Here is a 71,860-nt window from a genome sequence, read left to right on the forward strand (position 1 = left end):
AAAGAGCATCAGCGACAGTTTCCGGAGAAGGTATAAAGTGCGGAGAGTATAGAGGCGCAGATCACGAGGTCTATACTCTGCTGGAGGTGTTTGTTTACAGTGAGGGAGATGTAAAAGGTGTATGTGTCTCTCACTGCTGGGCACACCATGGACAAGCTCACCATCATCTCCGGGGCACTGTTCCTGGCCGCCGACATCTTCGCCGTGGTCAGCCTCGCCATGCCCGACTGGATCGTCTCTGATATCGGAGGTGACACCAAATTTTGGTTTTTGTCATTCTTATTTTTGTTTACGCATTTATTTTTATCATATAATATTCCCAAATCATTAATGAATTTGCTGTCGCAAAACATAAGTATATACAGAAATTAGTTCTAAAAATTAATTGGTGTGTTAATACAGAGAACGTGAAAAACTGTATTCCTCGGGAACCTTTTATTTATTTATTTTTATTTATTTATATATAAGGAGGTACATTGGGTTAGAGAGAATACATAGCATAGTATTTACAATCTAGTAAAGCCACTAGTACGCGCAGCATTTCGGGCAGAGTTTTCGACACAGCCCTATCACCCTTGTGCTGCTCAGTGCAGCAAGTATTTGTTTATATGAATTATATTATATATATGAATTTGTGTAGCCTAGCATGGTGACCTGTGGAGTCTGATTCCCGTGTGCATTAGTGTAGTCGACTTACAAATAATAGGTCCTAGGTTCAGTTCATGAGCAGGATGAGGCATTTGGGCACTCATCCTTGTAAGCATTCTATGGCCTATGCTCGTGTAGCAGCAAATAAGCCCCCAGGAATTAGGTAACTGTTGTGGGTTGCACCCTGGGAAAGGTCAGTCATTGGGGGACCTCAGTGAGCCTAACAGGCTTCCTGCCCCAACAGTGGAAAAACTGTGAAATCAAATTAATTTTGAAATAAAATCAGCATTTATGGTAAGTAGGTTTATTTACCAGTAATCTAATAATATTTATACTTATTGGTTTGCATTTAGCCAGAAATAGGGTCTCATAAAATAGTTGGCTTCATTCTAAACTTAAAATTGGGGGTCCTGGGTTCGATTCCCGGGTGGAACAAAAATACGTTTGGACACGTTGCCTTTCACCTAATGCATTTGTTCACTTAGCAGTCAGTAGGTACCTGGGAGTTAGGCAATTGTTTTGGGGTTGCATCCTGCAGAGGGTCAGTAATTTAATCTTGGGAGGGGGGGGAATGCTATACCAGCCTAAAGAATATATATATACGGGCTTACTGCCCTTGACAATGGAAATTATAATTATAAAATTATATATAGGAATAATTAGAATGAATCTGTGTGCTCCATTCTCTTGTTTGCTCATAAATCTAAAAATCTAATTTAGCAACTACTCTACTTATAAAATATCCAAGGGTCATAAAGTAATATTATGTGATATAGTTGCTAATCTGTGGATATTTAAGTTTAGTCTACTATTACGTCATTCTGGGAGTAAGTATTATACTGTACTTGTGGAACAGTCTACCCATTAAAGCCATAAAAAAGGAACAATTTTAAAATTTGAAATTTATATTTATAGTACAATACCTGGAAACATTTGTGTGGCAAAATAGGAGTATCATGAACCATAGGCTTGTTGACCCAACTGGACCACTATAGAAATTGCCCATTGGGAAATTGAGGTGTATATTGAGATAATACCTTGCATATGAAGCTCACATGATTACTTTGAAATTTTAATAATAATTACAATTGCAGGAGATACGCGACTTGGGCTCCTGTGGACATGTGAAACTCTCCACAACAGGTCTCAGGTAATGTAGTGGACCAAGACAATCTACAATCTGAAATCAACATTCTTGTCACAATGGTTTTTATTTTTCACATTTAATTTAAATATTTAAAATGAATACAGTGGAGTATGGATGAATGAAGATAAGCTATGCTTAAAGTGTTATTTACAACCATTATCTGACCTAAGCTTCAGTCTACAACGGTGATAAGAAGTACAGGTATGTCAATAAATTTTAAAAGGTATACGTTTATTGACAAGGATGCTTTTCTCAAAATTGGCAAAAAAAAGAATTGGAGGGCGTCAACTGATTTGTGCAGCATTACGGAGTGATAGCTCTTTATTTCCTTACTAGCCATTCCTGTTGCTCATGTTTTGTGACTAGGTTGCTGTCTCAGATTTTGCCAAGACAGTTTGTTTGGGTTACCCATAGGCTGTTGCCTCCTTTTGCACCTGTGTTGGCTTTCAGTCTTCTCTTGGGTTGAATATGCTATTTCATGCTACCTTCCAGGCTGTCACCTGGTGCTGCTGTTGACGACTTTTGCTACTGCCAGGTGCCACACTTGGGGTTTATCTTCTTTCACTTCTTGTTACATGTCATGCACCATGTGGTGTCCAAGAAGTGCTGTCTGGTGTTTTATCTATTGACATCCTTCTTTGTTTCTCTGGAGCTTGCACCTGAATTTTCCAGTCTTGTGTTTAGGCAGTTGTAGGCATTGATCCACTTCTTTCAGATTTGAATAGTGTCTTGAGCAGTTTTTTTGAGTGCTGTCCTATTATTATTACTCCCTGCATAATGAATCTTCAATTTAGGGTTCCTTCATCAGATTTGTTCTGATGGGTCTTTTTTCCTTTTAAAATAAGATTTCAAGTCTAGGCATAGGAAGTATGCTAGATGTAACTAAATCTGCACAATAACGTGGCTAAAGTATGTTGACCAGACCACACACTAGAAGGTGAAGGGACGACGACGTTTCGGTCCGTCCTGGACCATTCTCAAGTCGATTCAACTTGAGAATGGTCCAGGACGGACCGAAACTTCATCGTCCCTTCACCTTCTAGTGTGTAGCTAAATCTCTTTACAATCAAATTCTCTTGGTACTTGTCCTTTATATAATAGGTTGAAATTAAAATTTCACTGTGAAATCAGCCCATAGAGCATGAGAAATATTAGTGTATGAATTGCTGTAACGTGGCTGAAGATATGATGACCAAACCACACATCATAAGAGAAACGACGACATTTTGGTCCATCCTGGACCATTGTCACGTCATGTGTGTCATGATTTGATAATGGTCCAGGACGGACCAAAATGTTATTTCTCCATCTTTTGATGTGTGGTTTGGTCATCAAGATCATATTAGTTACATAAGTTTCATGAGAAAATTATACAGTAATGCAAAATACAGTCAGAGCCTCATCACTTGTAAAAAGCTAACTTTCTACTTGTTTTCTAGGTGTGTTATGCCCCCTCTCTAGGAGGAGCATGGCTGGTGACACTGGGCTGTGTGCTGCTGGGGTGTGTGTGTGTCACTGCCACCATTGTACTCTTGGCACTCTCACACTGTCGACTCGGTGTATATGTCTTGACATATGCCCGATGGGTTGGTTTCACTGCTAGTAAGTGCACTCCTAGTTATTCATTTGTTCACACTTAAGGAATACCAAGAATCTTTAGTTTTTGTCAGCTTTTACCACTTACAAACTCTCCTTCACATGCATTGAATTTTGTTTTTGTTGAGTTCTTGTGAGTGGAGTGCATGTGTGTGAGTGTGTGTGAATGTGTGTGAGAATTTGTGTGTGTATTCACCTAGTTGTTCTTGCAGGGATTGAGTTCTGCTCTTTTGGCCCGTCTCTCAACTGTCAATCAATCAACTGTAACTACTAACTAATCCCCCCCCCCTTCCCTAGGAAGCAGCTCCATAACAGCTGTCTAACTACCAGGTAACTATTTACTGTTAGGTAACAGGGGCATCAGGGTGAAAGAAACTTTGCCCATTTATTTCTGCTTGGTCCAGGAAACGAACACAGGCCACAGAATTATGAGTCCTGCGTGCTGTCCGCTCAGCTACCAGACGCTGTGTGTGTGTGTGAATGATATAAATGCTGAGGAAATGTTAATTTGTTTACTATTTAATTTAAGAGGATTGAGTGCTACATAATCTTCCTGGCTTGGCACCTTTTGATAATTACTTTTGAGGATTAAAATTTATCAGTTATGTTACATTTATAAGTAGATTTAGAGGTTACTTTAGTGTATCTGTATTCACTCTCTCTCTCTCTCTTGATTTCTCATAATCTGTATTTGTCAATATAAGCCTAGTGCAAAATAAATTATGACCATAAAAGTCTATAAAGGAATTATTTACCTGTTGGTATTATTACTAAAACCAACAGTAAAATAATGACTGATACATACACTACTTGACACTAGCCATTGGTGAATGCAGTTAAGACAGTAAAGCATTTCAGTATAATACACATGAGCGGGACACCCTAAAGTTATTGCGGAGCCTCATATAAATACAATACCCCAAAACTCCATGAACTCAATAAAACAATAAAACTCATCAATAAAACTCCATTTTATTAATGAAATCTTATGTATGTGTGTGTTTTTGTGCCAATCTTGTTACTATTTAAATATAAAAATCTACCAGGATAACTGTGGTTAGTTTGATTAGTGGTTTTAGCAGTAAATAATAATGAGTGATTAATAGTACAACTATATTCACTTCCACACACGAACTAAAGATATCTCCTGTAGAAATATATGCTTTTGTACTTGATGTGAACTGCCTCATAATTGAGTCTGAGTTTTTATAGTTAGGAACTATAGAAACCCGTTGATGTATAGCGAAGACATTCACATATCAGTGATTTTATAATTTTGTTAATCATCAATTCCAATAACAATGTTTTCCATTACATAAATGATTTCATTCAGTCTCTTATCATATTTATTAATGAAGGGTGTTGCTTATTCTCAGTGGTGCTGTTTTGTCTTGCGGCAGTTGTCTTTCCAATGGGCTTTTACGTGGAAGAGATCGGAGGTGAACCATATCAGTTGCCGAACAGCTTTCAGGTACAGTGTATGTTAAACTATGTACAGTCTTGTGTAAAAGCTCGACAATTCTATACAGAATGATGGATTTCAAATTTGTTTTCCCCACAAGGAAGTGGAGGGCATTAAATATCTGTGCTGAACAAACCTACAATATATACTTTTTTCCACAGGTTGGATACTCGTACATATTCTTTGTCTTGGCACTATGGATGACAGTGGTATCCGAGCTGTTCGCAGGAAAGGTTTGCCTGCCTCACTTCTAAGTTGTATAATGAGTTATGTAGTTCTCTTGTATAATTTTCTGGGAACTAACTGCTCCTTTATTTTATATAGTGCTTTCTATAAACTATTGTAATTTACTGTATTGTATGTAAATATTCTATTTTTTTACACGGCTGTTATTGTTGTTACTGGCATCTCTGTTACCTCACCAGTACTACACAGCCTAAAGTAAGTTAATTTATCATTACTCATAGCTCTTGATTATTTATGAATGGGGTTCTACACTTTATGTAAAATTGTTGATGAAAATGAGTATGTTCTGTTTATATAAATACACTAATTGCATGATATACATACATATATATGTACATACATATACACACACATACATACTTGATCTCACAATGATTATTTGCTCTTACTACATCCCATTATGTTAAGAATGGTCTGTAATGGAATGAGTTTGTATTCTCTTATAGCCTGATATGTGCTTTAAATGCAAAAAATTTAGGTGCACATATATATTTTTTTCTTAGAGGGTATCCTTACACCTATTTGTTATTTATGTAGAAGGTTCTAACATTGTTTGTGTTTTCAATATTATAGGGATGTGACGTGTATCTGGTTTCGTTTATGAGACACACATGAATATAAATCCTCAATATAAAACAAATGTTTTATATTACGGATTTATTAATTGATAATTGTCTTTACCCAGACTTTGAATAGCTCAGCACTGATAAATGACACTATTTTTGTATTATATTTTAGTTTCTTCTTTAACATTTTTGTTACATGTCTGTAGGTCATGTGAAGTGATGCTGAAAACTGGGGTTAGATGCTTTGTTAATCACTGAGCACATGTCCTCACTGATAATAGTAATACCCGTAATACATTCTAATGATAATCACTGTGCCATAAAAAATCTGCACCTCCATAAAACAGATCCCTCTAAATAACATATCAAAGCCTCCCACTGGATCTCCCATTGAAATTTCAGATTTGTCAGGAATATGTCTACAAACCATATCTCTTGTATTATTAATTGGAGCAGATTCAATTTTGAGTGTTGAGGAAAACTTGAGACTGAAAGTCATGAGTTCAAAATACTCTAGTGACACATCTTAAAATACTGTTGTCATAGGATTAATAAAAAACATGAAAATCTTAAAATAATGAATCAGTTTGGGGTGTAGGAAAGTCAATGGACCTATTTTGAAAGAAATTGTATGGCTGGCTTTCGTTTTGGAAGTGGTGAATTTCGATAAGTTCATTCAATGAAATTTTGCATTTGACTTGAAGGTGCCAGTAATGTTATTCAGAAAATAGTTATGAAATCAATTATTATTTAACCAATTATAAATCCTTAATTATTTCTTGGAACGAGTTATAAAGATGTTTTGAAAACCATCTTGATCTAAAGAGAGTTTTGGGCATGTGAAAGTCAATGGGCCTGGTTCATTTACATCATTTGAGGGTCATGGCCCTACCTTTGAAAAATAAAATTGTAGGGGCTGGATCGTAGGAAATGTTGGAGATAAGAGGGAAGTCTGTTTACAGGCAGGTTCTCCTTGTAGATGTCCATTGTAGCCAATGTAGGTGCCATCAGTCATGGTAACTTCATGGAGCCACCAAGGCTTATCAAGAAATTGGCATTTCATTACATTCAACTCTTTTTCTTTTTTTTTTTTTTTGTAGATGAACACAACAATTTGGGCCTTGGGAAAGACATTGAGCATATTTTACACAAAACTGTGTTGTCCATTTTTATGAAAAATATAAAAATCTGATGATAAACAGCCCCAAAAAAATACCATTATCAATAATTCCAGAATACAGTATTCTGAAATCCTGACGTAGTTCTGGAAAGATATGCTCTGAATTTTAGATGTTGCACTGAAAATATTTATTGGCATCTTGAGTAGCTGGTACTATAGTACTGTAGCTTATTTTTCTTGAAGTGGCACCTACAGAATGATGCCTAATGCTTAAAGAAATGAGTAATACTATGAGTAGTACTAAAACCAAAGGTAATGATTTTTAACTTGTAATTGTTAGACTAGTTTATATATATATAGAGTTAATTTATTTTGTAAATATACAGTAGTTATTTAGAGGCCTTTTCTGGGGGGAGCCCCGTCGGCTCCCCGGAGCTTTACCGGCTGATATGCTAATGTCAGACTTTGGCATCAGTCATGTGTATGGAGTTCTAGGGCCTACCGGGGACCACGAGCCAGAACCTGGCCCCCTCAGAGAGGCAAGGGGAGCAATGGCCTATAGAAACCCCCGTGTGGTTGGAAGCATTCTATGTCTGCCATCGACCGGGTCAAGCATCCAGAAAGGTAAGCATTCCAAAACAAACCCCTATTCTGGTGAAAATTGCTACCTAAGCCGAACTAGTGAATAGAACTCTTCAACAGAAAACACGGAAACTAGTATGACGTCATACGTCACCGCGCCGCTGTCTGCGCAGCTCCCCCCTCCCCGGGAGGGGGAAGGGGGAGCCCCAGACCTCCCACGCCGGCTATCCACCCATCAGTTCTTCGGCTGATGCTATAGGCAATGGTTATGTGCTCCGGCTCCAGTGGTTGTTTCAGCACTGTACCTAGAGTGTGGTGTCTGTTTTCTAGGTGGTGCGTGAGCCGGGTGTGATTCTTCAGTACTCGGGCTGCATGCGCCTAGGGTTCCCTTCCCTAGGTGCCCTGTAAGTACTGCCCTTGGGGCTTGGGGCCACCTTCCACAAGTTCCTTGGGTCCTGCCCCTGCTTGGCCGTTTACCGCTTGGTTTTCGGCCGCTCTTTGTGTGCTCGGGTGTTCTGTCTCCCTTGTTCGCCTTAGAGTAAGGGGCAGTGTTTGCACTGGTGGGGCGCGGGGTACTGTGCAGCTTGTCTTTACCAATCATAGCGGCCGGCTCTGTTCCGCTTGGGTACGCTGTCCTCTTGCGGGGTTTTCTTTTTCTTTTGTTTATATACCTGGTGGGGGGGTCTGCCTTCGTTCTTGCCCCTTGTGTCCCTTGTGTTCTGAGTATTTCTGGTGGTACCCCCTGCTAGGTCCCCGTGAGTGTACACGTCCCGGGGGTTCAGCTCTTAGAAAGTTGTTTGGTAGCTTGGGTGCCGGTTAGCAGTACCCTGCCTGGGATTACCTGAGCGCGAGTCCTCTTAAAGTAAACGCTCGGGACCCTGGGAAACCCCTGGGGGCGCGCGGGTCCGATGGATGTGACCCCAGAGCCCCCCCCTCGCTTCCAGCGAGTTTGAGGGTTGCTCTCACCTTTTGTCTCTGGGTGACTCTCTGTTTTGCCTCCGTCTGCTGCCTGTGGGGTCGGTGACACCTTCGACCCGGTGTCCTGCGAGTTTGGTTGCTCGTTGTGGCTCGGTTACCCAGTTGTGCTAACAAAGCGGGTGCGGGCAGCAGGGGCGTTGCACTTGAGCCTTGGTGGTGGCAACGTTCTCGTGGTTTCCTCCCCGGGAGCCCCGGGGCTGCCCCGTTGTATTTCGTTTTTCCCCTGGTTCACCCTTCCTGCCTGCATCCGGTTCCTTACCGTCTGTAGGTTCAGGGCGGGGTGTTTGGTGGTGTTGAGACTCGGGCAGTCTCGGGGAATTCCCCTTCCGGGGTAGTGACGGGGGCATTTGGGCCTGTTCCTCCAGCCGTGTTGTATGAGTCTGCCAGTGGGCTCCCTTCCTTAGTGTTTTCACGGCTGCCCCGGTTTTCTGGTACGGCCGGGGCTTTGGGGGAACGGCTCGGCCCCGGGGCCTGTCGTGTAGGTTCCCGGGGCTGGGGAGGGGCTGACTTGGGGGGCCTTGGCCCCGTTAGACCCCGTGGGGGGTTTTATCCCCCTCTAGGCGGGGCTTGTGGTTACGCGGAGTGGGGTTTTTCCTCCCCACTCGCCGTACGTGCTGTTGGACGTCGGCCCCTCCCCGGGCTCGGTTCCTTGGCCTTTGAGTCGGTTGGTTCCGTCCTGTGGGTGGATGTTTCCTCCCCCGCTTTTTGGGACGGTGTTTTTGTCATGTTTCCCCGTTCGATGGGGTTCTGCGTGACTTTTGATCTCGGGTGCGCCTGCGCCTTCGTGTGCCTTCGGGACTAGTGTTGGCTTCTGTGTTCTCGAGGGTACGGGAAGGTTTTTCGCTACTTCCCGCATTATTGGAACGTCTGTCGGCTCCTAGTACTTGTCGCCCTGTTGGGCTACTTGTCGCCCTGTTGGGCTACTTGTCGCCCTGTTGGGCTACTTGTCGCCCTGTTGGGCTACTTGTCGCCCGGTTGGGCTACTTGTCGCCCGGTTGGGCTACTTGTCGGCCGTTTGGGCTACTTGTCGCCCGTTTGGGCTACTTGTCGCCCGTTTGGGTTCCCTTTTTTTGGGCTCTTTGCTTCTTTGGCCGGTTTTCTTGTTCCTGCTTCCTCTTTTGGCTCTTTTTCTCGTGCAATAGTCCTGGCTGGCGCCTTCCCGCAGGGAGGGTGTGCGGTTCGGCCAGCGTGTTATGCGCATGCGCCGTGGAGTTTGTTTTGGTCTGGGCGATGGTTCAGTGCTGGGGTTTTGCGCCCTTTTTTGCTACAGTGCTTCGCCTCTCGTTCTTCTCCCTGGCTGCGGTATGTGCCCCTTTGCGCCAGGGGTGTCCTGGTTCCCAGTTGTGGGGAGGACACCGCGGTTTTCTGTGTCATGGGTGTGGACCGCCTCCTTCGCCTCTCCCTGTTCTCCTGCGGGTCCGGCTCTGGCGTCTTCACCTGGCGGTGCTCCCAAGTTCTTCTGGGCACGGTTGAGTCGTGTCAAGTTCGAGCCACCATTCGCCAGGTGAGTTTCTGCGGTCTGGCGTCTTTTGGCCGGGCGCTGGATGCGGCGGTGTTCATATACCTGTCTTTATTTAGGTATAATTTTGTACGACTGAGACCGTTCGCACACCAGTGACTGTCCCTTTATCACCCCTTCCTGTCCCCCTCCTGTGCATGTCCAACCCATGCTACAGTCGTTCAGGGGACCCTCCTTTTTTAATGTTGTGAGGTGTGGGGGTTGTAGGGTTGGTTCTGTACTCACCTGGTGAGGCTCCTGGCTGTGCTTGCAGGATTTGAGCTCTGGCTCTTGGGTCCCGCCTATCTGGTAGAACTTGCGGGATAGTACCAGTGGAGTGCAGTGGTGCTATTGGCACTTTTGGGGAACACTGTATTACCGTCAGTGGTCTGTGCTTGTTACACGACCTACTTGCGAGCATAAGCCTTCTTGCTGGTTCGTCCGTGGACTTCCAGGGCGCACTGGCCTGTTTTCGTATGGCAGTTCCGGCCCGTCCTGGTTGTGGGGGTATGTGGGCCGGTGGACTGCTCCTAGCAGCTGCCTGGTGGGCCATCCTCTGGCCGGTCTGGCCTGACCTTGGGCCGGGCTTGAGGTGTAAAAGAGCTCCCAGTACCTCATCCAGCAGGTATCGAGCGGGGTTTCTCCGCCGTCGGTCGCCTGGTGCAGGTTTCTGGGCCTGCAGGGTTTTTGTCGTGTCTCCGTTGGCCCTGTCTGGGGTCTGCCTGCTCCGTTCTCTGCCTTTGCAGAGGGGAGTTGCTATTTACATGTTGCATGTTGCAGTGGTGCCTGTTGCTGCTGCTGCTGCACGTGAGCATTGGTACCGTGTTTCACGGTGGCGTGTCCTTGTTCCTGTGTCCGGTTGTGGAGTGGCGCTTTGCTGCCGTTTTGTGCCTGGGGATTGCGTGGGGTTTTTGTCCCTGCCTGATTGTCCACCCCTGGTTGTTCTCCTGGTTTTTTTTTTTTGTGCTTCTGCTCTTTCTTCCTGCCTCTTCTGCAGCAGGAATGTTCTGCGTGTGTTCTTAGGCGTTGGTCAGCCTGTGTCCTGTGATGTGCTTCTTTGTTTCGGTCTGTTGCAGTTGTTCGGGCCCCTTGGTTCGGGTCCTGTTCTGGCGGCGACCCTTCCGCCTTCTTTGGTTTTCCTAGCTTGCCCTGCCGGTTGTTGTTGTTGTTTTATTTTTTTTGGGGGGGTTCTTGCGATGTCTCGCGTCGGACCCGTCGTTTCTGAACTCCTGGCGGGCTTGCATGCTTCGGAGTTTTTCTGTTCGGCAGACGTTCCATCTCCTTGTGCCGCCTGGGTTTCGGTGGTCGCGCCCGAGATCTTCTCGCGGCTCCGCCTTTTTCCTGGGCTCGGGGGGGCCTTGTCGGGGCTGCTTATGTTCTGCCTCGTGGTCTCGCCTCCGGTTGGTGGTCGGGTGGCTTCGTGGTAGGTGTCCCACCTGCGTGCTTCTTGGCGGCAGTATGGGGTATTTTGGCGGTCCTTCCTTTTCCTGTCCCTTCTTCGGTGGGTCCTTCTTGTTGGCTTGGTTTACTCTCGGCTTGGTTTTCTAGTGGGGGTTGGGGGCCGTCGTCTTGCCACATACTGTCGCCTCTTTTCGTGCGGCGCAGGCGGAGCCGCTTCAGCTTGCTTTCGGTCTTGGTGTTGCTTCTGCACCGTTAGTCAGCTGTCTTGTGCGTCATTTCACCTCCGGCCTGTTCGTGCGCCGCTTGCACCATCCTGGTCTCTGGTCAGCGTGCTCTGTCTTCTCCTCGGTTGGTAGTGCCCCTTCGGTTCCGGTGTGTTTTTTCGTCGGCTCTTTCCTTTGGGCCTTTGCCTCTGGGGGTCGGTTCGCTGTGTTTTCTTGCTCCTTCGGTTTTAGCGTTTTGGTTGTTTGATGGCAGCAGTCTCCATCTTTTCTGGCGCGGGGTGGGGCTGCTGCATTCTGGAGGGGTCCAGGGTTTGTTGGTGCTTCATTGGTCGGGCCGGGGGTGTGTCGTTTTTGTGTTCAGTGGCGGCCCTCTGCTGTTGTTTGCGTGCCACGGCGTTTGGGTCCGGAGCGCGTTTTGCGTTGATCCGGTTCTGTTCTTCCCGGTTCGCGGGTGATGGTGTCCCGGGTGGTCAGCCGTGTTCTTGTGGCTAAGCTGCCTGTGTTCTTCCCTTATGCCTGTGGCGTTCGTGGCTTCGCTGCTCTCGCTGCCGTCTGGGCGACGTGGCCTTGCAGTCTTTCGGGCATGGATTTTTGGTGTTCGTGCAGGGGCCTTGCTGCTCGTGGTTCTCGTGTTGTTCCCGGGATTTTCGGGGCTGTGGCGCCTTGGGTTGGCGTTTGCTGCCGGTTGTCTCGCCTCCTTGGGGGGTGCGTGGTGTCCGCCTCCCGGTTTTGTCCCTTTGACCTTCCTCTGTGGGTAGTTAGCTCCGGGGAGCCGACGGGGCTCCCCCCAGAAAACCAGCGTTGAATGTAATGAAACGCCATTTTCTGGGTGAGACCCGGAGGCTCCCCGGCAACCCTCCCTCCCTCCGGTCGGCGTTTTTCGCGTGTTTTGACATCCAGCCTCAGAACTGATGGGTGGATAGCCGGCGTGGGAGGTCTGGGGCTCCCCCTTCCCCCTCCCGGGGAGGGGGGAGCTGCGCAGACAGCGGCGCGGTGACGTATGACGTCATACTAGTTTCCGTGTTTTCTGTTGAAGAGTTCTATTCACTAGTTCGGCTTAGGTAGCAATTTTCACCAGAATAGGGGTTTGTTTTGGAATGCTTACCTTTCTGGATGCTTGACCCGGTCGATGGCAGACATAGAATGCTTCCAACCACACGGGGGTTTCTATAGGCCATTGCTCCCCTTGCCTCTCTGAGGGGGCCAGGTTCTGGCTCGTGGTCCCCGGTAGGCCCTAGAACTCCATACACATGACTGATGCCAAAGTCTGACATTAGCATATCAGCCGGTAAAGCTCCGGGGAGCCTCCGGGTCTCACCCAGAAAATGGCGTTTCATTACATTCAACGCTGGTTTTTTGTGATTTGAGAAAGTTTTCCTAAACATAATAGGGAAGCACTCACAACAACATCAGAGATGAAGAATTCTAGTGAATGTTTCCCACAGTGATGTCATCTAGTTATTTTACTTAGAGATACACTCTGATAATGTACAGTAAACTGCCCCTTATCCAGCATCAAAACACCTTAAAACATATGATTTTACTTCTCATTAATACTTCCTGTTATTTCTTAGCTGAGGCACTTGTCTTGCATTTGCTACTTATTGTTTTAGGGTTTTGATCAAGTTTACATTAAGAAATATTGTTAAAATTCATCAATTTGTCAGTAACTTGTATGTGAATAAGTGTAATATAGCATATAATGAGGATTCCCGTATGTTCTTCAATATATTCCAAGCATTTATACATTTTGTTATCAGACATTCTTTTCAAAGTTAATTTATTCTAAGAAAATGTAAATATACAGTACCATATTTAGTTAATTACAGTAGTTACAGTATTAACTAACTACTGTAAAAACTAAATACTACTAACTACTGTACTGTAAAACTAACTACCATACAGTAGTTACAGTATCTGGAAGTACGGTATTTTGTATTTTTATTTTTGTACAATGTATGCACTCTAGTTTGAACTAATTGAGTCCAGGCCCATTTATGCAGTATAGTACTGTACTATACATTACACAATGTTTTTAAGCAGATCATAATTTTTGGAGCAATAATTTTTGTTGCATTATACCTGGTCCAAATGCTAGTACAGTACATATATTTGTCCATATTTTGGTAGCAAACAGATACACAAAAAGTAAGTTTTCAGTACAACACAGTATACATAATTACTACTGATTGTAAAACATTTTAACCAGTCTGAAGTTTATCAATCAATTCAACATTTACAGAACTGTTAAGGTAGTGTATCCTTTTTCTTACCCCTTTCACACTGATTAATGCTCTTCTTAGTCATCTTGTTTAGCTAAAACTTTGTTCAGTTTAGGTTGCTTTAAACTATATAAACCAATAAAATTCTTGAGTTGAAGATCTTTACCTTGTTGAAGACACAATGGGAAGCTGGTTTGAGCATGGTAGACACATTCCTGTCATGTCTGTAGGGTACCAGGATACAGTATAAGAAAGCATCCATGTACGTTATTATATTGGCAGGCAAATACAGGTTTACATTTCTAACACACAAATAATTGGTAGTATTTGTTTAATTGCAATGCAGTAACTAGTACTGTAATGTATTTGTTATTATTTTATTGTAATATTTTTGTGCCATAGTACAATATCTGATAGATGGCCTACTTCGTGCGCAGTGATCGGTTATCTTGAGATGATTTCGGGGCTTTTTAGTGTCCCCGCGGCCCGGTCCTCGACCAGGCCTCCACCCCCAGGAAGCAGCCCATGACAGCTGACTAACACCCAGGTACCTATTTTACTGCTAGGTAACAGGGGCATAGGGTGAAAGAAACTCTGCCCATTGTTTCTCGCCGGTGCTTGGGATCGAACCCAGGACCACAGGATCACAAGTCCAGTGTGCTGTCCGCTTGGCCGACTGGCTCCCGTAAATGGTGTACCAACCACACATTACTCATAATTTGATTCTAATTCTGTTCCAATTACCAATAGTTTCAGTTGTCCAAGTTGTAGTTAGCAAGAATAGACTGGAATAACACTTCTTAGTGATCTGATTACACTGGTGAATATATTTGCACACACTGGACATAGCGATGCACAAAATATACATTGCTGACCAGACCACACACTAGAAGGTGAAGGGACGACGACGTTTCGTCATTTCTCAAGTCACAATCGACTTGAGAATGGTCCAGGACGGACCGAGACGTCGTCGTCCCTTCACCTTCTAGTGTGTGGTCTGGTCATCATACTTTTGCCACGTTATTGTGACTGATCGCCTGCAATATACATTGCTCTTACCAAAGTAATGATGTGCATTACATTAATGGTTGGCAATTCTTGTCTGCATGCTCTTGAAAATTAAATGTTTGTGTATGAGTAAACTGTATTCATTTTTTATGTTCATAGTTAATAATGTAATGAATTGATTTTTGTTAATTACTAAGTCACTAAAGTTAATAATGACACTTTGTGGTGTGTATATTTCCATTTTTCATAAAAAGAAAAACCTGTTTTTGAGATAATGGTCTTCTATTGTTGAAGACAGGAAGCCTATTAGACTTATTGAGGTACAGCTAGGCAACAAATGACCTTCCCCTGGATGCAGCCCACAATAGTCGACTAACTCTAGTATGCCTAGTTACTACTAGATGAATAGAGGCAGCAGGTAAATGGAAAACTGCCCAAATGTCTCTGTTCAGTATATACTATTTTCTCTTATTGTATCTTTACTCTTAATATATGTCTTAACAAAATTACAGACAGGAGAACAAATTGTGATATTAAGTTAGATTTTTTATATTTCTTCCATTCCATTAACTTGAAGATCTAATTTTTTTGGATTGTCTTTAAAAATAAACTTGTGATTATCATTATAGATAGGAATTATCTTGATCAGGAGTTGCAGAAATAGTTGGGGATTGTTTGCAGTTCTCCACATGGTATCGAAATGTTATAAAAAATTATAAAATCTTATAATATATGTGTTGTAAGATCTATAAGTTTAAGACTTTCCTTCATGAAATTAGCTTTAGTTTTTATTTCTGCGCAGTTTCATTCCCCAAGAGTTATAACCACTTTGGTGGGATGTTCATTCAATCCCTGACTGTCCTAGTGGTTGGGCACCATTCCTTCCCCCCGTCCCATCCCATATTCTTATCCTGATCTCTTCCAAGTGCTATATAGTCATAATGGTTTAGTGCTTTCCCCTGATACTTCCCTTTCCCAAAAGTTTCACTCCGAGTTTCCAAATAGAAATGCTGTGTCAGTACTAGAGCAAGTGCCCAGAGAGTGGTAACTGTTGATAGTCTCGTTGATACTTTGGGAACACAAGCTTTATGTTAAATGATGTAGGCATTGACGCAGTTGTCATCAAATGCAGTAATACCACTGTTCAGACCTATTGAATATGGTTTTATCACTAGCTAAAGTCATTTTGAGCTTTCATGAATTATAGTAAATATTAAGTTTCTATGATAGCTACCATAAGACATTTTAAATATTTGTAAATCCATTTTAATGAGTAAAAAAATTTATGTACAGGTATAAATATATACTGTACTGTATGTATGTGTGTATATACATACATGAAATATACGTGTAAATTGGTGGCTATGTATTTAGAGCTGTTGACAAATAAGCTTGACCTATTAAAGTAGGTTCCTGTACTGTACTATGATACTATGATATGATGGCATTTGTAGAAGTAAGAATCACAAGTTTATTTTTGCAGACTTTCTGACTATTGTATTATGAGAGGTAAATATGCTGATTGTTTTTATCGTCTGTGTATTTTTAATGTAATCCTCCTTTTTAGTGTATTTGGCTTCTTTTGAGGTATTTTTACACTTCTTGAAGCTGAGTGCTTTTACATTTCACATTTTTACATTTATTTCAGTGTTATTCACCCTCAGGTCTTTATCACAAAAATTCATTCACCTACGACAAAATTTCCATGTGGTTTTGGTAATTTTCATCTTGCTCCGAGTTGTATATAATTTTATAACGGTTCATTTTGTCATATGAGGAAAATGCATAAATTGACTCCGTTCATAGGGATTTATCCTATTCAAGTATTTGAATATCCTAAAAAAAAATATGTAAAGAAAACTAGCAGTGACAAAAAATGACACTTAGTATTGCAATGCCACAAGTGCAGCTTCTGAAATAAAAACTAAATAATAAAATCATGGTGTTTGTATAAGAGGCCGCAATGGTGTGCTTAAGGAGTGACCAGAATACCTTGAAGCCATCAAAATATGATCAGTTGGATAGGGCTGTTTACCAGACGTTTACACGGAATCATTTGATGGGGTACTTTATGGTGGCTCACCGGTACAGTTTGCAATGGAAAGAATAACAGGAAATTGATGTTGTGAACTTCAAGGGCAGTGCAGGGTAGCTTGCAGACATTTGGCAGGCACCATGCAATATTTCGATGAAAGATTGCTTGTAGAACATTGAATGCTGATGATGCGGCAGTGGTAACATTCAAGATAAAATTGCATGCTGTGATGGCCAAGCACATGGATAATTATTTCCAGGTCTACAATGAAGGTGCAACTGGATTAGTTTGAAGAGGTTTACCGTTAGAAATACATTCCTGGAAATGTAAACACTGATTCACTGCTACACAGGGCCATTATTGCAGTTGCAATATACTAGGGGCTAACTGAATTATAAAATAATACGGATTATACAATTTTATAAAAACATTCTGTATTTTCAAATGGAATAATTATGAAATATTTAAATCTGGTAAGCTACTGTGTATTCAGTGTTCTGATGTACAGTATTTACAAGCAGTTCATAACATGTACAGTCTGCCCATCTTGTTTTTCTACTGTCACTCCAATATTAGGAACCTAATCCTCCAAATATAATTACTTACAGGAATGATAGATACAGAAGAATAAAATAAATGAAAAGTTTGTCATAAATTGACCCAAGGGACCACTATATCTTTAGTGGCTTCGACGGGGAGAGGAAGCTGGCGGCTTGTTGAAGGTCACCCTCCCATTGCAACATTGTTATTAGTACATCATTATAATGGTTACGTGTTATGTTATTCTGTTATGGTAGCTGTTGGGTAAATAGTATAGTGTACTGTAATTTTTGTGTAAACTTTAAATGTACAAACATTTAGGAATAAAATTTTGAATTAAATTGGAGAACTCGTGGGGTTAATATTTTATATACAGTATTAGGATCAAAGGTAGATGCCTCGGGGAAAATTATACAAGTTTATACAGGAGCCTGATCAACTATCTTGTGATGTGCCTCATAATAATGTTAAGATTGTCTAGGCTCTTTATTCTTCTGTACATGTTCTTAGTACTGTATGTATGCTCATTCTTAGGGCTGTGTGCCTATTCTTATGGCTGTGTTCTTGTTCTTAGAGCTTTGTGCATGCTCTTAAGGCTGTGTTTGATCAATCTTGCCTCAACTATTTAAACAAATACAAAATAGATTCTTTATAAAATATATAATCCAATCGCATGTTGTGAACAGCAGTAGTCTTGCAGATCAGGTGGTCACTGAAGAATCTTGGCAGTCTCTTTGTTGTCTCTCTCTCTTTATATAAATTTGTGTGTGTGTGTGTGTGTCCTTACCTCGTCTTTTGTGATAAGACATGGAAAATCCTTTTCAATTTCTTGTTTTAGTTTAGTTTTTCCAAGAGATAACCTCAGGTGTCTACCAGAAGGTCGTCTGTTATCTGGTTCTTCCCGTGGACTTGCTCCCCCTATCCTGTCCACCCCTTTACCCACACGTGTGTGTATGTGTAATACATCACACATACATACATACAGGAGTGTGTGTGTAGGAGTCAGCCGGCCGAGTGGACAGCACACCGGACACGTGATCCTGTGGTCCCGGGTTCAATTCCGGGCGCCGGTGAGAAACGATGGGTAGAGTTTCTTTCACACTATGCCCCTGTTACCTAGCAGTAAATAGGTACCTGGGAGTTAGTCAGCTGTCACAGGCTGCTTCCTTGGGGTGTGTGTGGATAAAACACAAAATGGTCAGAAAACTAGTTCCCAAGCTGAGAGGTATGAGCTATGAAGAAAGACTGCCGAAATTAGACCTCACAGCACTGGAAGACAGAAGAGTTAGGGAAGACATGAATACCACCTACAAAATTCTCAGAGGAGAGTAGATAAGGACAAACTATTTAGACCGGCCGGTATACAAACAAGGGGGGAACCGAGTACCCAGAAAAACCACATAGACAATAGAAAGAATTTTTTTTAGTGTCAGAGTAGTTAACAAATGTATACCAGTTGAGAGACAAAATACACGCACACGTTAAACATGCAAAATGCATACAAAACCCGCACAGAGTGAAAGGTTAAAAAAGAACACATGTACGCATAGCATACATTTAATACACTATATACTGGCAAATAAATAGGTAGCGTGTAGAGGTGGCTGATGGTGGGGACAAATGAGCATCGCTCTCACCCACCCAAACACGCCTCAATAAATAAAACAGGATCCTGCAGTGCTAACACTAAGAAACATGATGTAACTGATCTGTGTTAATCATATAGAGAGTTTATGGGAATCATCAGGTAAACATTGAGAGGGTTTTTTATTCTTGGTCTAAGAGTAGGGTTTTGGGAACTTTGTTGGCACTCAAGTTTTAATAGACAGGTGCAGGCCACATTTTTTTTTCTAGTTTCAAAATAGTGAAAAGTTGTTAATAATCCTGCACGTAATCTCCACAAGTGTCTTGTCCTCTGACCAGATACGTACAGGGCTTGTTTGAGTATGGCAATACAGTAGTTTGCCTGTGCTGAAGGAAGCCTTTTTTTAAAGCCTTTTATGTTGAGGTAATAGGACTCGGTTTTGTGTACTCGCTCCTGAAGGAGCCAATATCTCTCAAACTATTTTGTAACATTTTCATTGCGTTTAAATTTTGTAACAGTTGTAATGTGATTGGCTTAAATGTTTCACGTCTCCAGAGCTTGTGAATTTGCCATAAATATACGTGATTTTTAGAAACACGTTCACGTGTGCAGGAGTTCTGACATTGTGTCTGGAATGGGGACGGTGCAGGGAATGTGAACTGCATATATTTCTTTAGTTTATCTTGTCAGAATCTTCCTCCTTTTAAGCTGTACAGTATATCCTCTTAGTATGGCGTGCCTCGTCAAGGGTAACTCATATTTCTTCTTGCGACAAACATCAGAATTCATCGTTCAGGATTTGCTGAAGTCTAATGGCGGTTAACCAAAACATTTTAGCATCCCCCTAACAACATTAATTTCACCCAAAAATCCTATTTTTATTATTGCTAAACCTCTCTCTATGTTTATCTTAAAATCCCCATATTTCTTGCTTTATCCAAAATAACTTAACCTTTTATTCATTTAGAAAGCCCCTACACTGAAAAATATGATGCTGTTATGACATCATTTCGGCCCCAGCACTGGTAAACCCTTGTACTACCGGCTTAGGAATCATTATATCCCTTATATTAACTCAATGTATCATTTTCCTAGCGACTTACAAGTGTGATACTACGCTTATTGCTTTAAGTATCTTTTTATTTAGCGTCTTTCCGGGAAGAATAAGCGGTGTTGAATCTGGGGGGTAAAGCCTGTTTCAGAGGTCCCTGAGCCAGAGCCGAAGCCCGAGCGGGAGCTGATGGAGAAGGCAGGATCTCCGACTGGTTCTCCAGCTGCCTGGTTGGTCTTGGCGTTCCCTTCGATGGCGATGTCTGCGCAGTTCCTGAACATGATCTTCTGGGGCTTGAACTCCTCTGTATAGTGTGGGAGGTGTTCAACGGTGGTGATGGAGGGGTTTCAAGGTGGCGTCGAGGTGATTCAAGGTGGCGTCAAGGGGTTTGAAGGTGGCGTCGAGGGGTTTCAAGGTGGCGTCGAGGGGTTTCAAGGTGGCGTCGAGGTGATTCAAGATCCAAGGGTGGGTTGATAAGGGAAGGAGAGAGAGAGAAGTTGATTAAGTTGTTGTTCTCTTACATATTCTTGAAAGACGCCCCTTGGCGTTATATTTAGTCACAGGTTACACATTAATTATCCAAGGCAATGTTCATATTAAGTCATCATAAACATAATTTTAATTTGACAAACAATTTGTAATAAGTCACACCTTAACATGATGCACATTAATTGTTAATATGTTGAATTATAAAGCTTTTGTGTGGTCAGGGGGAAGGGTGCACGTGTGCATGGCATGTTGCTTCACGTGACCTTTGACCTACCTGCCGTGTTGGTCATCTGGAGGACACATTGGTCGCAGGCGACGCCGGGGGGCAGGCGGACCCTGACGGAGATCTGTTCAGGGCTGTTGTACGGCGCCCTGATCGGCACCGAGCGAGAGTTGCTTCCCACGATCTCCAGCGGATACCTGCCGGGGTAGGTGGGTGAGCCGAGGAAGTTGACGTGGTCACGGATGAAAGGGACAAAGATACGAAGGTGCGTACATTAAGATGGAAACAAAATGGAAAGCAGAAAGAGGCAAGAGAAGTAATGGGTGCCTAAATAAATGGGAAAAGAAAACAAAGAATTTTTAAGCAAAACTTAAGAACATTAAGTAAAAACCGAACTTAAAATGTTGAAATTACAAGTAAAATCACGACTGCGTGAATATAAACATTAAAGAAAGAAAAGAAAGTAGTCAGAGAGAACGAGAACTGGAAAACAAGCGGCAGCATTTTTGTTAGGAACATACTTGGGTTGATGTGCTACGTTCATATAGCTACCTGAGACTATGTGAAGGTTATACTCTGCGTCAATCGCTAGCTATGTCTTACTAAGACATATCCCCACCTCACAGGATACTTAGAAGTGGCTTCATATTATGTGCAACCCCTCTACCTACAGTTATACCTGGCTGTGGCTCTGCATTTTGTGAGTTAAATATCATTATTAGTAATAGTACTAGTAACTAGTAGTAGTAGTACTAGCAGTAAGTAGAAGTACTAGTACTAGTAGTTGTAACAGTAGTAGTAGTACTAGTAGTAACTAGTAGCAGTAGTTGTTAGTTTAGTTCACTTATTATGCACCACATACCCGTCCTGTGGGCGGTATTGGAAAGTATCAGAGGCACAAAATCGGCTCAGGAACTGAACCCCAATGTTCAGTAAGCTAAGCAAGTTACAGTCTTGATGAGCTAGTTTAAAAAAATTAACATGATGCTTTGTTACATCAACAATGGGATCGAAACCGACCAGATGTACAGTTTCTAAATTAAGCAACGTACATATGTGGAGAGATAGTGTGATAACTGATGTATTTATCCTGTACACCGCCCCCTATTTTTCCCATTGTAACCTATCTACCGCTTCCGACACCATGGGAAGCGGTAGATTGGTTACAATCACCCACATTTATCTCCTTCAGCTAACAAACTGGAGATATTTAGCCAAAATTATAATTAATTTAGTATTATTGAATTAAAATTTGGCACGAAGAGAAAACGGGAAAGCAGTTACAGAAAACGTTTGGGAGGGTAGACTTACCTGTCGAGGCAGCGCTGGTCGACTGGGGTGGCAATGCTGTCGTGAGGACACAATTTGAACTCAATCGACCCTCCGTGACTCCTGGTGACATTGACGTGTATGTTCATCACCTAAGAGACATGGAAGGGCGTTAGTAAGGGGATTGGCAGGTGTCAGATGTAGGAAGTTTTGATAAGAACAAGTCATATGTTGACCAGACCAAACTACACACTAAAAGGTGAAAGGACGACGACGTTTCGGTCCATCCTGGACCATTCTCAAGTTGATTTTCATATGCTATGGCGAGAAAGGTTTTGTGATGACGAGGCGGCTAGTATATGAACAGGTTTTTACCTCTCCGTTTCCAAAACAGCCCCACTCCTGTGCCAGGTAAGTTTACTACGGGCTCACCATAGCCCGTGCTACTTGGAACTTTTTGTTCCAAGTAGCTGAATCTTAAACAACAACAACTCTCCGTTTACGGGCTATTCATGCCCGTGCCACCTCTTGGGTGGCTTAATCTTCATCAATCATTCATCTCCGTGTACCTCCGTACCCTCGACCAGGAGGCCTGGTTGAGGGTACCAGTATTTCCTTACATGTCTTAGACTCATTTGTGTTTTCATATTCCATCTGTGTCTTAATTACGTGGTGAATATGACCCTGCCCCAGCCCATAGAGGTGTATAATGACTCACCTGCCCCATGGTGTAAGTCCTGGAGATGATGCCGGTAGCCCACTGACCCCCTCCCTCGTGGGGGTGGGGCGGGGGGGTGTCGGCACTATCCCCACAGGGGGGGCACTTGTTGCGGGCGCTCTTCTCGTGGCAGATGAGGTAGTCGTCGTCAGCGTGGGCGGGCAGATCGTTGAATCCCATCCTCCACATGACGTTCCTGGCCGGCGGCTCCTGCAGGGACATGTGTCCCGCAGCCTGTGACACACACAAAGATACATGGGTAAGAGACACGTGTTAAGATAGTCCAGGATGTGTGTTAGGGCAGGTGTGTTAGGGCAGGCAGGTTAGGTGTGTTAGGGCATGCTCTCTAGAGTGGAGTACTGCTGCACAATGACAGCCCCTTTCAAAGCTGGAGAAATTGCTGACCTGGAGAGCGTGCAGAGATCCTTTACTGCTAGAATCCACTCAGTAAAACATCTAAATTACTGGGACCGACTAAAGAGCTAAATCTGTACTCCCTTGAGCGCAGGCGGGAGAGATACATAATAATTTACACGTGGAAAATAATTGAGGGGCTGGTCCCAAACCTGCACACAGAAATAACATCACATGAGACCAGAAGACATGGCAGGATGTGCAGAATACCCCCGTTGAAAAGCAGAGGTGCAACAGGTACTCTGAGAGAGAGCTCTATCAACATCAGAGGCCCGAGACTGTTCAACACGCTTCCACTACACATAAGGGGCATAACTGGCCGACCCCACACAGTGTTCAAGAGAAAACTGGATAAGCACCTCCAAAGGATACCTGATCAACCAGGCTGTGACTCATACGTCAGGCTGCGAGCAGCCGCGTCTAACAGCCTGGTTGATCAGTCCAGCAACCAGGAGGCCTGTTGACGACCGAGCCGCGGGGACACTAAGACCCGGAAGCACCTCAAGGTAACCTCAAGGTAAGGGCAGCTTGAGACGTTAAGGTAACTTTAGACACCTGTAAAGGTAACCCAAAACACGTGCAAATGTTATGCAAACACAATTTAAAATTAAATATTATAACACTAATTAAGGATCACAAAGAAAAGGACACCAAATTAGACAAATTTGCGCCTTGAGAATCATGGACATACATGAAGACTTAAACAATTCGAGGAATAAATTTGGAAGCAAAATAGATTAAAAAGGTTGAGTGGCGGACGTCTTGACCTGCCCAACTGTAGAGCATCAGTTAACTGTACATCTTAAGAGCCTAACAAGTGTGAAAGAGTCGCTGGCTTGCACACTTACGCCAGCTTATGTCTTAGACTTATCACATTACCTTTTTTTACTGTAAATATTTGTGTTGTGCCTCTTACTGGTTAAGAGAATAACAACGAGATATTAATTGCATAAATGTAGATTCCGTCCCCGCGGCCAGGCCTGGTCGACGACCGGGCCGCGGGGATGCTAAGCCCCGGAAGCACCTCAAGGTAACCTCCGTAAAGACCTGGATAAATACCGGTTTGGAAGGGAACTACCTGTATTAGGAGAAAGCACCGATTAAACCATTACGACTTTATAGCACTTGGAAGGGATCAGGATAAGAATTTGGGATGGGACCCAACCACTTAAACGATCGGGGATTGAACGCCGATCTGCATGAACCGAGACCGTCGCTCTACCGCATACACGTTATGAATGAGTCATGGTGGATGTCAATAGGAGCTGTTGTGGCACAATTGACCCCCTGCCGTTTCCTTAATTCTTATATTATTTGACACGTAAACTATGTCGGGACAATTAGTCACACACCGGATCGTTACGTAATTGGGAGTGAAAGAACTAAGAATTTAGACAAATATATCATTAATATTCTAGAAATCTAGTATTGAAAAAGCATGTTGAGTGTTGTTGCAACTTCCCCCACCTCCGCCTGCCCACCAGGCCTATCATCAACGTGCTACACCAAAATGTCTCTAGTGCACCGCTAATGTAAATTGTACAGCTTAAGAAATCCGGGGGGAGGGGGGCAGTTCTTGAACCCATTACTAGACTAACCATTCCGTCGGCGCCCACACCACTTAAACTCGCGTGACGGTGTTTGGTTAAAAGTTATAACTTTTCCTCCTCCAGTGAGTGACAAGGAAGCAGAGTATCGAGACATTCGTATCTTTTTGAGGTTATCTTGAGATGATTTCGGAGCTTTAGTGTCCCCGCGGCCCGGTCCTCGACCAGGCCTCCACCCCCAGGAAGCAACCCGTGACAGCTGACTAACTCCCAGGTACCTATTTTACTGCTAGGTAACAGGGGCCATAGGGTGAAAGAAACTCTGCCCATTGTTTCTCGCCGGCGCCTGGGATCGAACCCAGGACCACAGGATCACAAGTCCAGCGTGCTGTCCGCTCGGCCGACCGGCTCCCTTAACGTATGTGGACACTTGTGCCTTATATTTATCCCTGAACATATCTGTATTGTTCTACTATGGCAGTATAAGACAGCAACACTATTAAAACCAAAAGGGTGTTTGAGATTTAGCTACTTACAACGAAGTGTCCATGTAGCACGGGCTATGGTGAGCCCGTGAACAGCCCGTATGGCTGGTGTGGTACACTTAACATATCGCGTATGATGGGGAGTGTCGCTTGTGAGCTACACACGACGGACTCCACGCCCAAGGCTGCAGGGTTGCCAGCCGGTAATTAGACAAGTGCCAGAAGAGCGGAGTGAAAGGCGCGCTGTACTGATCGGAAGTGGTTGTGCTGAAGGTCGTGGTCAGGGCCACGCATCACACTCCTCCAAACAAAAAAACAAAAAAAATATTCGACCAAGATATACCCGTCTTTAAACTGTCAGGACCCATTCAAACCCGACTCGTCCATCTTGAAGCGACAAGAGCCTATCCTAAACCCGATCCATCCATGTTACAGGGACCGGAACCCATCCTAAACCCGACCCATCCATCTTACAGGGACCGGAACCCATCCTAAACCCGACCCATCCATCTTACAGGGACCGGAACCCATTCTAAACCCGATCCATCCATCTTACAGGGACCGGAGCCCATCCTAAACCCGACCCATCCATCTTACAGGGACCGGAACCCATCCTAAACCCGACCCATCCATCTTACAGGGACCGGAACCCATCCTAAACCCGACCCATCTATGTTACAGGGACCGGAACCCATCCTAAACCCGACCCATCCATCTTACAGGGACCGGAACCCATCCTAAACCCGATCCATCCATCTTATGGCCACTTCATGGGAGGATCAGACTTGTCTCTTGATCACGTTCACCAACCAAGGTTCCTTATAGACCCTCGTCGTTGGTCACTTAAAGAGCTGCCGTTGCATCGGTCCGTCGTGTGGCAGGGGCCGAGGCTGAGCTAGAACCATGCCCACTTTCTCTTCTCCAAGTTGTGTGAGTAGTGCTCATTTGCGCCCGTCATGGTACTGGGATTACTGTTCTGTTTCGTATTGGTTCATACCAAATTATTGCGCCCGTTTGGTTAGTATTGTGTCTTTGTGACTGTGCGAAACGTGGTTGTTGCAGAGTGGTCGTCTTGGAGAGCTGTGTTCTAGAGTTCTCGCCTGACCTAGTCTGGTTAGAAGGGATATGTCATGCGAGTAGTAGCTGTAGTTTAGTGATCTCAGAAGGAAGTGGCAAGGTCTTTGGCGAGATAGTGCCTGGGCTCCAGTATACTCTTTTTCCTGATACTTTCTCTCACTCACTCACTCACAGATAACAAATGGAATGCATTAGGCAGTGATGTGGTGGAGGCTGACTCCATACACAGTTTCAAATGTAAATATGATAGAGCCCAGTAGGCTCAGGAATCTGTACAGCAGTTGATTGACAGTTGAGAGGCGGGAGCAAAGAGCCGGAGCTCAATCCCCGCAAGCACAACTAGGTGAGTACACACACAATATCCAAGGCAAGGATTTGGGCGGGATCCAAGAGGCAATACTAAATCCTGCAGGCACAAATAGGTGACTACACTTACACACAAACCCACCAAAAACTCTCTCTCCTACACACACACACACACACACACACACACACACACACACACACACACCTAATGGAATGCATTAATAGTTCTGTATTAAATGTAATTAATTACATTTAATGGAATGCATTAGGAAGTGATGTGGTGGAGGCTGACTCCATACACAGTTTCAAGTGTAGATATGACAGAGCCCGATAGGCTCATGAATCTGTACACCTGTTGATTGACGGTTGAGAGGCGGGACCAAAGAGCCAGAGCTCAACCCCCGCAAACACAACTAGGTGAGTACACCTTCCCCATATATCTGGCCCCCCTCCTACCCCTCTCCTCCCTTCCCTTCTCCCCCTAGTTAGTACTGGTAGGCATGTTAGGTGATGTCAAGTGTTACTGGTACACTGTTGACATTGTTTACGTGCCACATCTCTCTGGCGGTGTTTCAAGGCATCATGATGGAACTATTAATTCGCATGAGTAGTGTGAGTGGAGAGTGAGGAGAGAGCCTTGCGCTGCTCTGTCCTGCCTTCACCTCTCCAGACAGTAATAGTGACAGTAGTCACTGTTGGTTTACATAACAGTGCATAGTATTACCGGAAGTTACTATAGACATTATAAGACCTGTTGTGACGTGTTGAATTTTCTCCATTTACATTCCCCTCCCCCCCCCTAACCGCAACCTCACACACTCACCGCTCCCCTCACTGCTCCCCTCACCCCTCACCCAGCCACTCAGCCTCCCCCCCCCCCCAACCCTCATACCTCGTCATTCACCTGTTGTTGCATTCACTTGATCAGTTATGTCTTGAGATGAAGCAGCGTCGATCCTCAGGGAAGTGGGAAGGGGAAGGGGGGTGGAGAAGCAGTATAAGAAAAAGGAAGTAATAACGAGAAGAGGCTCGAGAAAGATGATAGGATGAGAAAAGAGTGAGAGAGAGTGTAGCTAACACCAACATTGTGAAGGTTGAGGATGTGAAGGTCTGGCAGTCACGTGTCACTTGAGTTCTCACCAACACGCTCCACACACTCCATTCATTACTCACGTGCCTACACCTGGCTCGCGTGTGTTTATACCTGGCTCGCGTGTGCCTACACCTGGCTCGCGTGTGCCTACACCTGGCTCGCGTGTGCCTACACCTGGCTCGCGCGTGCCCACACCTGGCTCGCGCGTGCCCACACCTGGCTCGCGTGTGCCTACACCTGGCTCGCGTGTGCCTACACCTGGCTCGCGTGTGCTTATACTTGACTCACAAATATACAGAGTATTTGTCTAATGAACAAGTTTTAGGCTATATTCCTCAGCAAAATTTGTTGCTACAATATTATCCCGCCTCTGAAAGTGTATCGTAATGAGAGTATTTATGTTCGAATTGCTGTATGTTGGCGCTGCATCCCCCTGGTGACGCGTAGTGATGATTGGCTACTGATATTGGACTCGCCCTTGTTGTATGTTTGGTAGTACGTCCACACACGCACACGCACGCTCGCTCGCACGCTGACACAGGCACATGCACGTACCATTACAAAACATGGTAGAGGGAGGCCAGTACTCGTCCTATATACCAACCTGAGAAAACAGGTTTGGACAGAGGCCACGCTCATTATTTAGTCAACTGTCTGTCTCCTCTTTACCTGTCTCTCAGATCGCCCTCTCCACTCGCCCTGTCTCTCTTAGTTATCTCTATTGTCCGTCTGCCTAACTGGGTATTTGTGTACCGCGCCTTTCTGTCGAACTCTGGGATTCTATGCGGATTCATGAACGGATTCAGATGCGGATTCATGAACGGATTCAGATGCTGATTCATGAAGGGATTTAAGAACAAAGCTGGAGACGGCCGCACACGACACCAACCAGAGGGATTGTTTGTGTATTCTTAAGTGTGGCCGTCGTGCAGGCAAGTCTGTGACGCCGACCCACAACAACAACACTGAAGGAGAGAAATTAAACCAATCACGGCCATGTACAGCAACACACACACCACAAAAAAATTATATAATTAACACAAAAAAAGACGATAGAAGCCATATGACTTTTATGAGGAGGAAACTGTCTTGTGCAATCTACCGTTGCTTGGTCGTGCATGCAATATTCCTCCCTCTCTCTCTCTCTCTCTCTCTCTCTCTCTCTTTCTCTCTTTCTCTCTCTTCACCTTTCTCTTAATTATCTATTCTTCACCATGATTTTCCGTTAATATCTTCACCTTTTATACGAGTCTCTCTCTTGGGGACAAACATGGTATTTCTTCGTCTGAGTGCTTAGTGTTCGGTCATATCTTAGCTCTTGGGCTCCCTCTTTGCGGTTTTACGAATTAGCAGTGATGTGGTGGAGGCTGACTCCATACACAGTTTTAAATGTAGATATGATAGAGCCCAAAAGGCTCAGGAATCTGTACATCAGTTGATTGATGGTTGAGAGGCAGGACCAAAGAGCCAAAGCTCAACCCCCCGCAAGCACAATTAGGTGAGTACACTACACACACACACACTACACACTACACACACACTACACTCACACACTACACTCACACACTACACTCACACACTACACACACTACACACACACACACACACACACACACAACAGGCAGGAGTAAAAGGGAAGGTGCTCCAGTGGATAAGGGAATACTTAAACAACAGGAAACAGCGAGTAACGGTGAAGGGGGAGACATCAGAGTGGCGAGATGTCACCAGCGGAGTCCCACAGGGCTCAGTACTTGGACCCATCCTGTTTCTAATATATGTGAACGATCTTCCGGAGGGTATAGACTCGTTCCTCTCAATGTTTGCCGATGATGCAAAAATTATGAGAAGTATCAAGACGGATGAAGATAGAGACTACAGGATGACCTGGACAAGCTGGAGGAATGGTCTAGAAAATGGCTGCCAAAGTTCAACTCAGGAAAGTGTAAGGTAATTAAATTAAGCGATGGGAGCAGGAGGCTGAACACAAGGTATCATCTGGGAGGTGAAATCCTGCAAGAGTCGAATAGAGAGAAAGATCTGGGGGTTGATATCACACCGAGCCTGTCCCCAGAGGCCCACATCAAAAGGATATCATCAGCGGCATATGCTAGACTGGCCAATATAAGAACTGCCTTTAGAAACTTGTGTAAGGAATCATTTAGGACCCTGTATACCACTTATGTCAGACCAATCCTGGAATAGGCAGCTCCAGCCTGGAGTTCATACCTAGTTAAACAAGACAAAGTTAGAGAAGATTCAGCGGTATGCCAACAGATTCGTCCCGAAACTGAGAGGTATGAGCTACGAGGAAAGGCTGAACCTCACGTCTCTGGAAAACAGAAGAGTAAGGGGAGATATGATAACCACCTACAAAATTCTCAGGGGAATTGACAGGGTGGACAAAGACAAACTCTTCAGCACGGGTGGGACACGAACAAGGGATCACAGGTGGAAACTTAGTACCTAGATGAGCCACAGAGACGTTAGAAAGAATTTTTTCAGTGTCAGAGTAGTTAATAAATGGAATCACTAGGCAGTGATGTGGTCGAGGCTGACTCCATACACAGTTTCAAATGTAGATATGATAAGAGCCCAATAGGCTCAGGAACCTGTACACCAGTTGATTGACAGTTGAGAGGCGGGACCAAAGAGACAAAGCTCAACCCCCGCAAGCACAGTCAGGTGAGTACACACACACACACACACACACACACACACACACACACACACACACACACACACACACACACACACACACACACACACACACACACACACGAAGGTGGTGGAGGCCAAGACCGTCAGTAGTTTCAAAGCGTTATATGACAAAGAGTGCTGGGAAGACGGGACACTACGAGCGTTGCTCTCATCCTGTAACTACACTTAGGTAATTACACATTAAAAACAGTTGATAATGACGTGGTTTCCTGCAGGGGTTCCCTCTCCTCCCTCAGGCGGGAGTCCCACCAAAACCCTCGTCTCAGATTGGTGAGTTGAATGGCTGTTCAACACTAGTGCAGGCTTCCTTGTAGCCGTCTCTGGTGGGTGTTCATGTAGACGACCGTAGCTGGCTGATGCAAACATGTGGGGGAAGGGGGGTGGCGGATATGGAAGAACGGGGGCCATATGGGGCAGGGAGGAGGAGATAAGAGGGTCGGAGAACGAGGAGGGGATGTGAGTAGGGGGGTTAGGTGATATAAGGGATGGGGGGGATATGGGGGGAGAGAGGGGGGGTGTCAAGATGATGTGATTGGTAATTTTTCTACCTTTTTCGTTTTGCGATTTGTATTGATGGATGAGATGAATGTTAGTGTACTCTAAGATACCTGTGAGTGTGCGTGGTGTACCTGTAAAGTTATTAGTACCGTATTCATCTGTGTAGTTAAAGGTCTGACGATATGGCACTGGAGGACGAGGTGTGGTGTAGTCGAGGGGTAGAGAGGTAGAGAGGTAGTGTGAGAGGCGAAAATGGATAAGTGGCAGAATTGTCAACACATATGGCATACACAGGAAGATAATATGTTATATGTGCCAGCGTTGGAGGTCGAGATTTGATATCAAGACTTCACTTGATGACGAGATTTGCCAAGGATTCAGTCAGCCTTTCAGGCAGACGGAAATGCTGACATAGACGAACTGTCATCACTTGGAAAGGTAGCGAGAGTGACGAGACGAGAGTCATCAAGTGTGGTCAGCAAGTGGGAATGTGTTCACAGTGACGAACAAGAAAAGCAACATGGGTCATGAAGTACGACCAGTAACTTACACATTGCTACCGCCTGGCTTACGCTTGGCTACAAGTGTCTCTGGCAGTGTGGTTCCGTATCACCTTACTTACATCCCAGGTAGGGCGAGAGGTATGGGCAAGTCTCCTTAAACCCGTTGCCTCTGTTCACCCAGCACTGATTGGGAACCTGGGTGTTAGTCGACTGTTGTGGGTGTCATCCTGGGCAATGGTCAAATGCTGCATATATCCCAGATATACTTGAATTTCCCCCACAAACGCCGCAAGGCACAGCACGAGGAAAATAGTCCGAAGGTTACACATGAAATATGCCGCAAGGCAAAGAAACTAGCGCCACAAAGCCACTCGAACGATTGGACCAAAAAGTCCGCAGAGTCCAAAAAAGGATTCACGCCCGAAGTCAAAGACTGGGTTCACCCACAAACAAAGTAACGACATACAAACTCTCACCAAAATCACACGCACACAACCTACGTCGCGTTGTAATTGATTTTAACAAAATACCAAAAGAAACTATCATTGATGTTCAAGAAATGCCCAATAAGTCATCCAACTTCACGTATCTAAAGATCTTGGCCGAGTATCTAAAGATCTTGGCCGAGTATCTAAAGATCTTGGCCGAGTATCCAGGATTTACCTGGTGTAGGAAGGGAACTATCAGGAGAAAGCGCCAAGTCATTGCGACTATATAGCACTGGGATGGAGTCAGGATAAAGATTTGGAATGGGAAGGAGGGAAGGAATGGTGCCCAACCACTTGGAGGGTCTCGGGGGATTGAACGCCGACCTGCACGAAGCGAGACCGTCGTTCTACCGATCTGCTGTTGAAAGATCTAGATGTAAGTTTAGACCGTTCTGTTTGTCTCTCTGTAAATCTTGTAGCTTGCTTAGGCCTAACTTGGCCTCTTCCTCTTTACGCAGATAAACGCCAATTGAGATTGAGTAACTGAGCGTCAACCTGTCCTCTCAACTGGACATACACTCACCTCTCTGTACACCATAAACTCCCTCAGGAATACTAGAACGGATCTAGATAAATCCAGCTCCCGGCGGCTTATTTGATACATTAGTCTGATTATGATTACAAGAACGTCTGTCAGTGAAGCCAAGAATCCAAGAACGCCTCTCAGTGAAGCCAAGAATCCAAGAACGCCTGTCAGTGAAGCCAAGAATCCAAGAACGCCTCTCAGTGAAGCCAAGAATCCAAGAACGCCTCTCAGTGAAGCCAAGAATCCAAGAACGCCTGTCAGTGAAGCCAAGAATCAAGAACGCCTCTCAGTGAAGCCAAGAATCCAAGAACGCCTCTCAGTGAAGCCAAGAATCCAAGAACGCCTGTCAGTGAAGCCAAGAATCCAAGAACGCCTGTCAGTGAAGCCAAGAATCCAAGAACGCCTCTCAGTGAAGCCAAGAATCCAAGAACGCCTCTCAGTGAAGCCAAGAATCCAAGAACGCCTGTCAGTGAAGCCAAGAATCCAAGAACGCCTGTCAGTGAAGCCAAGAATCCAAGAACGCCTGTCAGTGAAGCCAAGAATCCAAGAACGCCTGTCAGTGAAGCCAAGAATCCAAGAACGCCTCTCAGTGAAGCCAAGAATCCAAGAACGCCTCTCAGTGAAGCCAAGAATCCAAGAACGCCTCTCAGTGAAGCCAAGAATCCAAGAACGCCTGTCAGTGAAGCCAAGAATCCAAGAACGCCTGTCAGTGAAGCCAAGAATCCAAGAACGCCTGTCAGTGAAGCCAAGAATGCCTCTCAGTGAACCCAAGAATCCAAGAACGCCTCTCAGTGAAGCCAAGAATCCAAGAACGCCTGTCAGTGAAGCCAAGAATCCAAGAACGTCTCTCAGTAAATCCAGTTTATCAAGTACGTATATACTTATCATTGGGTAAGACTCTTCAAGGCTTCAAGAACGCATCTAGTTAACCCGGATTATTAAAGCTCTCAATCCATACGATCGTCTCGGATTATTAAGATTCAAGAGCGCATATAATTGCCCTCGATCATTAACTATTCATAACCTCAAACGTTGTAAGAGAATACGTGTTCACTTGGCCTACATGCGCGCGCGCACACACTCCATTACAATAGCGTATAGAGTGAGAAGTTTTCACTGTTGATGGTGATATAATGGCACTGTTCAGTGGTCAGCTTTGGTCTGGAGTATTGGTCTGTGGTCACTGCTCCTGGCAAGGAACCTCAACATTATACAACATACAGGAAGAATTTGCAATTCTTTTGACCATGTCGTAGCTCAGTCGATTACGGCAGCGTCTGGGATCCTCTCGGACGTACGTTCGAACCCTCGTCACGGCCCTTGTGGATTTGTTCATACAGGAAGGTATACTGTGACCCACAACACGGCCTCCTCTAAAACATTTGAGCTGTAGGCCTACGTTGTCACTGAGGGCGGCAAGATTATCTCATAACTACACATACAAAAGACTTGTCATCTCCATCCTAGTTTACACATTCATATACCAGTTGATATCATACACCTGACATCAGGTGATAACATATGTGTTATCATACACCATACACTTAGCCGTGGAATACGATGATACTAAATACTTGACAAGGATTTGAACGCTATACATATGTAATAGTAAAGCCAATTACAGATGAATTTTGCTGAGGTAAGTTTGTGGTGATTGTAAGAGGGTAATGTTGAGACCCCCAGCCTCGACCCCCAGTCCCGACCCCCTCAGCCTCGACCCCCTCAGCCTCAACCCCCAGCCTCGACCCCCTCAGCCTCGACCCCCAGCCTCGACCCCCTCAGCCTCGACCCCCTCAGCTTCAACCCCCAGCCTCGACCCCCTCAGCCTCGACCCCCAGCCTCGACCCCCTCAGCCTCGACCCCCAGCCTCGACCCCCTCAGCCTCAACCCCCAGCCTCGACCCCCTCAGCCTCGACCCCCTCAGCCTCAACCCCCAGCCTCGACCCCCTCAGCCTCGACCCCCAGCCTCGACCCCCCAGCCTCAGAGGCCTCTGTGGCTGGGGCACTTCTGCCATGCCTTTGTCAGCAGAGTGATGTGTTTGAGAAGCACAAGAAGGGGAGAGGAAGGGTAGGGATGGAGAGAGGTGGAACGAGGGAGAGAGAGAGAGGATGAGGGAGAGAGAGAGAGAGGTTGAAGGAGAGAGAGATAGAATTAGTGCAAGAGCGGGTATATAAATGCGTGTGTGTGCGTTAGCAAGCCTGGAACAGACCACCTTTCATCCAGCCAGCTAGACAGGTCAGGGGCGACAAGATGTCTGGCCCAACTCTCTCCCCCCCCCCTCCCACCCCAGGACCTTCTTCCTCCCCCCTTCCCAGGTCCTTCACCCCTCTCCCCACACCCCAGTACCTTTTTCCCCGTCCCCAACCCCACCCGGGCAGTGTACAGGTGTGTGAGGCAGCCCAGGGGCAGTGTACAGGTGTGTGAGGCAGCCCAGGGCAGTGTACAGGTATGTGAGGCAGCCCAGAGGCAGTGTACAGGGGTGTGAGGCAGCCCGGGGCAGTGTACAGGTGTGTGAGGCAGCCCGGGGCAGTGTACAGGTGTGTGAGGCAGCCCAGAGGCAGTATACAGGTGTGTGAGGCAGCCCAGAGGCAGTATACAGGTGTGTGAGGCAGTCCAGAGGCAGTGTACAGGTGTGTGAGGCAGTCCAGAGGCAGTGAACAGGTGTGGGAGGCAGCCCAGAGGCAGTGAACAGGTGTGTGAGGCAGCCCAGAGGCAGTGTACAGGTGTGTGAGGCAGCCCAGAGGCAGTGTACAGGTGTGTGAGGCAGCCCAGAGGCAGTGTACAGGTGTGTGAGGCAGCCCAGAGGCAGTGTACAGGTGTGTGAGGCAGCCCAGAGGCAGTGTACAGGTGTGTGAGGCAGCCCAGAGGCAGTGTACAGGTGTGTGAGGCAGCCCAGAGGCAGTGTACAGGTGTGTGAGGCAGCCCAGAGGCAGTGTACAGCTGTGTGCGGCAGCCCAGGGGCAGTATGCAAGTGTGTAAGGCAGCCCAGGGCAGTGTACAGGTGTGTAAGGCAGCCCAGGGACAGTGTACAGGTGTGTGCGGCAGCCCAGGGACAGTGTACAGGTGTGTGCGGCAGCCCAGGCAGTGTACAGGTGTGCGAGGCAGCCCAGGGCAGTGTACAGGTGTGCGAGGCAGCCCAGGGCAGTGTACAGGTGTGCGAGGGAGCCCAGGGCAGTGTACTGGTCTGATGCTGCAAGAGAGTGACTGTCCAACCCCAATAGTGTCCAATATACCACATATATACTTACTAATAAGCCAAATATTGACTATAAGCAATAAATCATATATGTACTATCTTGTGCGAGAGCGGGATGCACTGTCGCCCGTAAGGGTTCTTGAAGATGGTGTTTGGTGGGGGTAGAGCGGGTCTCCTTCGGGTCTCCTTACCTTTGGTCACCTGAGGCGACCAAAGGTAAGGAGACGTTGGCGTTGTTTACCACGAAGGGGGAGAGTGACCCCTGCTAGGAGTGCCGGCCACCGAGGTCACTCACCACCTGACACTCCTCAGTATGTCTTCCCACCACTCCCTGATGTGCTACACTTCTCCTTGATGTGCTACACTTCTCCTTGATGTGCTACACTTCTCCTTGATGTGCTATACCTCTCCTTGATGTGCTATACCTCTCCTTGATGTGCTACACCTCTCCTTGATGTGCTATACCTCTCCTTGATGTGCTATACCTCTCCTTGATGTGCTATACCTCTCCTTGATGTGCTACACCTCTCCTTGATGTGCTACACCTCTCCTTGATGTGCTACACTTCTCCTTGATGTGCTACACTTCTCCTTGATGTGCTATACCTCTCCTTGATGTGCTACACCTCTCCTTGATGTGCTACACTTCTCCTTGATGTGCTATACCTCTCCTTGATGTGCTACACCTCTCCTTGATGTGCTACACTTCTCCTTGATGTGCTACACCTCTCCTTGATGTGCTACACTTCTCCTTGATGTGCTACACTTCTCCTTGATGTGCTATACCTCTCCTTGATGTGCTACACCTCTCCTTGATGTGCTACACTTCTCCTTGATGTGCTACACTTCTCCTTGATGTGCTATACCTCTCCTTGATGTGCTATACCTCTCCATGATGTGCTACACCTCTCCATGATGTGCTACACTTCTCCTTGATGTGCTACACTTCTCCTTGATGTGCTACACTTCTCCTTGATGTGCTATACCTCTCCTTGATGTGCTATACCTCTCCATGATGTGCTACACCTCTCCATGATGTGCTACACCTCTCCATGATGTGCTACACCTCCCCTTGTTGTACTACCCCTCACCATGATGTGCTACACCTCCCCCATGATGAGCTTCACAAATGTCCTCACACAACTAATATTTACTGTGACAATAATGGATCACATATAACTTACCCGTGATAATAAATGGTCAATAATGCTTATGTTGTCATGACCTTAAGATGCCTTATGCTACTAATGAAGTACAATATTGAGGTGTGTTTATGCGAGATGCAACACACGTGGTGTGTTGGTCTCTGTAGACAACCTGACGACTATTGTGTACACAGCACTCTTTAACCCGTTCTCGCACTTTCTTACAGTCAATATTGACTTATTAAATATGTGCATATGTGACATACTAGTTAACCTTGAAAAGCTTCATAGAAAACACCGACCTTTCCTAACCTTCTTAGTATGTTAAGATAAGCATCTTATTGCTTCGTAATTACAATTATTACTTAATCTATTATAGGTATAGGTTAAGTAATAATTGTAATTACGAAGCAATAAGGTGCTTATCTTAACATACTAAGAAGGTTAGGAAAGGTCGGTGTTTTCTATGAAGCTTAACAAAGTAAACTAGTATGTTTAGTATGTCACATATGCACGTATTTAATAAGTCAATATTGACTGTAAGAAAGTGCGAGATCGGGTTGCACTCTTAGTTCTCTCTCTCTCTGCCCCGGCGTGTACCCTCTGGATCACTACTCTTGCGAATCGCGTTGAAGTCACTCACCTGGGCCACGAGGAATAGCGTCAAAAACATGGAGAAAATCATGGCCGCTGAAGTGAATGCTAGAATCTCTTCTGCGAGTTTAAATCCCCTTCTGTGTGAGATGCGAGTTCTTTTCTATGTGTTTTGGCTTTTGTTTTCCAGTCTTGAATCCGTGTCAGTGGATGAGAGGCGGTGTATGAGACGCCAGTACTAAGGTCTGGCAGGGGCGGGAGATCACACTTTAGAGAGCTGGCTGTCCCGATGTTGTCGCTGCCGAATCTGGCGGCGGAGTGAGCTACTCTTGCTCTCTTGCCTCCGACCTAATGTCGTGATGACGTCACTTCCCCCACTCTCCCGTGACGTCACCACATCCCTTACATCATCCACACTTGTGACGTCACGTGTACATTTGTGGTCGCTCGAGCGTGATGAAGCATTTTGTTAATGGATCGTTGAGCGGGAAGAGCGGGTGGTGGAGGTGCGAGTTGTGGTGCTGAGGTGTAACGTGAGGTGCAGACTCACCTAGTAGTGTGTGTGTAGTCACCTAGTTGTGCTTGCGGGGGTTGAGCTCTGGCTCTTTGGTCCCGCCTCTCAACTGTCAATCAACTGATGTACAGGTTCTTGAGTCTACTGGGCTCTATCATATCTATACTTGAAGCTGTGTATGGAGTCAGCCTCCACCACATCACTGCCTACTGTATTCCATTTGTCTACAACATCTCTATGGCTCATTTGGGCACTCAATTTCCACTTAAACAGAGGCTACAGTTAAGGATTTTGGCCCAGTAAATCCTCCCCGGCCAGGATACGAACCCAGGAGAAAGTGCTCGCGAAACGCCAGGCGAGCATCTTAACCGCTACACCACGGGGACTGCATAGGACTGCACACACTGTGTGTGTGTGTGTGTGTGTGTGTGTGTGTGTGTGTGTGTGTGTGTGTGTGTGTGTGTGTGTGTGTGTGTGTGTGTGTGTGTACTCACATATTTGTGTCAGTAGGATCGAGCGTTGGCTCTTGGATTCCGCCTTTCTAGTCTTCGGTTGTTTAATGCAATGACGCCTGTCCTACCTCTCTGTCATATCTAGTTTTAAGGCTGTGAGTAGTGTTTGCTTCCACAATGTGCTCCTTTACTCCATTCCATTTTTCCACTACTCTCACGCTAAAAGAAGACTTCCTAACATCTCTGTGACTCATCTGAGTTTCCAGCTTCCACCCGTGTCCCCTCGTTCTGTTGGTATTCCGTGTGAACATTTCGTCTATTTCCACTCAGTCAATCCCAAATACAAATACAATCAATGCAAAGTATTTTGTATGCTGCTATCATATCTCCCCGCTCCCTCCTTTTTTTCTAACGTCGTCAGGTTAAGTTCTTTCTGTCGCTCTTCATATCTCATCCCATGCAACTCCGGGACTAGCCTCGTCGCAAATTTGTGAACCTTTTGCATTTTCCTAATGTATTTCTTTGGGTGGGGGGCTCCATGATGGTGCTGCATACTCTAAGACTGGTCTCATATAGGCAGTGCAAAGCGCTCCGAATGCCTCCTTACTTAGGTTTCTGAATGACGTTCTAACTTTTGCTAGCGTAGAGTACGCTGCTGTCGTTATCCGATTGATATGTACGTCAGGAGTTAGATTTGGTGTTAAGTCCACTCCAGGTCTCTTTCTCGACATTGTGTGTGTATTCACCTAGTTATGTTTGCGGGAGTTGAGTACTGCCCTTTCGGCTCGCCTCTCAACTGTCAATCAACTGTTACTAACAACTAGTTTTTTATTTATTTTTCTCCACACACACACACCCAAGAAGCAGCTCCGTAACAGCTATCTCCCAGATGCCTATTTATTGCTAGGTAACAGGTGCATCAGGGTGAAAGAAACTCTGCCCATTTGTCTCTGCCTAGTCTGGGAATCGAACCCGGGCCACAGGAATACGAGCCCCGTGCGTTGTCCACTCAGCTACCAGAGCCCCCTCTTTGTGTGTGTGTGTGTGTGTGTGTGTGTGTGTGCAAGGGTTTTCCAAGACAGGAGAGGAAATGTGTAACCAGAGAGTTATGTTGTTGGCGACAGGTGGCAGCCCAGGCGTCACGCGCGGGGTCCCTATGGGTGGGTGTTCTTGGTAACGCCGCCACAATGGCCGGGTTCTCCCAACCTGTCCTCAGGCAACCCGTCCTCGACTCAAGTCCATTACATTCAGCGGTCGACCCCACAGACGCATTCATCAATTTTAACATGCTGTTCATTCAAAATGAGAATTTTCTCAAGTATAAATTAATATTATAATATATTAGCATATTGTGTATATATAGGCATAGGATAGGTTAGGTTAGGTGTTTAGGTTCTGTTGGCGATTATTTGTATTTGTAGTACGTGGGTGAAGCATTTATAGCGTTGTGATTCGAACAAAATTCGTCAGTGAAGCACTTGTTCCGGAAGTGTTCGAACGAAATCGGTTGTGAGTCGTGTGTAAACCGTTTTTCATTCATAAACAGGGGGTTTGGCGGGTGGAAGGAATCACTTTTGGATCTTTGTTTGGAGGACGGGCTGCCTCAGGCTATGCTTGTCTGGGGCCAGATTCACGAAGCACCTACGCCAGCACTTACGAACCTGTACATCTTTTCTCAATCTTTGGCGGCTTTGTTTACAATTATTAAACAGTTAATGAGCTCCGAAGCACCAGGAGGCTGTTTATAACAATAGCAACAATTGAATGGGAAGTTTTCATGCTTGTAAACTATTTAATAAATGTAACCAAAGCCGTCAAAGATTGAGGAAAGATGTACACGTTCGTAAGTGCTTGCGTAAGTCCTTTCGTGAATCTGGCCCTTGAGCTGCAGTACAGCCCAGCCCAAAGGCGTATTCGTCCATTTGCACGTTCTGTGTGACCAATAACGGTATTTTCTCTAATATAAATAATTGCGTTTTAATTTGGTGTATAATTAGACCTAGAATAGTTTGAATTTAGTGTTTTTGATATATTAGGTTTATTTGTATAATTAATAGTCTCCGTGGTGTAGTGGTAAGACACTCGCCTGGCGTTCCACGAGCGCTTTGTCATGGGTTCGTATCCTGGCCGGGGAGGATTTACTGGGCGCAAATCCTTAACTGTAGCCTCTGTTTAACTCAACAGTAAAATGTGTACTTGGTTGTAACAACGATTCTTCGCGGCGGGGATCGTATTCCAGGGACCTGCCCGAAACGCTACGCGTACTAGTGGCTGTACAAGAATGTAACAACTCTTGTATATATCTCAAAAAAACAAAAATGGATGAAGTTTTTAGAGTCAAACCGGAAGGGACGTGGCATTGTGCTCCGTCCCTAAGCAGTGAAGCTCTTTTAGTGTATCTACAGTTAATCCTCAAAGCATAGTTTATCTGCTCAGTAATACGACAGATGCAGCTTAACCTGTTTTAAATAGCAAACAGCACGAATCACAACTCATTACAACCCGTCCTCGACTAGCCTGTGCCTATATATACACAATATGCCAATATATTATAATATTAATTTATACTTGAGAAAATTCCCGTTTTGAATGAACAGCATGTTAAAATTTATGAATGCGTCTGTGGGGTCGACCGCTGGATGGAATGGACTTGAGTCGAGGACGGATGGTATTCATAAATTTTAACATGTTCATTTAAAACCTGAATTTTCTCAAATATAAATTAATATTATAACATATCAGCATATTGTGCATATAGGCATAGGTTTGGTTAGGTTAGGTGTTTAGGTTCTGTTGGCGATTATTTGTATTTGTGCAACCCGTCCTCGACTCAAGTCCATTACATTCAGCGGTCGACCCCACAGACGCATTCATAAATTTTAACATGCTGTTCATTCAAAACGGGAATTTTCTCAAGTATAAATTAATATTATAATATATTGGCATATTGTGCATATATAGGCATAGGATAGGTTAGGTCAAGTGTTTAGGTTCTGTTGGCGATTATTTGTATTTGTAGTACGTGGGTGAAGCATTTATAGCGTTGTGATTCGAACAAAATTCGTCAGTGAAGCACTTGATCCGGATATGTTCGAACGTCAGCAGTTGTGAGTCGTGTGTAAACCGTTTTTCATTCATAAACAGAAAGGGTTTGGCAAATGCATGGAATCACTTTCAGGTCTTCGTTTGGAGAACAGGCTGGACCCGAACCACTGGTTCCATTCCCTTCCTGCTCCAAACATTGTCTTACCTCTCTAAATGTTTCCAGCCCGTCCTAATAATCATTGGCCAAATGCTCATTAAACCAGCCGCGAAATCCTTTGCGAATAATTGTTTTCTGCACATAACTTACTACTGACACACAACTTGTAACTTTTCTCGAGCACGGCTTCGTTCACTTCCTATGCTTCATCCACACACTGCACACGCAATAACTAACAACAGAACCAGAACACCCAAGTTCATCTACCATAAGGTTAACTGTGCATAAAACATATAATTATATATATATTTATATATGATAAAATATGACATTTGTTGTAGAGTACGAAACTATTTACGAATATGGCTTTGAGGCCGGCCATAGCATGGACAAGCAGAGTCAGAGGCCGGCCACGGACGAGCATAGTCAGAGGCCGGCCACGGACGAGCATAGTCAGAGGCCGGCCACAGCTTGGATGAGCACAGTCAGAGGCTGGCCACATAGAGGACAGGTTTCTATCTATCTTATCACAAGAGGGACTCAGTAATCCACACCCAGCTGGTGTTGGGAGAGAGTGGCTCCTGTGTTTGGTATATCCGATGATGACATATCTGTGTGAAGAACTCTCCCTGGTGTTGGGAGAGAGTGGCTCCTGTGTTTGGTATATCCGATGATGACATATCTGTGTGAAGAACTCTCCCTGGTGTTGCTGCGAGTCGTCACGATTCCTGAGGTACACAGCGGCTCTTGTTGACATTGTCACCATTACTGATGCAATCACCTTTACTATTCATTGTCTACCAATATTATTATGGAATTATACGTGTATTATTGCAGGCGATGAGTCACAATAACGTGGCTAGAGTATGTTGACCAGACCACACACTAGAAGGTGGACGACGACGGTCCGTTTTGGATCATTCTCAAGTCGATAGACAATCGACTTGAGAATGGTCCAAGACGGACCGAAGCGTCGTCGTCCCTACACCTTCTAGTGTGTGGTCTGGTCAACACGTGTATTATTGGTTATTATTACTATTAGCCAGCTAACATGAATGGTGGATGTGGTGGTGTTAGTGTCTTGACCCCGCCCACCGTCAGGCGCCCACGCCCACACTCACCAACCAGTTCTCATGAACACTACGTCGCATTTTGACGTATAACTTCCCTAAGGCCAAAAAATAATGTGCTAAAAACGATAGCTGCTGGCGAAATTGACGTTTTCTGTTCTTGGATCCTCGGGTAGGTTAGATTAATACAACTGTTTAGTGACGTTGGGGACCCTGGGTGGCGGGGGGGGGGGGGGGGGGGAGGGGGTGAATGCCCCCCCCCCCCCGGGGTGCGCCCCCACGCCCCCCACGCCCCCCTCACCACGGAAGTAAGCAATATTCTAGTGATGATAACTATTCGATGCTCATTTGCTCATTTATCATCAATAACAAATATATATATTACAGGGCATGGGATGACGTCATGCGGGTTGCCTACACGTGAGTCAGTCTTTTTAGGGGAAAAAACTGCTTACTCAACCTTTCAAAGAAACAATTGCTGATAGATTTTTTCCACAACATAAATATCTTGAATTTATCATTTTTTGTTTTGTTTAGGTCCTTCGCGCATGTTATTAGATGGGTTACCCTGCTCTGCCCGGGTCTCTCCCCCCCTTCCCACTCTCTCTTCCAATCTCCCTCCTCTCTCACCTCTCCCCTATCTCCTTCCATCTCTTTCTTCCCCTCTCAACTTCCCCCCTCCCATCTTTCCGTCTTTCTCTTTCGACATTCCAGAACATGAGCCAGGAGAGTCAGAACTTAGCTCCTGGGCCAGAACACGAGCCAGGAGAGCCAGAACTTAGCTCCTGGGCCAGAACACGAGCCAGGAGAGTCAGCACATAGCTCCTGGGCCAGAACACGAGCCAGGAGAGTCAGCACATAGCTCCTGGGCCAGAACACGAGCCAGGTGAGTCAGCACATAGCTCCTGGGCCAGAACATGAGCCAGGAGAGTCAGCACATAGCTCCTGGGCCAGAACACGAGCCAGGTGAGTCAGAACTTAGCTCCTGGGCCAGAACATGAGCCAGGAGAGTCAGAACTTAGCTCCTGGGCCAGAACACGAGCCAGGAGAGCCAGAACTTAGCTCCTGGGCCAGAACACGAGCCGTCGTGAGTACACAACCTAAGTATGGGTTGCTCACGTCCACAGCCTGGACGAGTATGGTCCAAGAATATATTACAGCAAGTTAATCTATTATACACAAGGTAAAACAAACTAATTATTTATGCCAAACCGCCCAGGCCAGACGGCGGGGATGGAACTGTAGAGGCTGTATTGAACTACATTCTGTAGCACAAGGTACTTGAGGCGTCCTGGTGTTGAGAAGCCTTCGTGGTCTGACAGTGAATACCAGCATTATCCTCACTTTAATAAGGCTTAATTGAAATCCTCAGATTAGGCAAAATTGTAATTAATTTTTGTCAATAACGATGTTAATAATAATAATGGACTGGCAACTCTTATCACAGAGCTTAACACGGATAATCTCATACAAATGTTAAGGACATTGATCAGATTAGACAATGAACAAATCCACAAAAGCTGTGACGAGGATTCGAACCTACGTCCGGGAGCATCCCAGACACTGCCTTAATCGACTGAGCTACGACAGGGTTAAAAAGGGTTGAAACCGAAGTTCTACTGAACTTACTGGATCCCGTAGCCTCTCCGAGGCACAAACCAGGATTTTACACAACCCCCCCCCCTGCACCCGAGCTATGTCAATAGGCCGTTCTCCCTCTTAGATTAGATCCCTCTCCAGATTAGACAACATTTAACTGGACGTGTTCTTCAAGATGGCGACGTGGCGTAAACCGGAGTCCCAAGACACCGTGAAGATCTACACCAGGAAACACCCCGCCTCCTGGTGTAGCACACAAGCTACACCACCTACCTCCTCAAGCAGGCAAGGCTAGTGTCTATATTTAAAATGTAACTGGCCAACATCTCGTGTGATAATAGCGGGTCCCTTGATAAGCCAGAGGCTTCCTGTCCCCTCCATGGTCACCTCACTTGCTGGCCTTAAGTGTAGCAGCCTAACAGCAGCTAAGTCTCCTCAACATCATGGAGACGCTCAAAATCAACATGACAGTCAGACGTCATCCACATCCAAGATGGAACAATTAAATGTCCTCTATATCAACCTATCTATCAAATATTCTACACAAAATCTTAATGCAATTAACCTTAAGATCACGCTGACATTATTAAATCTCCATTATGACCTTAAGTTGTACATTTTCCTTCGTATATTTGTCAATAAAGTTAAAAATATTTTTCGTCAACCCAACGCAGACGGTCTCACCTCTGACCCTTGATGACCTCATCCCACCCCACCTCCCTACCCTCACGTGTTGGCCAGAGGTCAGGTCACACTGGCGGGTCAGGTCACATCGGGGCGTGACCCCTCGCTCTGTGTCATCGTGGAGTTACAGCGCCTAAGGGAAAGCTGTCAGGTGACGCAACAAGGGGGAGGGGAGGTGTCAACCAGTAGGGTCACAGTGTCAGTGAGTGTGTCAGCCGGTGTGATGATAGAGTCGGGGCGCGTGTCTGACATCCTGGCCAGAGTGACAGTGGGTGGAGCCAGAGAGGCAGACATAGGGGCACCCTGACCGGACAGGGTGAGAGAGGACGTCCACCGCCCGGGTGTGGCACCGGATGTCCAAAGGGAAGTGCGTCGGTCTTAACATTGCCCTTGACAATATTATTTTCCGTCCCCGAGGACCGCGACGCAGATTGGTACTAGGGGAGGAGAGGGTGACTCTCTCCCTGTCTCTCTCACACTCTTACACTCTCACACCTTGAGCAGCAGCTGTGTGTACTCCCTGCCATGGTAGGGTGGAGGTAGAAGGAGGGCGGTGGGGAGCAGGTAGGAAGGTTCAGGTGCTCAGTGTACTCAGTACCGGCCCTCACAGGCGCTCAGGCCCGTCTGCCTCATGCTCCTCACTCACAATGTCAAGATCATTATAATTTTTAGTATTTAAATTTTTTGACTTGTTTCTATATTATAATTATCATAATTATTTGACATTTTGGTTCAGGAGATAAAGACAGAGTGATAAAGAAGGAAGTGAGAGAGAGAGAGAGAGAGAGAGAGAGAGAGAGAGAGAGAGAGAGAGAGAGAGAGAGAGAGAGAGAGAGAGAGAGAGAGAGAGAGAGAGAGAGAGAGAGAGGACGAGAGAGGAGAGAGGTTGGGAACCATGAAATACAGGATTCCATTCAGAGTGAACACGTGGAACAAGTTATTCGATGAATGAGTGAGAAGAACTTGAAGAACAGGTTCCACCGTGAACTAGTTCCTGCGCCGTACAGTTGTGACCCCTGACGCTCCCTTTGTACATATCTTGAAGTACCCACCTAAATCTACCTGCAGGGTTGTTCCTGCTATAGGCAGAGGGGGACGTTGGTCACATGTAGATCCTTAACCGGTCTCTGTACCTGTGGGTTATGTGGATGGTGGATTTTGTTGCTGTGTGTCGTCCTTAACGGCTTCTCATGTCCGCGTACTCCGTCTTCCTATTAGGTTAGGTTAGGGTTGGTTTGTCCGTTTCACTTTGTTTACCTTGTTTGACTCCTACCGTTGTCACATAGTGACTACTGGCGTTACCAAATAGTATTACCTTATGTGTCCTGGGAGCGCACACCTCCATTAGCTTGACTGAGGTAATGTGTCGTCTACAGTATCATGTGTATCAGCCTGTGTACAGTGTACAAGCTGTATCATGTGTACAGCCAGGATATACCCTGTGTATCCTGGTTGTAAATCATGTGGCTGAGGTTAGGAAGGTTAACACCAGAGACAGGAAGGTTGGGGTGCCATGGAGTGCCAGGGTGCAGCCAGTGCCGTCCTCTGCTGGCACTCCAGGGAGGACTCCTCGTCAACGTGGCACCACGGGGACTACCTACCACTTAAACTGTCAACTGTATGTCATCCTGTCGACTAATGCGTCGCATTATTGACGGAATGGACCAGTCCGTTAGCAACATGTGATGTGTTAGCAAACATTACAGCATCGTAATGAACAAATCCACAAGGGCCGTGACGAGGGTTCGAACCTGCGTCCGAGAGGATCTCAGACGCTGCCTTAATCGACTGAGCTACATGGTCAAAAGAATTGCAACCAGAAGTTCTACTGAACTTACTTGGATCCTGCAGCCTCTCCGAGACACAAACCAGGGTTTTACACACTTCCCCTATGCACTCGAGCTCATATCAATAAGACCCTTGTAGCCCTTGTGGATTTGAAATCCGGCCCTTGTGGATTTGAAATCCGGCCCTTGTGGATTTGAAATCCGGCCCTTGTGGATTTGAAATCCGGCCCTTGTGGATTTGTTCATTTGATTCATCACGCTATTGTGATTTCTGTGTGTAGCATCTTTCTGTATTTAGCGTTTTCTAGCCATCGTCCTCGAGATGGTTAGGCTGGGATTTGTACGTTTCCGGCTAGACAAAACAGTTATATTTTGTACGGAGTGGCAGATGGATAGACCGGGGTGGGTGGTGGACTGGGGGGAGGGGAAGGAGAAACCCCCCCCCCCAGAAAAGTATCAGAAAACTCCTTCTCGTGAAGGCTTCGAACCCAGACAGCGAGGTGCTCCATACACCTTGGCATATCTAGTACCTTACCCACTACACCACACTGACTGTTAGTGACTCGGTCCGCCTCTCAACTGCCAGTCAACTGATTGTGTGTGTGTGTGTGTGTGTGTACTCACCTGGTTGAGTGTGTGTGTGTACTCACCTGGTTGAGTGTGTGTGTGTGTGTGTGTGTACTCACCTGGTTGAGTGTGTGAGTGTGTGTGTGTGTGTGTGTGTATACTCACCTGGTTGAGTGTGTGTGTGTGAGTGTGTGTACTCACCTGGTTGAGTGTGAGTGTGTGTACTCACCTGGTTGAGTGTGTGAGGGTGTGTACTCACCTGGTTGAGTGTGTGTGTATATATAATTAGACAAGAGGCGTTCCTATAAACATATTTGATCATGACGGCGCTACTGGGGCTGTTGGTCTTATAGTGTGAGCTTTCTATGGTTCTATTGTCTTAGAATCACCATTAAGAAGAGTAATCAAGTCACCAAGATTAATGATAAAGAAACCATTGTTGTTATTGAAGGATTTATTTGCTACAACATGACGAAGTGAGGGAGGGGTGAGGAGGGGGGGGTGAGGTGGAGAAGTGAGGGGTGAGAGAAGTGAGGGGTGAGAGAAGTGAGGGGTGAGAGAAGTGAGGGGTGAGAGAAGTGAGGGGTGAGAGAAGTGAGGGGTGAGAGAAGTGAGGGGTGACAGAAGTGAGGGGTGAGAGAAGAAGTGAGAAGTGAGGGGTCTATGGTGACGTCATAACCTTGGCGTTGGAGAGGGAAAGTCGGTATCACTCCTCGCCTGTTCTTTCTTTGTTCTTTTTGTTCCTTTGGAGCCATGTTCTTCGATCGAAACTTTTCCTTCTGTCTTTGCCTTTATTTTGGGCTGTTCTTCTGGCTGATGTTCTTCAGCTACACATGTGGTTTCTCATAGAAATGTTCTTGATATTGTTACTCTTCGTGTCAATGTTCTACAATGTTCATCTTTGGTGTTCTGTAATGTTCTTCTTAATAGTTTTACATGTACTAGTTGTTATTATTATATATATATTTTTATGTAATAGTTTTATTGACCTTATTGTCATTCTTCGTCTTGTGTTCTTGAAGAATATTGTTCTTTGGTTTATTTGGAGTGTTCTTCCTATTTTGTTATGTCCGTAGTCTTCTTTGAAATGTTGCTGAATATTCTTTGTTCTTGTTATTAAATGTTTTCAGTGCAATTGTTAGAGTAATTGTTCTTGGTAACATTCTGGCCTGTTCTTTGGATTTGTTCTCAGACGTTCTTGAGAGTTGATAAGCAATGTTCTTAACAGTATTCTTTAATGTTATTTATAATGTTTTGGAAAGTTCTGCCTAATATTCCGAGCTGTTCTTCAAGGTGTTAACACTCTGATTCGAGCTGTTCTTGTTAACGTTTTGGGCTGTTCTTAAATTGTTCTTGTTAATATTCTAGGCTGTTCTTAACTTGTTATTGGGGATGTTTTTGGTAATGTTTTGAGATGCTCTCGAGTATGTTCTAGATAACATTCTGTTCTTTTTTCAATGTTTTCAACTGTTTATTATTATTTTCTCGACTACTTTTTTAGTGTTCTAATTAATTTATATTGTTCTTCCAAACGTTCAGCATTTTTTGTTTTTAAGAGATGTTCATGCTGACACCTGTTCAAGTGTTCAGCATGAACTGCCTGCAAGTTCGGTTTGAGTTGTACTTGCCCAATCATCGACGCGCTTCATTGTTGTATGTACGAGAGAAGACTGTTCAAATACATTACATGCACATCCGGTACATCGTCCACCTTCTTCTACAGAGCCGTCGGTATAGCACTGATACACAACGTTACCCATACTCTGAGTACTTTCAGTGATGCTTTTCAGTGTTAACTGTTGTAATAATGTAGAGTGCACACTATCTTAAGGAGTTGACTACCTTGTAGAACCAAAATGCATAATCAGATTTCGTTCTTCTTCTATAGACCTCAGGTGAGTGCAGCATATTAGAAAGTTTAGTTTGAAACTTCATGTGTTGTCTAGATCTACTCGATGCCTTCACGCCAAAAACTGTGTTAATAGACAAAATTCTCTCACTTATGGTAGGTAATTTTAACTCTGCTCTCATATTAACTATTCTCGTGGACTTTGGAGCTCCAAGGATGAGACGCATAGTTTCATTTTGCAAGGTTTCAAGAGATTTCAGCTCTTTGTCAGTATACAGTGTGAGATGTAGAGCATTGTAGTCAATCACAGAGCGTATAAATGATACATAAAACATTCTAGCAAATCTCACGTTAATTCCATGATTGACACCAACAAGGACCCGCAAGGGCTTTAATCTCTCCCAGAGTCTTCTCTTGAGAGAAGAAAGGTACCCAGGGTCGTTAATGGGGACACCAAGGTATCTGTAAGACTCACAGTTCTCAAGTGCTCGCCCATCTATATGATAATTAGGTGGTGGAATACCACATGGAATGAGGGCACGAGTTTTCTGTACAGAGATAAGGAGGCCACATTCCTCAGCTCTAGTAGCAAAAGCATCGAGCAGAACTGACATTCTGGGCTCGGAGGCAGCCTGTAAACATATATCAGCATAAATGACTGTGTATTCATTATTAGCTGGAAGATCTTTAATAAGTTTATGCATCAGAACGTTGAACAACAAGGGACTGAGGACCCCTTCTTGTGGAGTTCCCAGTTCAAATTGTTTACTTTCTGTGATTTTAACACCGTTAAACAAAACATATACTGTTCGATTAGACAAATAGCCCGTTATCCATTTCAGTCATTTTCCTAGTATTCCCAGCTCAGCAAGCTGTTTTAGTATGATTTCCCTGTTTGCTGTGTCAATGCTGCTGCTAGGTCGATAAAGACTGCTTGAATGGAAGCTTCAATATGAGCCAAGTATTCATCAAAACAGTGTTGTGTACTGAGCCCAGGCATAGATCTCCACAGTTGGGGGGTGACTGAGCCCCTATATGCGATACATGAGTTGGTTAAGGACAGTGCCTTCAAGCACTTTTGGCCAGGGCTCGAAACTCATCTTGGCGATGTTGTGAGTTCTTCTGTTGTTCTGTTCTTCTGTTCTGGCCTGTTCTTAATGTCCTGAAAGGCTCACAACACCTGAACGGCTTTAGCAACTTGGATGAAAACTAAACAGTTTCTTCGGTCGTACACACACACCGTTGGTGATTAGTTTTTGGTGTGACTATTGGTGTGTTACGACGCCTGAGTGACTTTCTCCGTCACCTTCACCCACAAGATGTTTGGACAGTTTTTTCTTATTTTGACGAAGAGTTTCATTGTTTTGCATTGTCCAAAAATGTTATCAAAATACATTTTGATAGAGGTACTTGTGTGTGGTATTTTTAGATCATGAATGGTTGGGTAGTCGTCCGGGAGCACTGGCAGCCTTCAGTACACTTGAAATTGCGATGTCATGGGCGGGTAGAAAGCTTCGCCTGGTTTTTGTCTCTGCCCATCATTTGTGCTTGATTATATGAGTCAAATGTTGGCTCACTCCTCAGTATGTCTTGTTCTGGTGGCCAGCCAGACCCCACGCCTTCCCCCTAGTCTGCTTCCCACTCCCAGAGCTGCCACAAGACGGCTCAAGGCGAACTCTCTTGTACCTCGACTCGTCCGGGCGGACGTGTCTCCAAGCCTTCAACACTGGAGAGATTTTCGACCTTGCTGCCATACGTGAGGCCAGTGTTTTCAAGGCTCCCCAATTGGCCCAACTTCTTGGTTGGCCAGAACATGGCTCCTGTACCACACATTGTGTAGCCAGCATTGCAACTGATCGTATCCATGTCTGCAGCATCATTCCTCGAGTGTTGATCATTCGTTCCTCATCTGCTGGGCATCTGGAACCTGTTCGCAACTCACTGAAGCAGTCGAGAAGTCAACTGACAAAATGAAAACTGTTCCATAGATGACTCCATCTCCAACCCGGAACTAATATATATGTTTCTTAACATTATATAAAACAAGCAAGACCCCGTACTACACTGGTATGGGCCGTGCTTTAGAAGTATCGTAAGTGTTCTCAGGGTTCGTGACCCAAGCTAACGATCAGCCACATGTCGGCTATTATAACCCAAGACGTTTACCCAGCGGCAGTTTCACTCCGTGTTCGTCAAGGACATCACTTCTGGCACAGTAATTCCTGCCTCGCCTGACTCTCACTTTGAAGGTGTCCTCATGACGACCAGATGATCCAGAGAGCAACTCAGCTGACGCAGTCAATCATCTGCTAGATGGCCGCAACTTCATCCTGTATGCTGACCAGACCACACACTAGAAGGTGAAGGGACGACGACGTTTCGGTCCGTCCTGGACCATTCTCAAGTCGATTGTGACTTGAGAATGGTCCAGGACGGACTGAAACGTCGTCGTCCCTTCACCTTCTAGTGTGTGGTCTGGTCAACATGTTTTAGCCACGTTATTGTGACTCATCGCCTTCATCTTATATCATCCCATATGGTGGGAGTTTATCACTACAATATTCACGTAACAATCCTTTGGTAAAATAGCAATTGTTTGAGCCGTGGTGGAAGATATAGTGAGGAAGGTAGGAAGTACCATCCATGATCACTATAAACCTGGTTGTGTGAGGGATGGTGAGTGCCTGCTGCGTCTCTCACAGTAACCTTCACCGCAGTAAATGAACACTCCACAAAACAGGAACATTATAAAGACTCGCTGAGAGGTGAAATAACTCTCTTCCTCCTCCTCCTTAACAACTTGAATACTGACTCACACCCCCATTATCATCCCTCCCTCCATCCCTCATTCCTTTACTCTCTTTCACAGCTCACAACAACGATAAATAAATAGTGTTTATTGCCGCTTGCGTATGTGGGCTCGGGGCGGGCGTGTCGTCCGCGGGGCCCACACACCTGCCGGGCCCACACACACCTGCGTCTCCTCCACACGGGGCCAAGGCTGTACGCAAGGCTTCGGGTCAGGAAGTGTACTGAAGTACACCAGCTGGCCCAGTGTACAATGTCACTCATGTACTCTTTTACAGTCAGCCGCCGCTCTCCTCTCCACTGTCAGCCGCTGACAGATCGTTCTCTTGATTGCCACACCATCATAAATCCAACCTCCTAACCTAACCAGCAACGTGCCAACACAAGCAACTCATCTATTGAATCCGATGCACAGAAAACAACGATATTTGTGAGACGTTAATTTTTAGAGTAGATTGCTTTTGTAACGTTGGTTACTGTAACGTAAGAGACGAGACCTGTTAGTTGAGAGGGTAGATTGTCTACCTGCAGACAGCTGGTAGCTACGGTGTATACTGTGTACTCACTGTACTCAGAAACACTCACCACAACCAGCGTGTTCATCCACTCGGAAGCACTCACCACCAAGTACATGCACTCAGAAGCACTCACCAAGTATATTCACTCAGAAAACACTTATTGAACACATCCACTCCCACAATTCTCAGATAAACGGATGTTTGGGGCCCCCCATTTCAACCTGTTCCAACCGGCCCTATGATGCAGTTGTTTGACAGGTATTCACCCCCCTCCCCCCTCACCCCCCCCAGTGTTTCCTGTGTACTGCTGGGAGTCTCCTGCCTCCCTCCGCCCTCAGCTGGATGCTGGGATATCTCTCTCTTCTGGGGATTTACCTTCCAACACGTGGCAACTCTACCCAGGATGCTGAATGGGCCGAGCTCATCTCAGACGTCCCGAGATCCTTGATTAGAGTTCACCCTGGGTGGGGGGGAGGGGAGTTGTTGTTGTTATAGATTCAGCTACTCGGAACAAGTTCCAAATAGCACGGGCTATGGTGAGCCCTTAATTTGCCTGGCACAGGAGCGGGGCAAGAAGCACGGGCTATGGTTAGCGTGTGGGGGGGGGGTTCTTACTAGCCTTTGTGGGGCTATTTAGTCGTAATGGTTTGGCCCTTTCCCCCTGACATGTCCCCCAGGGCGTGAGGCTTAAGGGGCAACCCGTCCTCCTAATAGAACGTCGCATTTTGCCGTATAATTTACCTTAGGTAAAAACAAACTAAAAATTTTCGTATTAGAAAATGGAAGCGGCTCGCGAAATTGACGTACTGTCCCGTTTTCTGTTTTGAGTCCTCTGGTAGGTTTAGGATAAGGGCACTTTAGTACGTCACTTTCTTGACGTTGTGGAACCTTAGGAGGACGGGTTCATGGGAGAATATGACATCATTGGTTTAAGACGAGATTATCTTGTAAATATAGGCAGAGGCAGGCACCAGAGTAGAGGCAGGCACCAGAGTAGAGACAGGCACCAGAGTAGAGGCAGGCACCAGAGTAGAGGCAGGCACCAGAGTAGAGGCTGGCACCAGAGTAGAGGCAGGCACCAGAGTAGAGACAGGCACCAGAGTAGAGGCTGGCACCAGAGTAGAGGCAGGCACCAGAGTAGAGGCAGGCACCAGAGTAGAGACAGGCACCAGAGTAGAGGCAGGCACCAGAGTAGAGGCAGGCACCAGAGTAGAGGCTGGCACCAGAGTAGAGGCAGGCACCAGAGTAGAGACAGGCACCAGAGTAGAGGCAGGCACCAGAGTAGAGGCAGGCACCAGAGTAGAGGCTGGCACCAGAGTAGAGGCTGGCACTAGAGTAGAGACAGGCACCAGAGTAGAGGCTGGCACCAGAGTAGAGGCTGGCACCAGAGTAGAGACAGGCACCAAAGTAGAGACAGGCACCAGAGTAGAGGCAGGCACCAGAGTAGAGGCTGGCACCAGAGTAGAGGCTGGCACCAGAGTAGAGGCAGACACCAGAGTAGAGGCAGGCACCAGAGTAGAGGCTGGCACCAGAGTAGAGGCAGGCACCAGAGTAGAGGCAGGCACCAGAGTAGAGGCTGGCACCAGAGTAGAGACAGGCACCAGAGTAGAGGCAGGCACCAGAGTAGAGGCAGGCACCAGAGTAGAGGCAGGCACCAGAGTAGAGGCAGGCACCAGAGTAGAGGCTGACACCAGAGTAGAGGCAGGCACCAGAGTAGAGACAGTCACCATCGCAGAGACAGGCACCAGGTAAGAACCTGGCACCATTGGAATATATTTCAGCAATTAAGAGTAGAGTCATGACACTTAGTGTGTAGTGTTGCTTCACAACACAGGATGTTACAGCACAATACCACACCTTAATGACACTAGTTTGCATGACCTGTCTCACAACTCCCATTATATCGCCCTCCAGACTATAATTAACCAATTTGTCTTTACTGTGAAAGAACATAATAACATCTCTTGCAGAAACAATGCGTGAGAGAGAGAGAGAGAGAGAGAGAGAGAGAGAGAGAGAGAGAGAGAGAGAGAGAGAGGGAGAGAGAAAGAGAGAGAGTGGTAGTGGCTATATTTACCAGCCGAGAAAAGACTATATTTCTAGGTCAGTCAAATATTTAACATTACATGCTAATTTTAACCCAGGCAGCACAGTGGCCGTGTTTGGTATGGAGACATATATACTGTACAAAGGTCAGCCACTAACAGGCGTAATGTTTGGATAATAGAGGTGGTTTAAGGTCAAACATCTTTAATAAAAAGGGATTATAAAGACTCATTTGACAACCTTACCTTACCCACGCTTTTTACAGTGTGTGTGTGTGTGTGTGTGTGTGTGTGTGTGTGTGTGTGTGTGCGTGTGTGCGTGTGTGCGTGTGTGTGTGCGTGTGTGCGTGTGTGTGTGCGTGTGTGTGTGTGTATTCGCCTAGTTGTATTCACCTTGTTGTGCTTGCGGAGGGTTGAACTTTGCTCTTTCGGCCCGCCTGTCAACTGTGAATCAACTGTTTCTACTACTATTCCTCCCCCCCCCCCACCCCACACACACATACCAGGAAGCAGCCCTGTGTGTGTGTGTGTGTGTGTGTGTGTGTGTGTGTGTGTGTGTGTGTGCGTGCGTTCGTGCATGTGCGTGCGTGCGTGCATGTGTGTGCGTGCGTGCGTGCGTGCATGTGTGTGCGTGCGTGCGTGCATGTGTGTGCGTGCGTGCCTGCATGTGTGTGCGTGCGTGTGTATGTATGTCTTAATTGTTGAGGTGAGTTGATGCATGTGTGTCAGTGGTAGAGATGTGTTCTTGAGATATCTGGAGACGCCACAAAACACGTCAAGACGTCTGGAGAGACACGGCGAGACATCTTTAGACGCGTGGAGAGGCCGCTACCAGCCACGCCGAGAGAGGAAAGTTAACCTTGAGGAAGGGAGAGGGCGAGACATGTGTAGTGATCACTGATGACTTGCCATACCTTCACCAGACCCCACACACACGCGGGAGTCCAGTCCAACCCTCACTCTCTCATATATGGTATGTGAGGGTTGGGCTGGCTACGTATTCAGCTTTGTAAGTTATTGTATTGGCCACCATTGCATATGCAGCTGATGACTTTTGGTTGTTGTTGGTATCGTCAGGTTCTGTGAGGTATCAACGCTCAGTTTCGTATCACAATTACCAGTGGTATCCGGCCTCCAGCATCCGGCTTCATTACATTGCATTTGCTTGGGTTAGAATCTAGCAGCTCCTTGTCGAACAATTCTTTCTTTAATCCTGGTCTTCCAGGACTAAAGGAAAGAAGTTGTTTCTTAAATCCTCTTATTTATATCCTCCTAATTGTTCATTCTCCAGCAAATATTGACGGGAAAGAATCTATTCATTCCATATGATTATTTGTACCTCTGTAACCCTTTCCAACACCGCCCACGGGAAGGGTATGGGGTGCATAATAAATGATTAACTACCGTACATAGCTTTGGAACAAGATAGGCCCAAGTGGAGGGCCCTGTGGGACCTCACTTGTAATATCTCCGCACTCTTAAGTCTCTATTCTCACTGTCTTCTGTTGCTTAGATACTCCCTTATCCGGTGGAACATTTTCATTCATGGCTGTTTCTCTAGCACGTGGTCTTGTCTCTTGTGGGGGGGGGGGGGGAACTGCATCGAAGGCTTTCTGACAGTCCGATCATATACAGTTTACCCAACCGTTTCTGTCTTGTTTGATATTTGTCGCCCTGTTATAGTTGGCAATGTAAGATTTGTCATTCAAAACCAATGCTGATAGTGTGTGTGTGTGAGAGAGAGAGTCTGTGTAATAGGAGGAAGAAAGTGTGTGAGAGAGAGAGAGCGTGTGTTTGGTGTGTACACGGGATGTTGATGTTCCAACCCTTCCTCTCGTCCTGTCCCAAATTCTTATCCTGATCCCTTGCAAGTAATATATAGTCGTAATGACTCGGCGCTTTCCGATGATAGTTCCTTCGCTCTCCCTAGCTTGTCTACACTGTGATTTCTATACTCTCTGCTAACATATTATTTGTCTAATATATACCTGAGTTTTATACACTGAATGTAATTTATACATTGCTAGTCCCACCTGCGGCCGACCCCAAAAACGCATTCGTCAATTTGAATGTACTGTGTAACCAATACTATATTTTCTCTAATATAATATAATATTATGTATGTTATAATATTTTATGTATATATATAGATAGCTTTATAATTGGTAAGATTTGTGATAGGTATAAAATTATGTAAAGAATAAATAATTGTATGTGTAGTACTATCCAAGATATAGGGGAATACCCATTTAATCAACCCACCTTCATGTCACTGCCACTGTTCCTTATTCTGTTTATAAATCTTTATCTCCTGAGGTGTTGTGGGATATATAATCTTAAACCCATGTCTTCTCTGCCACGGGGGAGACATCTCCCGTCACGCAGGGTGCAGTCGCGCCTCCACAGATCTCCAGTATCAGCTCTTGATACTGGTAATGGCTCAAAAGGGCCACCACTTACGGGCTATTCATGCCCGTGCCACCTTTTGGGTGGCTTAATCTTTATCAATCAATCGACTCTGCGCCCTCTGCAATATAGCATCTTCAGCCCAGCAAGTTAGACAGGTTAAATATCCCGAAAGGAATCCACAGGAAAATAGCAGTTCGGTTATATAAACTGGGAAATTAGTGAACCCAGAGAGTGGGAGTGCATCTTCTGCCAAACAATTGCAGAAAAGCCACTACTTCACTATCTCCTGGAATATGAAGCAACCATCGACCTTAGAAGAGCTTTAAGAGTCCTGACTCTTGCAGTAACCATCCTCAAGCCATCAACACTGCCACTCGTCTGATAATGAAAAGAGTTCAGCAGCTGGAGACCCTCATAAATACTGATGGTGTCATTAGCATTTATGAGGGCCATCTCGCTCACTACAGGAGGCGTCAAACAGCATAATTGATTCACTCCAAAAAACATTTACCACTTACGGGCTATTCACGCCCGTGCCACCTCTTGAGTGGTTTAATCTTCATCAATCTTCTCTGCCCAGTTACAGCCCCGCTCTTGGCACAGGAAGTCCACTACGGGCTCACCATAGCCCGTGCTACTTGCAACTTTTGGTTCCCAGTAGCTGCATCTCAAACAACAAACGTCTTCTCAGTATTCTTTGATAATGTGTTGAAACACCAAAACGTTTCGAATTTTCGTTTCATTATCTTAATGTATACTTACTCATAACTGAATCACATGTTTATATTATATATATATATATATATATATATATATATATATATATATATATATATATATATATATATATATATGTCGTACCTAGTAGCCAGAATGCACTTTTCAGCCTACTATGCAAGGCCCGATTTGCCTAATAAGCCAAGTTTTCATGAATTAATTGTTTTTCGACTACCTAACCTACCTAACCTAACCTAACCTAACTTTTTCTACTACCTAACCTAACCTAACCTATAAAGATAGGTTAATTTAGGTTAGGTAGGGTTGGTTAGGTTCAGTCATATATCTACGTTAATTTTAACTCCAATAAAAAAAATTGACCTCATATATAATGACATGGGTAGCTTTATCATTTCATAAGAAAAAAATTAGAGAAAATATATTAATTCAGAAAAACTTGGCTTATTAGGCAAATCTGGCATTGCATAATAGGCCGAGAAGTGCATTCTGGCTACTAGGTACAACATTATATATATATATATATATATATATATATATATATATATATATATATATATATATATATATATTATATATATATATATATATATCAGGACATATATTGAGTGGGAGCAGAGTGTGTAGGACCAGACACTGGGGCGTGAAGGCCAGTACACGGGGGAAAGTCTCAGGTCATCAACTGATTCACGTAAACACAGCTGATGTGAGTAAATACAACTGTTTGACGTAAACAAATGTGATACACGTTAACATAAACACAGCTGATTAATGTAAACACAAGTCAGCTGTCGCTACCTCTACGCTCGGGCTCAGCATCAAAACAACGGGTCGTTACTTGCTTCTGCTCATCGACTTTTTTAAACCTATGTTTTCGCATTAAAAAATTATCAATCTTATTCTATATAGTTGTGGAAATACTGTATTCCTTTCCCAGTACGTCTTGGGTGTTTAGGTTCCCTGTTGCATGGTACACGTGGACATGTATAATCCTGCCTTTTCAGTGTGTTGGGTAATGTAGGCATGGTTGTGGGCGTGGTTGTGGGCGTGGTTGTGGGCGTGGCAGTGGGCGTGGTTATAGAATAAGTAGTAACAACGCCTCCACTGATATATACGGAACCCAGGAACGTATTCCGCTTCTCTGGTAATCATTAATCACTTTTTGTCGCTAATCCGGATGCATATTAAACCTGTTCTTTAATTATGTCGATCAAGTATGCTGTTTGACACCTCCTGTAGTGAGCGAGATGGCCCTTGTAAAGCTCCATGTTAATGACATAAAACTTGGTGCATTCTGAAGATTTGATCTGACTCTGCCATGTGGACTAGACTGGGATCCAGGTCAGATGAGCAGGATGACTGGAGCCAGGTGAGGCGGGAAGGTCAGGGTAGCGAGGCTGCACCAGCAAGGTCAGACGAGGAAGCACTCTGTGCCAGGTCAAGGAAAAGGTCAGGTGAGAGAGTTTAAAGACGAAGGTGAGGGAGTGCGTGTGATCGTGCGAGCCACATCATCCCATTCGTCCTGTGAGCCAGATTACGTGAGCCACACCATGTGTCGTGTTCCAGGAGCCGCACTATGTGTCGTGTTCCAGGAGCCGCAGCATGTGTCGTGTTCCAGGAGCCGCAGCGTGTGTCGTGTTCCAGAAGCCACACCATGTGTCGTGTTCCAGAAGCCACACTATGTGTCGTGTTCCAGGAGCCGCACCATGTGTCGTGTTCCAGGAGCCGCAGCGTGTGTCGTGTTCCAGGAGCCACACCATGTGTCGTGTTCCAGGAGCCGCAGCATGTGTCGTGTTCCAGGAGCCGCAGCATGTGTCGTGTTCCAGGAGCCGCAGCGTGTGTCGTGTTCCAGAAGCCACACCATGTGTCGTGTTCCAGAAGCCACACCATGTGTCGTGTTCCAGGAGCCACACCATGTGTCGTGTTCCAGGAGCCGCAGCGTGTGTCATGTTCCAGGAGCCGTAGCATGTGTCGTGTTCCAGAAGCCGCACCATGTTTCGTGTTCCAGGAGCCGCAGCATGTGTCGTGTTCCAGGAGCCACACCATGTGTCGTGTTCCAGGAGCCGCAGCATGTGTCGTGTTCCAGAAGCCGCACCATGTTTCGTGTTCCAGGAGCCGCAGCATGTGTCGTGTTCCAGGAGCCGCAGCATGTGTCGTGTTCCAGGAGCCACACCATGTGTCGTGTTCCAGGAGCCGCAGCATGTGTCGTGTTCCAGGAGCCGCACCATGTTTCGTGTTCCAGGAGCCGCACCATGTGTCGTGTTCCAGGAGCCACACCATGTGTCGTGTTCCAGGAGCCGCACTATGTGTCGTGTTCCAGGAGCCGCAGCGTGTGTCGTGTTCCAGGCGCCACACCATGTGTCGTGTTCCAGGAGCCGCAGCATGTGTCGTGTTCCAGGAGCCACACCATGTGTCGTGTTCCAGGAGCCGCAGCATGTGTCGTGTTCCAGGAGCCACACTATGTGTCGTGTTCCAGGAGCCACACCATGTGTCGTGTTCCAGAAGCCGCAGCATGTGTCGTGTTCCAGGAGCCACACCATGTGTCGTGTTCCAGGAGCCACACCATGTGTCGTGTTCCAGGAGCCACACCATGTGTCGTGTTCCAGGAGCCACACCATGTGTCGTGTTCCAGGAGCCGCAGCATGTGTCGTGTTCCAGGAGCCACACCATGTGTCGTGTTCCAGGAGCCACACCATGTGTCGTGTTCCAGGAGCCGCAGCATGTGTCGTGTTCCAGGAGCCACACCATGTGTCGTGTTCCAGGAGCCACACCATGTGTCGTGTTCCAGGAGCCGCACCATGTGTCGTGTTCCAGGAGCCACACTATGTGTCGTGTTCCAGGAGCCACACCATGTGTCGTGTTCCAGGAGCCACACCATGTGTCGTGTTCCAGGAGCCGCAGCATGTGTCGTGTTCCAGGAGCCACACTATGTGTCGTGTTCCAGGAGCCACACCATGTGTCGTGTTCCAGGAGCCGCAGCATGTGTCGTGTTCCAGGAGCCACACTATGTGTCGTGTTCCAGGAGCCACACCATGTGTCGTGTTCCAGGAGCCGCAGCATGTGTCGTGTTCCAGGAGCCACACCATGTGTCGTGTTCCAGGAGCCACACCATGTGTCGTGTTCCAGGAGCCACACCATGTGTCGTGTTCCAGGAGCCACACCATGTGTCGTGTTCCAGGAGCCACACCATGTGTCGTGTTCCAGGAGCCACACCATGTGTCGTGTTCCAGGAGCCGCAGCATGTGTCGTGTTCCAGGAGCCACACCATGTGTCGTGTTCCAGGAGCCACACCATGTGTCGTGTTCCAGGAGCCACACCATGTGTCGTGTTCCAGGAGCCACACCATGTGTCGTGTTCCAGGAGCCACACCATGTGTCGTGTTCCAGGAGCCACACCATGTGTCGTGTTCCAGGAGCCACACCATGTGTCGTGTTCCAGGAGCCACACCATGTGTCGTGTTCCAGGAGCCGCAGCATGTGTCGTGTTCCAGGAGCCACACCATGTGTCGTGTTCCAGGAGCCACACCATGTGTCGTGTTCCAGGAGCCACACCATGTGTCGTGTTCCAGGAGCCGCAGCATGTGTCGTGTTCCAGGAGCCGCAGCGTGTGTCGTGTTCCAGGCGCCACACCATGTGTCGTGTTCCAGGAGCCGCAGCATGTGTCGTGTTCCAGGAGCCACACCATGTGTCGTGTTCCAGGAGCCGCAGCATGTGTCGTGTTCCAGGAGCCACACTATGTGTCGTGTTCCAGGAGCCACACCATGTGTCGTGTTCCAGGAGCCGCAGCATGTGTCGTGTTCCAGGAGCCACACCATGTGTCGTGTTCCAGGAGCCACACCATGTGTCGTGTTCCAGGAGCCACACCATGTGTCGTGTTCCAGGAGCCACACCATGTGTCGTGTTCCAGGAGCCGCAGCATGTGTCGTGTTCCAGGAGCCACACCATGTGTCGTGTTCCAGGAGCCACACCATGTGTCGTGTTCCAGGAGCCGCAGCATGTGTCGTGTTCCAGGAGCCACACCATGTGTCGTGTTCCAGGAGCCACACCATGTGTCGTGTTCCAGGAGCCGCACCATGTGTCGTGTTCCAGGAGCCACACTATGTGTCGTGTTCCAGGAGCCACACCATGTGTCGTGTTCCAGGAGCCACACCATGTGTCGTGTTCCAGGAGCCGCAGCATGTGTCGTGTTCCAGGAGCCACACTATGTGTCGTGTTCCAGGAGCCACACCATGTGTCGTGTTCCAGGAGCCGCAGCATGTGTCGTGTTCCAGGAGCCACACTATGTGTCGTGTTCCAGGAGCCACACCATGTGTCGTGTTCCAGGAGCCGCAGCATGTGTCGTGTTCCAGGAGCCACACCATGTGTCGTGTTCCAGGAGCCACACCATGTGTCGTGTTCCAGGAGCCACACCATGTGTCGTGTTCCAGGAGCCACACCATGTGTCGTGTTCCAGGAGCCACACCATGTGTCGTGTTCCAGGAGCCACACCATGTGTCGTGTTCCAGGAGCCGCAGCATGTGTCGTGTTCCAGGAGCCACACCATGTGTCGTGTTCCAGGAGCCACACCATGTGTCGTGTTCCAGGAGCCACACCATGTGTCGTGTTCCAGGAGCCACACCATGTGTCGTGTTCCAGGAGCCACACCATGTGTCGTGTTCCAGGAGCCACACCATGTGTCGTGTTCCAGGAGCCACACCATGTGTCGTGTTCCAGGAGCCACACCATGTGTCGTGTTCCAGGAGCCGCAGCATGTGTCGTGTTCCAGGAGCCACACCATGTGTCGTGTTCCAGGAGCCACACCATGTGTCGTGTTCCAGGAGCCACACCATGTGTCGTGTTCCAGGAGCCACACCATGTGTCGTGTTCCAGGAGCCACACTATGTGTCGTGTTCCAGGAGCCACACCATGTGTCGTGTTCCAGGAGCCACACCATGTGTCGTGTTCCAGGAGCCGCAGCATGTGTCGTGTTCCAGGAGCCACACTATGTGTCGTGTTCCAGGAGCCACACCATGTGTCGTGTTCCAGGAGCCGCAGCATGTGTCGTGTTCCAGGAGCCACACTATGTGTCGTGTTCCAGGAGCCACACCATGTGTCGTGTTCCAGGAGCCGCAGCATGTGTCGTGTTCCAGGAGCCACACCATGTGTCGTGTTCCAGGAGCCACACCATGTGTCGTGTTCCAGGAGCCACACCATGTGTCGTGTTCCAGGAGCCACACCATGTGTCGTGTTCCAGGAGCCACACCATGTGTCGTGTTCCAGGAGCCACACCATGTGTCGTGTTCCAGGAGCCGCAGCATGTGTCGTGTTCCAGGAGCCACACCATGTGTCGTGTTCCAGGAGCCACACCATGTGTCGTGTTCCAGGAGCCACACCATGTGTCGTGTTCCAGGAGCCACACCATGTGTCGTGTTCCAGGAGCCACACCATGTGTCGTGTTCCAGGAGCCACACCATGTGTCGTGTTCCAGGAGCCGCAGTATGTGTCGTGAGCGAGACTAAACATGTTTATCCCTGCTTGTCTCCTCTCTCATACTTAACACCGTCTGGCTCTCGACACATTCAGGCCGCTACCACACAAACATTAGAGGTGACAGGTAGAGCTTGGCCTGCGACAGACATTGTCTCCGAGGTGGGACGGTAAGGCATCCCACGGTTCAAGTTCAAGTTCAAGTATGTTTATTGAGATAAGCAATAAATACATCTCAAAGGGATAGAGTAACTTAGGCTATTTCTACCCCCCCCCCCCAATCCCACGGTGATGCGGTCGGTACTCGTAGACACAAGATGACACGGGAAACGAGTATCTCTCACACACAACCTGAGAAACTTGCAGAGGTGTTAGAAGAACAAGGAACAACTTCTCATGTAGAAGGGATGAAGCCACAAGCGGTACTTGAAGGGGCAAAGGCTGTATCACCAGGTGTTGAAGCAAGGCTGTCCATGAGCTATGGTCAACTGCCGTGTGGTTACTATATACAAGACCTGCTCAACTGCAAACTTACATTATTAATAAGTATTGAACAAATCCACAAGGGCCGTGACGAGGATTCGAACCTGCGTCCGAGAGCATCCCAGACGCTGCCTTAATCGACTGAGCTACGATATGGTCAAAATGCATTCATTTGATGCATCACGCAATTGTGATTTCTGTGTTTAATAAATATTCCTTGTAAGGTATTACAGAAGTTGTTAACAAGAGAGGGAAACATTTGCACAAAATTTCATTTTTTCCATAAACAGTATTTATTCAATGTAAGAAAGTGCTTCCTGATCATATTATTAGAGCTTTGTGATAAGATGATGCCACTCAGACTTGAGGGAGGCGATCAGAGTGTGTCTTCTTCGAGTGTCAGCGAGCACTCGACCCTCTAACACACAACACTGAAGTTCTAGTAACAATCAGAAAGAAGTTGTGAGCTGGGTAAGGAAGTAGGTCTCGGCCAGGAACCAGACACACAGAGAGAGGAGACGGTAGGGGTGGGGTAACGAGCACACCGCCTCAACCATCGGTATGTCAACTATCTGACAAGAAATTGCTTCCTTCGTATCGATATTTGCATAAAAGCTAAGGAGATGCTTCAGAACAGACGAAGACTGCTTTATGAAGCCAAATAATCGGGATACCTTTTAGAGGTGACATAAAAATGAGCAGTATTTTAACCTGGACAAAATCAAACTTACATGGGTACAAACAAGACAGAAACAGCAGGACGGGATGAAGTAGAGGCAGCTCTCTTAATCAAAGAGGAAAGACCTGGGAGTAGACATAGCTTCCAAACTTACGGCCAGACTCGCACGTTAGCCTGACAATCGTGGCCATTGTATGACAAACTGAGAAAACATTTTGTGAGAGCTTGGTCCAACAGGCTATTGCTTGGAGCGGCCCAAGCAACAGCCTGTTGAACCAAGATCTCACAAGTCAAGCCCGAACCCGGACCGGGCCGGGCCCGACTTGAGGAGTAGAAGAACTCCCAGAACCCCATCCAGGTACAATCTTAATAGGCTTTCAAGAACTTGAAGAGGGACACCTTCCAGGCGCTGTATACACCGGTGGGAACCCCACTACTGAGTCTGCACCACCGACCTGGAACCCCACCTCAAAATATGCTAAACTTATATTTATATGTTAAAATATATATTCTAAATGGAATTAACCAAAAGAAAAGACTTGGGAAACAAGATATCATAATTGGGAAAGGGTTTAAGAAACAAGGGTCATCGGACGTCATAGTAATGGGGAAAGGAATAGCAAGGGACCGGTTAGAAAGGCGGGGTCCAAGAGCTAACAGCTCAATCCTGCAATCATGAATAGTAAATACACATAATCACCCACACGGCGCAGTGCCAAATGGTTGCAATGGTTCCAAATGGTTATCTCAACAATGCTCTCAATGCCCATGGTGTGACCTAGCCTGGTGTGACCTAGCCTGGTGTGACCTAGCCTGGTGTGACCTAGCCTGGTGTGCCCTAGCCTGGTGTGACCTAGCCTGGTGTGACCTAGCCTGGTGTAACCTAGCCTGGTGTGACCTAGCCTGGTGTGACCTAGCCTGGTGTGACCTAGCCTGGTGTGACCTAGCCTGGTGTGACCTAGCCTGGTGTGACCTAGCCTGGTGTGACCTAACCTGGTGTGACCTAGCCTGGTGTGACCTAGCCTGGTGTGACCTAACCTGGTGTGACCTAACCTGGTGTGACCTAGCCTGGTGTGACCTAGCCTGGTGTGACCTAACCTGGTGTGACCTAACCTGGTGTGACCTAACCTGGTGTGACCTACCCTGGTGTGACCTGGTCCTGACCCCACCTCCGTAAACGCCTTCCTTCTTGTCGACACCAGCTACAGTTTCTCCTTAATTTCCATGTCACTGACCTTCCCAACTCCTCTCCCTCAATCCCCTTCCTGCCTCCAACCTCTCCCTCTCTCTCCCTCTCTCTCCCTCCCTCCCTCTCTCCCTCCCACCCCAATTTCCCCCCCCCCTCTCATTTCCCTTTGTAGTCGACCTTGCTGAGCCATCTCTCCCTTCCACTTCTATTTATATCTTAGTGTGCTCTCTCAGTGAATGCTAACCACTTGGGTTGGACGGTAGAGCGACGGTCTCGCTTCATGCAGGTTGCCGTGCAATTCCTGACCGTCCAAGTGGTTGGGCACTATTCCTTTCCCCCGTCCCATCCCAAATCCTTATCCTGACCCCTTCCAAGTGCTATATATAGGCTTGGTGCTTTCCCCCTGATTCAGGCTAACCATAGCCCGTGCTTTTTGCCCCGCTCCTGTGCCAGGTAAGTTACGGGCTCACCATAGCCCGTGCTACTTGGAACTTGTTCCGAGTAGCTGAATCTATAACAACATCCCCCTGATTCAGAGCACACACGGGAGACATCTCCCGTCACGCAGGGTGCAGTCGCACCTCCACAGATCTCCAGTATCAGCTCTTGATACTGGTAATGGCTCAAAAGGGCCACCACTTACGGGCTATTCATGCCCGTGCCACCTTTTGGGTGGCTTAATCTTCATCAATCAATCAATCCCCTGATAGTTCCCTTCTCTCAGTGTAGCTTTATGCTCTCGGTAATTTATCAAGGACATCGGAGCTCGCTAACTACATCTATGTCTTTGTCGGCCGCTTTGTTTGTAATGTTTTTGTTTCTCGAGATAGTAATTTATATATTTCTTTCTGCTCTTGTTGTGTATTTGGTTTCTTTTGCTGTTCTTGTTCTAAATATTCATGTTGTTGTTGTTATTCTGTTATTTGCTGCTTGCTCGACTTCGACTGTTCTTAGTCTTGTTATTGTTTGTGTTTGTTCTTGTCTCTTTGGGTAGTGTTGTTGCCGCTGTGGTTGTTATTCTTGTGACTGTTCTTGTTGCTGGTGTTATTACTCATGTTGTTGTTGTTGCTTTTCTTGACTTGTTGTTATTGTTCTTGTTGCTGTTCTTCACTGTTGTTATTGTTGCTTTAGTGTCCCAAATATCGCCGTAATACCATTCACCCAGGCTGTATGGGACTCGAACCCTGGACCCCGCGGGGGTGAGGCCGACGCTCTGTCGACTGGGCTATGAGTGGTCTGAATGAGGAAACTTACCAGCAGCAGCAGCAGCATCCTGCCACCAAACTGGATTTTTTTTAATTTGTTCTTTGTAAACTTTCCTTTTGTGACTGCTCATGGCCCAGTTGATTTCTTGTATGAAGCCGGAAAAAATCGGCTAGTTGTATTCTTCAGTCAACTTTCCACCTTCATGGTGATGTTTCGTGAACACATCCACAAGGGCCGTGACGAGGGTTCGAACCTACGTCCGAGAGGGTCCCAGACGCTGCCTTAATCGACTGAGCTGCGACATGGCCCTTGTGGATTTGTTCATTTGATGCATCAGGCTATTGTGATTTCTGTGTGTAAATGATGTTTCTTCCTTGCCTTCATCCCTCTCCCCCCACTCCCCCCCCCCGCCACTCCACCCCCACTCCCCCACCCCACTCTCCCCCCCCCCCACTCCCCCCACGTCTCCCCCCCAAGCTCTGAACTTGACATTTCAAGCCACCATAAACCTTGTACTTTTCTCGGTCATGAACAAGAAGCGTGTAGTTGATATTGAGACAATTTTCTTAGTTTACCTCAAGGTTTACAGCCAGTCTTCCCTTCCCTGTTGGTGTATCTGTTTATTCCTTAAATTGATTTATCCGTTTATTTTAATTTGGTTTCAGTATTTCTTCATTTACTTATTATTTTTAATTAACAAAACTCAAATTTTAGTTTGTAGATTTTTGTAACTGAAAGATGCTTTGAAAAGTATATGAGTTGCCTTTGTTCTTATGTTCTTATGTTCTTAAGTGTGTGTATGTGTTCTTTTGATGTGAATCGTGAACTGGGGTGAGTAATTGTTTGTGATTAATTGTCCCAAGAGAGTAATTGTTCTGGTGAACATGAACATGTATGAACGTGAACAATTGTTCGTGGTGAATAATGTATCGGGGATAATGTATTCACTTGTTAGGGTTAGTAATTGTTTATGTGAGTAATTGATACGTCATTTAAATAAGAGTATTTCTCTCTCATGAATGTTATAACATTTTATTGTGAGAGTAACTTTGGACACTGATGAGATTAACGCCTTAAATGATGTACTTGTTTCTCTGTTTGTTTGGTCTGTTTGCGTGACTAAATCTGTGTTGTTAACTTGTCGTTGTCTGTTCACTCTCTGTGCTTCAACGTACTGTTATTTAATCTGTTATTTTTGTCAGAATTCAAATGTTTATTCAGGCAAAGTACATACATACAAGGGGTGATACAAATATTGCTGAGTTTATAGATAGAGCTAGTACATACAATGCCTACAGCCACTATTACGCAAAGCGTTTCGGGCAGGGGTGTTTGTTTAATTTTATATTCGCGTCTATCTTTTATCTATCTTTTTATCTATGTAAAAAAGGTTTATCTATCTTTTTCGTATATATATATATATATATTTCTATCAGTCTTTGTAACTTTGTCATTTTGTTTGTGTGTGTGTGTGTGTGTGTGTGTGTGTGTGTGTGTGTGTGTGTGTGTGTGTGTGCGTGTGTGCGTGTGCGTGCGTGCGTGTGCGTGTGCGTATCCCCCTCCCTCAATAAACAACGTCAAGAAACACGTCGTCAGTCCCAAAATATATAACCAATTATTGACAACGAGTTTTCGCGCCTCGTACACATTATCAGAGGTTAGGCCACCCGTCACACTGGCAGACCAGCGTGGGAGGTTAGGCCACCCGTCACACTGGCAGACCAGCGTGGGAGGTTAGGCCACCCGTCACACTGGCAGACCAGCGTGGGAGGTTAGGCCACCCGTCACACTGGGAGACAGCGTGGGAGGTTAGGCCACCCGTCACACTGGGAGACAGCGTGGGAGGTTAGGCCACCCGTCACACTGGGAGACAGCGTGGGAGGTTAGGCCACCCGTCACACTGGGAGACAGCGTGGGAGGTTAGGCCACCCGTCACACTGGGAGACAGCGTGGGAGGTTAGGCCACCCGTCACACTGGGAGACAGCGTGGGAATAACGAAGCTGACGGCGGAATCCTTACGGTTACCTGTGGTGAGAGGGAGGGAGCGCGGCCCCGGCGGCAAGGCTACCCACAGAGATTCGTCCTTGTATTGTTGCGGTATTCGCCTAGCCGTGTGTGCTAGGTTGAGCTACGGCAACTGGAATCCCGCTTCTCGACCGTCAGGTGACTGGTGTATAGGTTCCAGAGCCCTATTGGGCTGTCATATTTATGGGGCCCTGTCATCACCTCTTGTCCACGGGAAACATCTCCCGTCACGCAGGGTGCAGTCGCACCTCCACAGATCTCCAGTATCAGCTCTTGATACTGGTAATGGCTCAAAAGGGCCACCACTTACGGGCTATTCATGCCCGTGCCACCTTTTGGGTGGCTTAATCTTCATCAATCAATCAGTCACCTCTTGGCGCAGTCCATTTGCTTAATATCCTCACACTGAGAAAAATTATCTCGGTTTGGTAGTTAATTTCCATCTGTGTCTTTTTGTTCGAACACCAAGCTTGCTAAGTAGCCGGTCCCTACCTTCCCTTAGGTATTTTGTATGTAGCAATAATGCATCTTTCTTTCCCTATACCAGAAGAATTACATAAGAACATAAGAACATAAGAACAAAGGTAACTGCAGAAGGCCTATTGGCCCATACGAGGCAGCTCCTATTCTATAACCACCCAATCCCACTCATATACTTGTCCAACCCGTGCTTGAAACAATCGAGGGACCCCACCTCCACAATGTTACGCGGCAATTGGTTCCACAAATCAACAACCCTGTTACTGAACCAGTATTTACCCAAGTCTTTCCTAAATCTAAACTTATCCAATTTATATCCATTGTTTCGTGTTCTGTCCTGTGTTGATACTTTTAATACCCTATTAATATCCCCCCGGTTATGTCCATTCATCCACTTGTAAACCTCTATCATGTCACCCCTAACTCTTCGCCTTTCCAGTGAATGCAACTTAAGCTTTGTTAATCTTTCTTCATATGAAAGATTTCTAATTTGGGGAATTAACTTAGTCATCCTACGCTGGACACGTTCAAGTGAATTTATATCCATTCTATAATATGGCGACCAAAACTGAACTGCATAATCTAAATGGGGCCTAACTAGAGCAAGATATAGCTTGAGAACCACACCAGGTGTCTTGTTACTAACGCTGCGATTAATAAATCCAAGTGTCCGATTTGCCTTATTACGAACATTTATGCATTGATCCTTTTGTTTTAAATTCTTAAATTACCACTCATGTGATGCCCTGTGTTGGCCTCCTGTACCCAGTTTCTATATTTTGCACTTGCTAGAGTTGAACTCTACTAGTCACTTGAGGGGCTATATCTTCATTTTGTCCAGGTCCTCCTGTAATCCCTGCAGTCTTAGGTTGTATTCTCCATAATTATTGCACCATCGGCGAACATTGAAAGGAAGGTGAGTTGACAGACCACACACTAGAAGGTGAAGGGACGACGACGTTTCGGTCCGTCCTGGACCATTCTCAAGTCGACTTGAGAATGGTCCAGGACGGACCGAAATGTCGTCGTCCCTTCACCTTCTACTGTGTGGTCTGGTCAACTTACTTTAGCCACGTTATTGTGACTCATCGCCTGCACTGAAATGAAGGCATTTATTCCCTCTGGTAGATGGTTTACATAGGTTGGGAATATTATGGGCCCCAGTGTTGCCCCATGTGGAACGCCACTGGCAACATCCCGCTAATCTGAGCGTGATGTTGCCATTCCTCTCTTAGGTCTCTCCTCTCACTGTGACTGTTTCCCGTTGCAGAGATACTCCTTTATCATCTTCAGTACGTTCCTTGTCACTCCTGCTTGATTCTTCATTTTGTACCCAAGTCTCCTGTGAGGTATAGTATGGAAGGCCTTCTAACTGAAAAGATACAATCCGCCTATCTTCTTTATCTTTTCTGGTCTCATTCACCTCATCATAGAACTCTAATAAGCTTGTGATGCAGAATTTGTCATCTATGAAACTATGCTAACGTTCTTATCAAGACGTTCTCAAGATGTTCTACTAGCCTCTTTCTTACGATCTTTCCCATCACCTTGCACGATACCCAAGCAAGGGACACTGGTGTGTACTCTAATGCTTCCTGTAGTTTAATGGATCTTGTCTTTTTTTATATTTGGGCACAACATTGGCTGTCTTTCAACTCTGGAAGTTGTGCTGTTTCCAGTGACTTTGGAAGCGGCCAGCTAACCCTCGTTCTTTGAGTATCCACAGTGACATCTTAACTGGCCCCACAGCCTTAGTCAGCTCTAGCTCCATCACCTGGTTTTATTTGACTAATTCTCGTATCTCAAAGTCCTCCAGTGCTGTATGGTTCCACCCCCTTAGCTCTGGAACTTCTTGCTCTATTGTAAAGACCTTCTGAAACCTGTCGAGTTCCTTACACACTTTTTTTTGTTCTCAGTGCGTCTTATTCTATCCTCTGTTTCATCACATGTTCCTTAACTGATGTTTTCTTCACGATAAGACTGTGAAGCAAATTGGGTTGGGTCTTTGCTTTGGTTCCAATGTCATGTTCAAATTGGTTCTGTGCTTACGTTCTCTCTGGGGTATACATTCCTGGCTGTCTTGTCTTTGCTTGATTGATTGATGAAGATTAAGCCACCCAAAAGGTGGCACGGGCATGAATAGCCCGTAAGTGATGGCCCTTTTGAGCCATTACCAGTATCAAGAGCTGATACTGGAGATCTGTGGAGGTGCGACTGCACCCTGCGTGACGGGAGATGTCTCCCGTTCTTGTCTCTGCTCTCGGCTGTTATTTTATACTTATATTTTTCCCCAGGCCTCCGTGTCCATGCTCCTTGTCTGCTTCACGCATGGTTAATCTGTGGGTTAGTCCTATGCCTTCCTCTCTCATCCCTGTGGAAAGGGGACAATTTTGCCAGCTGCCTCCCAGTATTTCTCGCTGACGTTTATTATTTCCTGTGACGATTTCCCTCAGTGTTCTATCACCCATGGGTGTGTGTGTGTCTGCAGCCACTGTTAGGTAAAATATATATATATATATATATATATATATATATATATATATATATATATATATATATATATATATATATATATATATATATATATGAATGAAAACTCAACATTAGGCGCCCATTGGATTAAGGCGCCCTGTAGTTACCAGTTGCGTTGCTTCTGGGAGTATGGGTTCGAGTCACTTCTGGGGTGTGAGTTTTCATTCGCATATAGTCCTGGGGACCATTCAGGCTTGTTCGCATTTGTGTTCCTCACGTGTGCCCCAAAGAATGAGGTGATTTGGTGAAATGCTATGCCCAAGATTACCATCCGAGTTGCCGTCGGGGAAGTGGCTCAAATAGCCTCGGCTATCACTTCCTTTTGACGGCCGTGATGGTCAAGCGGATTAAGGCGCCCTGTAG

The 71,860-nt window shown here is 46.0% G+C and overlaps 3 protein-coding genes across 3 annotated transcripts in view; 2 read left to right on the forward strand and 1 right to left on the reverse strand.

Annotated features, from left to right (window-relative positions):
• The window catches only part of LOC123746845 (modulator of smoothened protein), a 146,770-nt gene extending 139,591 nt beyond the window's left edge, over nucleotides 1-7,179 (forward strand). The window contains exons 3-7 of the mRNA XM_045728642.2: nucleotides 1-250; nucleotides 1,743-1,798; nucleotides 3,235-3,397; nucleotides 4,768-4,862; nucleotides 5,015-7,179. The exon at nucleotides 1-250 is cut by the window's left edge and continues 33 nt beyond it. Coding sequence (XP_045584598.1) covers nucleotides 148-250; nucleotides 1,743-1,798; nucleotides 3,235-3,397; nucleotides 4,768-4,862; nucleotides 5,015-5,107 — 510 coding nt within the window. The 5' untranslated portion in view covers nucleotides 1-147 and the 3' untranslated portion in view covers nucleotides 5,108-7,179. The remainder of the gene's footprint in view (nucleotides 251-1,742; nucleotides 1,799-3,234; nucleotides 3,398-4,767; nucleotides 4,863-5,014) is intronic.
• Nucleotides 7,180-18,814: 11,635 nt separating this feature from the next.
• LOC123746844 (uncharacterized) lies at nucleotides 18,815-37,522 on the reverse strand. The gene is made up of 5 exons (XM_045728641.2): nucleotides 37,248-37,522; nucleotides 22,609-22,842; nucleotides 21,933-22,042; nucleotides 20,673-20,818; nucleotides 18,815-20,213 (listed from the first exon to the last, which is right to left on the reverse strand). The coding sequence occupies exons 1-5, from the start codon at nucleotides 37,287-37,289 to the stop codon at nucleotides 20,002-20,004; spliced, it is 744 nt and encodes a 247-aa protein (XP_045584597.1). The 5' UTR covers nucleotides 37,290-37,522; the 3' UTR covers nucleotides 18,815-20,001.
• Nucleotides 37,523-48,929: 11,407 nt separating this feature from the next.
• On the forward strand, nucleotides 48,930-58,523 carry LOC138359806 (serine-aspartate repeat-containing protein I-like). The gene is made up of 3 exons (XM_069319511.1): nucleotides 48,930-48,968; nucleotides 53,206-53,996; nucleotides 58,442-58,523. Exons 1-3 carry the CDS (start codon nucleotides 48,930-48,932, stop codon nucleotides 58,521-58,523), a joined length of 912 nt encoding a protein of 303 aa, XP_069175612.1.
• The last annotated feature ends 13,337 nt before the right edge of the window (nucleotides 58,524-71,860 follow it).

This window comes from Procambarus clarkii, chromosome 93, assembly GCF_040958095.1.
Source record: "Procambarus clarkii isolate CNS0578487 chromosome 93, FALCON_Pclarkii_2.0, whole genome shotgun sequence".
Classification (NCBI taxonomy): Eukaryota; Metazoa; Arthropoda; class Malacostraca; order Decapoda; family Cambaridae; genus Procambarus; species Procambarus clarkii.

Coding starts and splice junctions, on each gene's coding strand:
- LOC123746844 (XM_045728641.2), bottom strand. CDS start 37,289: ATGATTTTCTCCATGTTTTTGACGCTATTCCTCGTGGCCCAG. Junction 22,843..37,247: donor CGCTATTCCTCGTGGCCCAG/GTGAGTGACTTC, acceptor TGTGTGTCACAG/GCTGCGGGACACATGTCCCT. Junction 20,214..20,672: donor CCAGATGACCAACACGGCAG/GTAGGTCAAAGG, acceptor CACACTATACAG/AGGAGTTCAAGCCCCAGAAG.
- LOC138359806 (XM_069319511.1), top strand. CDS start 48,930: ATGCATAATCAGATTTCGTTCTTCTTCTATAGACCTCAG. Junction 48,969..53,205: donor TCTTCTTCTATAGACCTCAG/GTGAGTGCAGCA, acceptor TTGTAAATATAG/GCAGAGGCAGGCACCAGAGT. Junction 53,997..58,441: donor ATCGCAGAGACAGGCACCAG/GTAAGAACCTGG, acceptor CTGCCTTTTCAG/TGTGTTGGGTAATGTAGGCA.